The following is a 72,089-nucleotide window of genomic DNA, read 5'->3' on the forward strand; positions in this document are numbered from 1 at the left end:
GGGTGCAGGCCCAGCTGTGCCCACAGGGAGGCCTGGAGGGGTCGGGCGGGAAGCACGGGTGTGGTCTCGCCTGTGCGGAAGCTCCCGAGCCAGTGTCCAGTGGGAGCCCTCACCTCGCACGTGGGTTTCAAGTCCACGGCTCAGATCACCTTCTGGCCGCTTGGTTTGTTTTCTAGGCACAAAGTCCTAATATCTCTTATGTCCCCTGCCCGTGAAAAGGCACGTCTCACCTGGCACCAGGTGCTGCCTCTGGTCCCCCCTGACTGGACGCCCAGCAGCCAGTGTCACCGCGTCACGACTGTCAGGGGGTGTCAGGCGTGGGGGGACGAGAGCACACGGTCCAGGCCCATGAGGGGCCGTGCCGTCCACGGAGCCGGTGCTGTGGCTCTAGGTGGTCCCTCCCGACCCCGCAGGCAGAGACCACCGTCCCCTTACAGACTGTTACCAGGTGAAGTCATGTGCACCCTGCTCGGGCCCCAGCCTGCGAGGCGCTCTGCCCCAGCGGGGAAGGTTTCCTTTTCCCACGTGGGGTCAAGTAGACAAATAACAGAACCAAAGCCGAGACCAACACAGCACAGTCTCCATTCAGTGGCCAAAGAATGGAGAAGCGGGAACTGAGTTCACAGATCACCTTCTCGCCCTCCTGGAGAGAGAGGTTTAATTTTAAAGAGCAAAGACAAAGGGAGGAGGAGGGAGGCTAGTGATGGGATGAAGAGGCCTTCCGGGGAAGGGGCGGGGCTTCTTCCAAGGGGCTGGGGTACCACCTCCTTTTACCCGTTTCTGGTCCTTCATGTCCAGCCATGGCCGCCGGTGGGTGTGTCTCTTAATATGCTGATATAGTAAACTCAACACGTGATGAGACTCGGGGTCGGTTGGAGGTCACATTCATTGCCATCTTGGTCCCAGCTGGTTCCATCTGTTTGTTTGTTTGTAGCTTCCTTTCTTATCTCTGGACCCCTTCACTTAAATACTTAGGGGAACTCCTGCTGAAGGTGGGGGTGCAGGACAGCCCTGTGAAAGGTGGGTGCACGGGGCTTGAGCAGGGCCTGGAGCAGCTCTGACAACAAGAGGAGGCTGAGACGGGCGGTCAGTCTGACGCCCACACTGGGGCCTGTGGTCAGCATGTGGAGGGGGGTCAGCCGGGGGCACGTGTCAGGGAAGGTTCTCGGTGTTTACACAGAAGACGTGAACGTGGGCCCAGATGCAGAGCTGCCTGCAGACGCTGCTACAGAAACCCCTGATTCTTTCCTGAGAAAACTGGTGGGCGGTCACTCAGGCAACAGGGCAAACTGCTTGCTCTGGAGGCTCTTGTGGGGAAGTGGGGCGTAGCAACAGGGGCTCAGCCTGCGTAACCCCAGAAGCCCTCCCAGGACAGCTCCAGAACCGCTTCTGGAATGGCAAGGAGAAGTGGGTCTTCCACCTACTAGACGTGCAGGAGAGGGCTGGGGTCTGCAGGGCCACCCTCACCTTCAGGTATCGGCTGGGAGGCTCACAGGACCCGGCACATGCTTGTGACTTGTGTCCTCACAGCTGAGATGGGTCACAGCACGCAGTAGGGATGCCCGGGGGGGAGGGCCCCTGCTCCGGTCACGTCGTGACCCTTCATGCCCCCTCCTTCCCTCGAGGGTCTCTAGGGTGTCTCTTCCCCCAGCGACAAGGGCAGAACCATTACAGTTACCCCCACCCCCGTCCCCCCAGGGAAGCTCATTAGAGGCTTGGTACCCGGCTGGGGGCTGGTCACGTGGTGTTGTCTGCCCTCACCCTCCAAAATGCCAGTGCCCAGAAGGGCAGCCGGCGTTCAGCATGAACCACATGGTTTGTACAAACAGCACAGGCGCAGCGGGCTGCCCCTAACGGGAGGCGGGAGGGTTTAGATCAGGCCAGGGAGCTGCTCACCAGCTGCATTAGCTTGCCGGGGCAGCTGTGACAAACGACCACAGAGGCTCAGAGCAACAGAAACCTGTCCTCTCTCAGTCCCGGAGACCAGACGTCTGAGGTCAAGGTGTCCCAGGCCCGCGCTCCCTCCGGAGGCTCCAGGGGAGGGTCCTTCCCGCCTCTTCCAGCTTCTGGGGGCTCCAGGCCTCCCTGGGCTTGTGGCCGCATCCCTCCCATCTCTGCCTCCGTCTTCGCATGGTGTCTCCTGTGTGTCTGTGTCTCTCTGCTTGTCTCTTAGAAGGACACTGTCACTGATTTAGGGCCACCCTGATCCAGGATGACCTCATCTTCAGATCCGTAACTAATTATACCTGCAAAGACCCTACTTCCAAATAAGGTTCCATTCTCAGATTCTGGGGGGCATGACGTGGACATAACTTCTGGGGGCCCCCATTCAACCCACTGTAGTACCCAGTTCCCAGATGCCAGCCGACCTTCCTCAGGACAGCATCAGGCTGGTGATGTTCTGTCTTTCTGCATGGAGTTGTCTCTTGTTTTTTGTGGTAACAGTGAAGTTGGGTGGGGTACGCTTCTGGCTGACTTCCCGGTCATTCCAGGGACCATGCTGACTTGTCCTTCCCGGGAGGGTGCGAGCACGGCCAGGGCTCCCTGGGAATACTCCACACTGACCGCTCAGTGGTCAGACACCTGCATGGGCTGGACTGGTCCCTGGCACCTTCTACCACATCCACAGCCTGGTGGACTCTGTGCGGGCCTATGACCAGGAGGTGTGGACTGGCAGAAACGGTGGGAGCCCTCCTGCCTGCCACGAGGCCTCCAGCCCACCACAGACCCTCCAGTCCTGCCATGGATACCCCCATCGCATTAACCCCCAAGAGGCCTTCTGGGAGGGGTGAGAACTTGGCCATGAAGAAGACAGGGCAGGCCCTAACTGCAGCAGGGGGAGGCAAGGACTGGGGGTGCTTGGCTATTTGTCCCCCAAAGACCCAGGATGTGGGCTCTGACTTGATGGGTCCACCTCCACCTGGGCTCACCTGGGGGGTCGCTGCAGGGAGAGTGCATCCTTGGGTGATTTTCCAAGTCTCCCCACATCAGCCTCACTCCCTGGGCCCCCCTCCCCCATTCATAGTCTTTAAATAGTGTCTCTCACTCATCAGGCCTGCGTGGGAGATTTTAATATTGTGCGGGAGTCCAGCGACCAGCGCCCATGTGTCCTGTGTGTCCTGGGAGGGGAGGGAGCCTCGCTCTCACATTCCTGCCCCAGTGCACCTGGGGTCGGGGGCAGCAGACCCAGGCTCTGTTCCAGCAGAAGCTCCCTTTCTGTGAACAGGTCTTCCCCCACTCCCGTTATCCTCCCTGGAGACTCAGGAGGCCACAGCATCGGGGCACCTCCAGCACCAGGACCCCACCCTAGGGAATCTCTCAAGAGCAGGGACCAGGCCTGCAGGCGGAGGGGAGGAGGGAGCCGGCCGCTTCAGGATCCCCGGGGCTAGGAAGCCTCCTACGCAGGAGGGCTTTGGACTCAGCGTAACTACCACCCAGGGTCTCCTACCCCTCCCCTGGTAGGGGGGCCCTTCAGATTCCAGGGCCCCAAGATCCTCCCCACCGACTTATGCCCCCAACTGCAAAGTCGGGGACCAAGAGACCCCCTCCCCGGCTTCTTTTTCCTTGGAGGCTCCCAGAATTCCCTGAAGCTGTTATACTCAGGGTTTATTAGGGTGAAGGATGCAAGTTAAAATCAGCGAGGACAGGGGGACGAGCGGGGTCCAGCCTCCTCGGCTGTGGCAGCCCAGGGAAGCCCACCTGAGTCCTGAGGTGCAGGGTTTATTGGGGTCTGTCACGTCAATGTGGGGACCGCCATGTGCCTGACCTTAGCCTCCAGCCCCCGGGGGGGACTCAGGAAGCCCCACTGTGCATCACGCCGTCAGCACAGACCAGCCTGGAGCAAGGCCCACGGAGCACGGACACTCCCGTCAGACTCAAGGTGACCTCTGGAGCCAGGACAGAGGCCCAGCCTCTCTGTGGGCAGATGAACCCACACCGCACAGGCCCTGGTACAGTGCCCGTTCCGTGTAGTCAGGATGAGTGCACGCGGCTCAGCCAGTGTCTGTGTGTCTCAGCCTGTGACCACAGACCACACTGTCCTGCTCTGCTCACAAGAGCGAGGCCAATGGAGGGACAACAGGGGTGGGAACAAAGCCGGGTCATGGTCCGGCTGGGTGAGAAAGGGTCCAAGGAGCGAGAACCCGGCTGCCCTTGCCTGCTGAGCCGAGAGCTGACGTCCACCCTGTGGGCAGCCCCTCTCCCCACGTCCCGAGGTAAGGGTGCCTTTCCTGCACCTTGGGGCAGGGTCATGCCTGAGTATACAGCAGTGCACGCAGCAGGTCTGATGCCTGCTCCTGGCACGTACTTGGGGGCTTGCTGAGGGTGGAACATCCCAACAGGACATGGGTCGATCCCGGGGAGGATGTAGGGGTGAAGCGTTTGGGAGCCTCTCGAGGGGATCCTTACCTGTCTGCACAGGTGGATTGAGGACACAGACCAATGGTAGGAAGGCGGGGGAGGCCAGTCCTGGGTCATCACTGAGGCTGGAGGAGGGGTGTGGAGCTGGGGGTGACGGCGGTGGGGACGAGGGGCTGATCACAGGACAGTGCGGAGACAGAGCATCTGAGGCAGCGGGGAAGGTGAAGACTGTGCCCGATGGCAGGACGGAGAGACCAGCAGGCGGCGCTGCAGGCGCGGGTAGCAGGGCTGCTCTCTCCAGGTCGGCGCCAGAGCCCCGCACCACTGGAAACCCCGCGGTGTCTGGACAGAACCCCAGAGGATGGGAGGTCGGATGGGCGGGAAGGGTTTGGAAAATCACCCCATCTCCACATGTCCTAGGGGAGGGATCCCCGCTCCAGCCTCGTTCCTTAGAGTCTCCCCACCTGGGGAAGTCAACACACTCAACAGCCGGTCGTGCACGGCTTGGAATTTGTCCAGAGGATGAAGGGGAAGCAGGGGAAAGAATGAGAAACAAGCTCTACGTGTTTGGACAGCACATGCCACTCTAATTTCCCATCAGAAAGAGGAATTTCCCAAAGGCTCAGGCTGCCCCTGTAACCAGAATGGGGCTTGAAGCGATCCTGCCACTTTGTGGCCGGTTCCAGAAACATGTTGAAGACAGGTGCTCAGGGGCACTGCAATCCACAACGCCTGCAGGGTTGTAAATGACAACTATGGTGGAAAAATGTCTTGGGGTAAGTAACTGAAAAGGACTTGAAAACAAGGCAGAATTGCAGGAACCGGATTGCAAGAGGTAGACTGGACTCGCCGCCATTAAAGCACATGAAAGGTGCTCAACATTGCCTACGAGTCAGTTGGCCAAAAAGGGCGTAAAGGTGTAAATCCATACGCCCTTGTGCCAACCAAACACGCGGGAAATACAAATCAACACTACAGAGATGCGTCGCTTTGCCCAGTCACAAGGGCCACCCTCACAGTGTGTAAAAACCAGACATGGAGGCGAGGACGTGGAGAAAAGGGAACGCTGCTGCGCTGACGGTGGGAATGTCAACTGCTAACAGCCACGCTGCAGAAGGGTACGACGTTTCCTAAAAATTCTAAAACACAGAGCTATAGGGACTTCCCTGGTGGCGCAGTGGTTAAGAATCCAACTGCCAATGCAGAGGACACGGGTTCGAGCCCTGGTGTGGAAAGATATCACATGCCGCGGAGCAACTAAGCCCGTGCGCCACGACTACTGAGCCTGTGCTCTAGAGCCCGTGAGCCACAAGTACTGAAGTCCAACGCCTAGAGCCTGTGCTCCGCAAGAAGAGAAGCCAGTGCAATGAGAAACCCATGCACTACAACGAAGAGTAGCCCCAACTTGCTGCAACTAAAGAAAGCCCGCACGCAATAACAAAGACCCAACACAGGCAAAAAAAATGAATTAATTTAAAAAATAGAGTTACAGAGCATACGGCACCTCCACGCCTGGGTGTATATCTCGGGATAACCATAAATCCATAGGACACAGGAATTTCAACTATTAGTGCAGCCCTTTTGCAGGAGCCTCGACTTGGAGACAATATAAATGTCCTTGGAAGGAAAAACTGGATAAAGAAGATGTGGTACTTCTGTACAATGGAATATTACTCAGCCATGAAATCAATGAAATAAGGCCAGTTGCAGCAACTCAGGTGGACTTAGGTACGATCATTCTAAGTGACATAAGTCAGACACAAAAAGACACTTAGCATAAGATATCACTTATAGGTGGAATCTAAAAATGGCTGCACATGAACTAAATTACAAAACAGAAACAGAGTCACATATTTAGAAAACAAACTTATGGCTGCTAAAGGGGAAAGGTGGGGTGGGGTGAGGCATAAACCAGAGGGTTGAAATTAGCACAGATACGTTCCAAAGACCAAACAGGTAATCGACAAGACCTCCTCTATAGCTCAAAGAACTGGACTCAGCACACTCTAGTCACCAGAAAAGAATATATACAACTGGTAAGAATCCGAAAAAGAATTTATGGATGTCTCTCTGTAAGTGAATCAAGTGGATGTGCAGCAGCAAGAAAGACAGCATTCAAAGTGAGCTACACCCCATTATAAAAATAAATTACAAAAAAAGACAGAGAGAAACTGTTACAAAATTTGTTCAGGGGCTGTGATGCAACCTGCATTGACCCCGTCTAGATCCGCAGCTAGACAGGACATAAGGCTGGACACTCGTGGGGATGAGAGTTTTGGTGAGGATGGGACAGCAAATGCAGCCCCTTTAGAGTAATACTGCCTGGTCCCCAATCCATGGGTCGCAAATCTTCAGGTGCAGGGGACCCTTTGTACAGCTAAAACATGCATGGGACACACAGAGGATGGTACCCCATGTGATCGGGAAAGGTTTCTAAAACGCACCTCATTTTTCATCTCCTGGTGCTCGGGTTCGCCATTCCAGCCTCTTTCCTAACAATCTCCCCACTTGGGGAATTCTGCACCTTCAACATCCTGTTTCGCACACTTTGGAATTTGTCCGGAGGATGAAGCGGAAGGGGGGGAAACAATGAGAGACAAGCCCTAGGTGTTTGGACAGGCACATGCCACTCTAATTTCCAATTAGGAAGAGGAACTGACCAAACGCTCAGCTTGCCTCCGGAACCAGAATAGGGCTTGAAACAATCCTGTTTTGTGGACAGATCCCAAAGAAACAAGTTGAAAAATGGAGCTCAGGGGCACTGCAATTCACAATGCTGCAGGGTTGTAAAAGATTCCTAACATCGAAAAATGCCTTGAGGTAAGTCATGAAACTGGACTTGAAAGCAAGACAGAATTGCAGGAAAGGGATTTAAAGAGGTAGATTGGACTGGCCATTAAAGCACATGAAAAGCGGCTGAACTTCGCCAACGATGCAGTTGGCCAAAAAGGGTGTATGCGTTTTTCCAGAATATATTCAGGAAGAACGCACACGCCCTTTTTGGCCAACCAAACAGGTGCGCAGTGAAAATCAACAATCCAAAGAGGTATGACTTCGTATCAATCAGAAGGGCCGCCTCACAAAGTGTAAAAAGAAGAAATGCAGGATAGGACGTGGAGAAAAGGGAGACCCGTTACGCTGATTGTGGGAATGTAAACTGCCGAGGGCACTCTGGAGAAGTGTATTGTGTTTCCTAAGAAATCTAAGAAACAGAGCTACAGAGCATAGGGCACTTCCACTCATGGGCGTATATCTTGGAAAACCCAAAAATCGACAGGACACAGGCACCCCAAAGTGTACTGCTGCTCTGTTTACAAGAGCCTAGACCTGGGTACAACTTAAATGTCCTTGGAAGGAAACAGTGGATAAAGAAGATTTAGTACTTATGTTCAATGGAATATTGCTCAGCCCTGAAATCAATGAAATAAGGCCAGTTGCAGCAACTCGGGGGGACTTAACTCCGGTCATTGAGAGTGAAATAAGTCAGACAAAATGAATGTTATCATAAGATGTCACTTATACCGGGAATCTAAAAATCGCCACACATGAACTGAGTTACAAAACAGAACACAGTCACACATTTACAAAACACACTTATGGTCGCTTAAGGGGAAAGGTGCAGTGGGGTGACGCATAAACCAGGAGGTTGAAATTGGCACAGACATCATTCCATAAACCAATACTGGAATCGACAAGACCTACTCATTGCTCAAAGAACTGGACTCAGCACACTCTACTCACAGGGAAAGAATATATCTGACTAGTAGAAACTGAAAAACAATTTATTGATGTCTCTCTGTAAGTGCATCAAGTGGATGTATAGAAGCAAGAAACACAGCAATGAAAATCAGCTACAACCCATTATAAAAATAACTTTAAAAAAAGACAGGGAGAGAGAGGAATTCTTACAAAATTCGATCGGGGGCTGCGATGCAACCTGGATTGACCACATCTAGACCCACAGCTGGATGGGACCTACGGCTGGACACTCGTCAGGCTGAGAGGATTGGTGAGGATAGGCCAGCAAATGCAGCCCCTTTAGAGTAATACTGCCTGGTCCCCATTCTATGGGTCCCAAATCTCCAGGTGCAGGGAAATCTTCCTACAGCTAAAACATGCATGGGACACACAGAGGATGGTCCACCCTCTGATCGGGAAGAGTTTGGAAAAGGCCCCTCATCTTCTGGTGCTCAGGTTCTGCCCACCAGCCTCTTTCCTAACAATCTCCCCACTTGGGGAATCAGCACCTTCAACATCCTGTTTCAAACAGCTTGGAATTTGTCCAGAGGGTGAACTGGAAGGGGGGGGGGAAATGAGAGACCAGCCTTAGGTGTTTGCACAGGCACATGTCGCTCTAATTTCCAATCAGGAAGAAGAATTAACCAAAGGCTCAGCTTGCCCCCCTGGAACCAGAATAGGGCTTGACGCAATCCTGCTCTTTTGTGGCCAGTTCCCTAAAAAGCAAGTTGAAAAATGGAGCTCAAGGGCACTGCAATTCACAAACCTGCAGGGCTGTAAATGATACCTATCATCGAAAAATATCTTGAGGTAAGTCCATGAAAAGGATTTGAAAGCAAGGCAGACTTGCAGGAAAGGGATTTCAAGAGGTAGATTGGACTCACCCTTAAAGCACAAGAAAAGTGGCAGAACTTCGCCAAGGATGCATTTGGCCAAAAAGGGTGTATGCGTTTTTCCTGAATATATTCAGAAAAAACGCATACGCCCTTTTTGGCCCACCAGACAAGCAGGCGATACAAATCAATACTACAAAGAGGTATCACTTGACATCTGAAGGCAGGGCCATCCTCACAATTGTTAAAAACCAGAAATGCAGGACAGGGTGGGGAGAAAGTGGAGCCCTGTCAAGCTGATGGGGGGAATGTAAATTGCCAAAGGCCACTCTGGAGAAGTGTATTGCGTTTCCTAAAACATCTAAACAGCACAGCTACAGAGCATACAGCACTTCCACTCATAGGCTTACAGCTTGGAAAGCAAAGAGTCGACAGGACGCAGGCACCAAAACGTTTAGTGCTGCTCTGTTTACAAGAGCCTCGACTTGGGTACAACTTAAATGTCCTTGGAAGGAAAAAATGGATAAAGAAGATTGGGTACTTATGTACAATGGAATATTACTCAGCCCTGAAATCAGTGAAATAAAGCCAGTTGCAGCAACTCGGAGGAACATAGGTATGGGCATTGAGAGTGAAGTAAGTCAGAAAGAAAAAGAAACTTATCATAAGATATCACTTATAGGGGGAATTTAAAAACTGTCACACATGAACTGAATTACAAAACAGAACAGAGTCATACATTTAGAAAACACACTTATGGCTGCTTAAGGGGAAAGGTGCGGTATGGTGATGCATAAACCAGGAGGTTGAAATTGGCACAGATACAGTTCCATAAACAAATAATGTAATGGACAAGACCTACTCCCTGCTCAAAGAACTGGACTCAGCACACTCTATTCACAGGAAAAGAACACATCTGACTAGTATATACTGAAAAAGAATTTATTGATGTCTCTCTGTAAGTGAATCAAGTGGATGTACAGCAGCAAGACACACAGATTTGAAAATCAGCTTTACCCCATTATAGAAATAAATTAAAAAGAAAGACAGAGAGAGAGAGAGGAATTCTTACAAAATTCATTCAGGGGCTGTGATGCAACTCGATTGACCACATCTAGACCCACAGCTGGATGGGACCTAAGGCTGAACACTCATGGGGCTGAGAGGATAGGTGAGGATGGGCCACCATATGCAGCCCCTTTAGAGTAATACTGCCTGGGCCCCATTCCATGGGTCCCAAATCTCCAGGTGCAGGGAAATCTTCCTACAGCTAACATATGCGTGGGACACCCAAAGGATGGTACACCCTCTAATCGGGAAAAGTTTGGAAAAGGCCCCTAATCTCCTCATCTCCTGGTGCCCGGGTTCCCACCTCTAGCCTCCTTCCTAACAATCTCTCCACTTGGGGAAGTCAGCGCCTTCAAACCCTCTTTCGCACAGTTTGGAATTTGTCCAGAGGATGAAGAGAAAGGGGTGGAACCAATGAGAGACAAGCCATAGATGTTTGCACAGGCACTTGTCACTCTAATTTCCAATCAGGAAGAAGAATTGACCAAAGGCTTAGCTTACCTCAGGAACCAGAATAGGGCTGGAAGCAACCCTGCTGTTTTGTGGCCAGTTCCCAAAAAAGCAAGTTGAAAATGGAGCTCAAGGGCACTGCAATTCACAGTCCTGCAGGGTTGTAAATGATACCCATCGTAGTAAAATATCTCGAGGTAAGTCAATGAAAAGGGTTTGAAAGCAAGGCAGAATTGCAGGAAAGGGATTTCAAGAGATAGATTGGACTTGCCATTAAAGCCCGTGAAAAGGGGCTTAACTTCACCAATGATGCACTTGGCCAAAAAGGCGTATGCGTTTTTCCTGAATATATTCAGGGAGACCACATACGCCCTTTTAGGACAACCAAACGGGCAATGCAAATCAACACTACAAAGAGGTGTCACTTCGCATCGGACAGAAGGGCCAAGCTCACAAAGTGTAGAAACCAGAAATGCAGGACAGGGCGAGGAGAAAAGGCAGCCCTGCTTCGCTGATGGTTGGAATGTAACTTGCCAAAGGCAACTCTGGAGAAGTGTATTGTGTTTCCTAAGAAATCTAAGAAACAGAGCTACAGAGCACACGGCACTTCCACTCATGGGCGTATATCTTGGAAAAACCAAAAATCGACAGGACACAGGCACCCCAACGTTTAGTGCTGCTCTGTTTACAAGAGCCTAGACTTGGATACAACCTAAATGTTCTTGGAAGGAAAAAATGGATTAAGAAGATGTGGTACTTATGTTCAATGGAATATTACTCAGCCTTGAAATCAATGGAATCAGGCCAGTTGCAGCGACTCGGGTGGATTTTGGTTTGATCATTCTAAGTGAAATATGTCCGACAGAAAAGGGACTTATCATAAGATATCACTTATAGGTGGAATCTAAAAATTGCTACACATGAACTAAATTACAAAACAGAAACAGAGTCACACATTCAGTAAACACACTTTTGTTTGCTAAAGGGGAAGGTGGGGTGGGGTGAGGCATAAAGCAGGAGGTTGAAATTAGCACAGATACATTCCAAAGACCAAAGAGGTAATCGACAAGACCTACCCTGCAGCTCAAGGAACTGGACTCAGCACACTCTAGTCACCGGAAAAGAATATATATGACTGGTAAGAATCTGAAAAAGAATTTACTTATGTCTCTCTGTAAGTGAATCAAGTCGATGTACAGCAGCAAGAACAGGGCATTGAAAGTCAGCTATACCCCATTATAAAAATAAATTACAAATAAAAAAACAAAGACACTGAGAGAGATAGAAATTCATACAGAATTCGTTCAGTGGCTGTGCTCCAACCTGGACTGACCATGTCTAGACCCACAGCTGGATGGGACCTAAGGTTAGACACTCGTGGGGTGAGAGGCTTTATAAGGATGGGTACGCAAATGTAGCCCCTTTAGAGTAATACTGCCTGGTCCCCATTCCATGGGTCCCAAATCTCCAGGGACAGGGGATCCTTCCCACAGATAAAACATGCATGGGACACCCAAAGGATCGTACGCCGTCTGATCAGGAAAAGTTTGGAAAAGGCACCTCATCTCCTCATCTCTCTGTGGTAGGCTTTCCCCCTCGAGCCTTTCTTAATCTCCCCACTTGGGGAAATCAGCACCTTCAACATCCTATTTCGCACAGTTTGGAATTTGTCCGGAGGATGAAGCAGAAATTGGGAACCAATGAGAGACAAGCCCTAGATATTTGGACAGCCACATGCCACTCTAATTTCCAATCAGGAAGAGGAATTGACCAAAGGCTCAGCTTGCCCCCAGAACCAGAATAGGGCTTGAAGCAACCCTCCTGTTTTGTGGAAAGTTCCCAAAAAAGCAAGTTGAAAAATGGTGCTCCGGGGCACTGCAATTCACAAACCTGCAGGCTTGTAAATGATAACTATTGTTGAAAAATCTCTTGAGGTAAGTCATCAAAAAGGACTTCAAAGCAAGACAGAATTGCAGCAAAGGTATTTCAAGAGGTAGATTGGACTGTCATTAAAGCACATGAAAAGCGGCTGAATTCGCCAATGATGCACTTGGCCAAATGGGTGTATGCGTTTTTCCTGAATATATTAAGGAAAAATGCATACGCCCTTTTTGGCCTACCAAGCAGGCGGGCAATGCAAATCAACACTACAAGCAGGTATCACTTCGCATCAGTCAGAAGGGCTGTCCTCGCAAAGTGTAAAAAGCAGAAATTCAGGACAGGGCGTGGAGAAATGGGAGCCCTCTACGCTGCTGGTGGGAATGTAATTTGCCAACAGCCACTCTAGAGAAGTGTACTGTGTTTCCTAAAAAATCTATAAAACAGATGTACAGAGCATACAGAACTTCCAGTCATCAGCATACATCTTTGGAAAAAAAAAATCCGCAGGACACAAGCACCACAACGTTTAGTGCTGCTCTCTTTACAATAGCCTCGAGTTGGTACAACCTAAATGTCCTTGGAAGAAAACATGGATAAAGCAGATGTTGTACTTATGTACAATGAAATATTACTCAGCCATGAAATCAATGAAATAAGGCCAGTTGAAGCAACTCTGGTGGACTTAGGCACAATCATTCTAAGTGAAATAAGTCAGACAGAAAAAGAGACTTATCATAAGATATCACTTATAGGTGGAATCTAAAATTTGCTACACATGAACTAAATTACAAAACAGAAACAGAGTCAGACATTTAGGGCTTCCCTCTTGGCGCAGTTGCTAAGAAACCACCAGCCAATGCAGGGGACTCTGGTTCAAGCCCTGATCCGGGAAGATCCCACATGCCATGGAGTAACTAAGCCAGTGCACCACAAATACTGAGCCTGCGCTCTACAGCTCATGAGCCACAACTACTGAGCCCACGTGCCACAATTACTGAAGCCGGCACGCCTAAAGCCTGTGCTCCGCAACCAGAAAAGCCACTGCAACAAGAAGCCCGTGCACTGCACCTAAGACCCAACACAGCCAAAAAATTAATCAATTAATTAATTAAAAAAAAGAACAAGTTGCCAGCTGCCTTATTGTCTGGTGAGGGACCAATTTCTGGTTCATAATGTGGGTTTTCTGGCTCTGCAATGAAATGATGTAATGGGCATAAGATCTTCTGTTGCTACATTTATTAGGTCACTAATCCCATGTTTGAGGTCTCCGGCCTCATGACCTAATCACCCCCCAAAAGCCCTATCTCCTAATACCATCAACATGGGAGCTGGGCTTCAAAATTTGAAAACTAGAGGTACAATATATTTACACCATAACAGGGACCACAGAGTTAGATGATTTTTCTTTTCATGTTAAATGTTTTGCACATATATATTTATTATATAATCCTCAAACCCTTGTTTTCTTTTAAGATTCTTTCCCCATATAAGCCAGTGCAGAGCATTGAGTAGAGTTCCCTGTGCTATACGGCAGGTCCATATCAGTACTCATCCATTTAATATATACTAGTGTGTATATGTCAGTCCCATTCTCCCAATTTATCCCTCCCCCACTTATCCCCTGGTAACCATAAGTTTGTTTTCTATATACATGACTCACTTCTGTTTTGTAAATAAGTTCTTTTGTACCATTTTCTTTTTAGATTTTGCATATAAGCAATATCATATGATATCTGTCTTTCTGTGTCTGACTTGCTTCACTCAGTGTAACAATCTCTCGTTCCAACCATGTTGCTGAGAAACCCTTAATTGTTAGGGATAACTGTCAATTTTTTCCAGTATCATCAGCAATTCTTTCTGGCAGACATGTGATAACACTTTTTAAACAGGGATATCGAGACCAAGCCTCCTGACCTGCAAACAAACAAGACATCATTCATATAGTGAAAACTTCGAACATCAAAGGATGAAAGCTCTTGGTCTAAATCCTTTTTCACCCACTGCTGACAGAGGCAGAGGAGTTTGACTCACTAATCTTCCTTATGTGCACTTTTTCCTAATGGGGTATTCCACCTAAAACTTATAAGAAGTGGGACTGCATCATGGAACACACCAATCTCTACTACAGGTTCTGAAGCAGCAAAAAAGAAATAAAAATAAAAACATGATGAATCCATCCAAAGTGTTCTGTCTACATTGTTACAGTAGTTTCTCTCACACTGTGAACCCTTTTCAAATCCTGTCACTTGAACCTGTTTTTATTTTTTTCAACAAAATAATGTTAATCTGCAGTCACACGCTCCAGTAATATTACACTATTCCTTGTGCAAGGATGTAGGGATTTGAGGAGCTATGGGAGGCTATCATGAGAGGTTGCCTAGAGTAATTAGGACATTTCATTTAATGTTGGCTCTTCTCCCTAAGATGTCTGCTGTCCTCTTCTTTTGTAGCTACTAGCATTGAGAAAGTGACCAAGATAAGGCCCTTCTCTTTTCTTGCCCATGAATGCAGCTCTGATTAACCCCACAGACCTTGCTGCTTCCAGAATCCCCTGAACCTACTGACCCTCCATGCATGGCATGACATAGATAAGGACGGTGACGTGTATACTTGTATAAAACATGCTATGAAATTTTCGAGTCTTCCCTTCCTCATAATTCCAAAGAATAGATTTCTTTGGATTTCTGCTTAATGCTGCTGGAGGTGGTACATAAGTTGAGGGAGGTATCAGGGCACACCAAAAGAGAGGGTAACTGCACAGAAAATACAAGCAGGTACATTTCTGTGTAGTTTCAAGCAGCTCATTTCCTATATCAACCATGGTGACAGGTTGAGCCTTCCTCTTTCTACTAGTAGTACAACAAACAAATATAAAGGATACTTAGGCTGCTTGTCTTATCCCCACCTCTCACAATTGATCTGCATTCACATATAGGACAATGAAGGGCCCTTTCTACCATCTTAACCAATACTGGAGAACTAGAGAATGTCCAGATTTTTCCGGGGATTATTTTCACATTCCCTAATCAGGCCTATGAAGGAAACTTACCTATTGTGTTTAATGAAGTCATATCTCTGACGGCATCCCATCATCAACAAAACTGGAAAGAAATGTGGTCTTAGATTTTACCATATTTGAAAGTCCAATATTTTAGCCTGACACGTTTTTGGATTTTAGAAAAAAATATTTTAAATGAGACAAAAATCATTTTTATGACACAAACAGACAGCAATAGTTTTATATTTTTTCTCTGTTCCACTTGCACACAAAAGTCTCATGGGGTCATGTAAAGCAGTCCTGTTGGGTGCTGTGCTTGGTGCAAGTGTGGATTGAAGCTTAGGAATCTTAAGCTTCAGTCACCTGACGCTTTTAAAGTAGGATGCAAGCAACCCTGTCCAACATTTGAACAGAGCAAGACACTGTCTCTATTTTATTTGTCAGGTAATTAATCTGTCTTTTGCCCCAGGGAGAGAAACAACTGGCATCTTCCATCAATGTGTTGTACAAAAATCTTTGAACAGAGAGTGCAAGCAGAGGCTGATAAAAGATGTGAATAAAAAGAGAGACCCTTGTGGCATTTTCTCCTAACTTATTGCAATCTCCCATTTAAAATGTGGGAATAATCAATCTTCTGAGGAAAAAGACCCAAGGAGGGTTTTTGCTTTTGTGGAATAATGGGATTGCTAAAGATTTCAGGACGTAAGAAGAATTGGTGAGAATGACCATGAGACATCAGAGAAAAGTCAGATCCATGGATGAAGTGGTGTTTACCTCTGTGAATCAACGAGAGGTAGGAGCAGATGAAAAGAAAGATGAATACAACATTTTTTGAATAAATGTAACTTTTCAGCTGTCATAGAAAAAATTAATTTTCACTATGATACAACATATTTAGTTTGGAAAGTTAACTTAAATTTAAAGCTTAATAATTAGATATATTGAAGAAATGAAGATATCTTTGTGGTTTAGAATAAATAATGTGCTCTGCTACAGATAAGAAGACTACATAAATAAATAGAAATATGACTAAATAAGTAAATAAAGAGGAAAATAACAAATTAGAGTTATTAACATTAAAAACTGACAATCATCTAAAGAAAGAGAAGGAGTGACAGAAAGAGAGAAGAACTCATATCAAGCATATATAAAAAACTCCTAAATAAGAAGTCTTCAGATGTTTTTTAAAAAAAAGTCTTCAATAAGAAGATAATGTAAGAGAAAAAATGGGGAAAATATACCAAAAGATATTTCAAAAAAGACAGTACAGAATGTTAAGTAAACATATCAAAAGATGCTTGGCTTCTTAGTAGTCAATTAAATGAAACAAAAGCAATCCTTGGAATTATCACTTACGAACCACAAAGTTCAAGTGAAAACGACAGGTATTATCAAGTTTGACAAGAATGTGTGGAATCCTTGAATCTCATTCACTGCTGCTGAGCATGAAAATTCATACAAATGTTTTGAAAATATTTAGAAGTATCTAAAAAGATAAACACATGAAAGTTATGACTCAAAAATTTTACTACTACATGTATACTGAACAATAATTTATACACACACCACCAAAGCTCAAGTTCTAGAATTTATATACCAGTGCTATTCTCAAGAGACAAAACTAAAAATCACTCCTATTGTAATACACGTTGGAATAAATTACTTAGTAGTTAAATGTTTACACTATGGAATCCTATGCAACAGTGTCAATACATGATCACAACAGGCAATCATATAGGTATATTCACAAACAACATAGGGAATAAAAAGCCCTGTCCAAAAGTGGTCATACTGTGTCATAGCATTTATATAAAATACAAAATACAGGGAAAGTGATCTTTTTGTTACATACCAGAACAATAGTAAACCTTAAGGGGAGCCACTAGAATGGGACCAAGGGGCCTCTGAGTGTCTGGAAATTTTCTGTGTCTTTATCTAGAAGCTAGGTATAGAGTGTATTCAGATTCTGAATTTTCAAAATTTGTCATTTTCTTACAAACCGTGTATGTTTTTAGTTGTTTTTTATACATAACAAAAAGTAAAAAATATAGACTAGGGAAGGTAATTATATCAGCACTTTAATATCCATGCTTTTCAAGGTGGAAGTGAAAGGTATTAAACACTTGACCTTGTGATTACTTCTTAAAAGTAAGCTGAAAATTTGAGATTAATATATAAGACATACTTCTTCATATATAATACTCAAAGAGGAGGGGTAGAAAGGAGTATTATTTTTTAAATTTAATACAGAATAGTTAAGATAGAAAATAAAGGAAACAGACTAGGTTTAAAAAGGAGCACACTGGACTTCCTTGGGGCAGAGTGGGTAAGAATTTGCCTGCCAATGCAGGGGACAGGGGTTCAATCCCTGGTCTGGGAAGATCCCACATGCCACAGAGCAACTAAGCCTGTGTGTCACAACTACTGACCCTGTGCTCTAGAGCCCGCAAGCCACAACTATTGAGCCTGCATGACACAACTACTGAAGCCCATGCACCTACAGCCCATACTCCACAAGAAGAGAAACCACCACAAGGAGAAGCCCGTGCACCACAATGATGAATAAGCCCCGCTCGACACAACTAGAGAAAGCCCTGTGCAGCAACGAAGACCTAACACAATGAAAAATAAATAAAATTCAATCTTTTGACTTATGAGATGACTTACTAACTTGGCTGCAGTTGGAGGCCTCAGCTCCTTGCCACATGGATCTCTGCTTAGGACTGCTTGAGTGTCCTCATGACATGGCAGCTGGCTTACCCCAGGATGAGTGATCTAGCAGAAAACAAATCAGAAGCTGCAATGTCTTTTATGACCCACCTTCGGAAGCTGCACGTTGTCATTTCTGCAATGTCTTAATAGTTAAACACTCAGCCCTTTTCAAGTGTGAGGGGCCACACAGGCGCATGAAGATTGGGAGATAATTAGGGGATGATTAGGGCCATCTTGGAGGCTGGCTACCAAAGTGGCTGACTAGCCGAAGACTGAATTCTGTTTTCTTCACTTCTGGAGAGAAAATGGTCTGTGAATCCCATTGGTGGTCTTTGAGGTGTACGAAAGTTACCTCTTGCTCTCACCTCCAGCCGTGTGGCTAAAGGGTCTTGGTGCTCGGGCCGGGTGTCAGGCCTGTGCCTCTGAGGTGAGAGAGCCAAGTTCAGGACATTGGTGTACCAGAGAACTCCGGTGCCATGAAATATCAAAAGGCGAAAGCTCTCCCAGAGATCTCCATCTCAATGCTAAAACCCAGCTCCCCTCAAAGACCAGCAAGCTCCTGTGGTGGACACCCTATGGCAAACAACTAGCAAGACAGGAACACAGCCCCACCTATTATCAGAGAGGCTGCCTAAAATCATAATAAGGTCACAGACACCCCAAAACACAAACGGATGCGGACCTGCCCACCAGAAAGACAAGATCCAGCCCAACCCACCAGAACACAGGCACTAGTTCCCTCCACCAGGAAGCCTACACAACCCCCTGAACCAAACATAGCCACTGGAGGCAGACACCAAAAACAATGGGACACTACGAACCAGAAGCCTGCAAAAAGGAGGCCCCAAACACAGTAAGTTAAGCAAAATGAGAAGACAGAGAAACACACAGCAGATGAAGGAGTAAGGTAAGAACCCACCATACCAAACAAATGAAGAGGAAATAGGCAGTCTACCTGAAAAGAATTCAGAGTAATGATAGTAAAGATGATCCCAAATCTGGGAACTGGAATGGAGAAGATAAAAGAAACGTTTAACAAGGACCTAGAACGAAAAAGTAAACATGATGAACAACACAATAAGTGGAATTAAAAATTTTCCAGAAGGAAACAATACCAGAATAACTGAGGCAGAAGAATGGATAAATGACCTGGAAGATAAAATAGTGGAAATAACTATCACAGAGCAGAATGAAGAAAAAAAATGGAAAGAATTGAGGACAATCTGAGACACCTCTGGGACAGCATTAAACACAACAACATTCGAATTATAGGGGTCCCAGAAGAAGAAGAGAAAAAGAAAGGGACTGAGAAAATATTTGAAGAGATTATAGTTGAAAACTTCCCTAATATGGGAAAGGAAATAGTTAATCAAGTCCAGGAAGCACAGAGAGTCCCATACAGGATAAATCCAAGGAGAAATACGCCAAGACACATATTAATCAAACTATCAAAAATTAAATACAAAGAAAAAATATTAAAAGCAGCAAGGGAAAAACAACAAATAACACACAAGGGAATCCCCATAAGGCTAACAGCTGATCTTTCAGCAGAAACTCTGCAAGCCAGAAGGGACTGGTGGGACATATTTAAAGAGATGAAAGGGAAAAACCTACAACCAGGATTACTCTACTAAGCAAGGATCTCATTCAGATTTGATGGAGAAATTAAAAACTTTACAGACAAGCAAAAGTTAAGAGAATTCAGCACCAACACACCAGTTATATAACAAATGCTAAAGGAACTTCTCTAGGCAGAAAACACAAGAGAAGGAAAATACCTACAATAACAAACCCAAAACAGTTAGGAAAATGATAATAGGAACATACATATCGATAATTACCTTAAATGTAAATGGATTAAATGCTCTTGACAGAAAGCTTTTGACAAAATTAAACACCCACTTATGATAAAAACCCTCCAGAAAGTAGGCATAGAGGGAACTTTCCTCAACACAATACAGGCCATATATGACAAACCCACAGCCAACATCGTTCTCAGCGGTGAAAACATGAAACGATTTCCACCAAGATCAGGAACAAGACAAGGTTGCCCACTCTCACCACTATTATTCAACACACTTTTGGAATTTTTAGCCACAGGAGTCAGAGAAAAAAAAAGAAATAAAAGGAATCCAAAATGGAAAAGAAGACGTTAAGCTCTCACTGTATGCAGATGACATGATACTATACATAGAGAATCCAAAAGAGGCTATCAGAAAACTACTAGAGCTAATCAATGAATTTGGTAAGGTAGCAGGATACAACATTAATGCACAGATATCTCTTTCATTCCTATACACTAAAGAAGAAAAATTTGAAACAGAAATTACGGAAACACTCCCATTTACCACTGCAACAAAAAAAATAAAATACCTAGGAATAAACCTACGTAAGGAGACAAAAGACCTGTACTCAGAAAACTATAAGATACTGATGGAAGAAATCAAAGATGACACAAACAGCTGGAGAGATATACCATGTTCTTGGCTTGGAAGAATCAACATTGTGAAAACGACTATACTACCCAAAGCAATCTACAGATTCAATGCAATCCCTATCAAACAACCAATGGCATTTTTTCAGAGAAATACAACAAAAAATTTCACAATTTGTATGGAAACACAAAAGACCCCGAATAGCCAAAGCAATCTTGAGGACGAAGAATGGAGCTGGAGGAATCAGGCTCTGTAACTTCAGACTGTACCACAAAGCTACAGCAATCAAAGAGAATAGTACTGGAGCAAAAACAGACATAAAGATCACTGGAATAGAATAGAGATCCCAGAAATAAACCCACACACTTGTATTTAATTGATTTATGACAAAGCAGGCAATATGGAGAGAAAACTGTCTCTTCAATAAGTGGTACTGGGAAAAGGGTCAGCTACATGGAAAAGAATAAAATTACAACATTTTAGCACACCATATATAAAATAAGCTCAAAAGTGAATAAAGACCTAAATGTAAGACCAGAACCATAAAACCTCTAGAGGAAAATAGAGAACATTCTTCTACATAAACGATAGCCATAGTTTTAGGTTCAGTCTACTAAGGCAAATGAAACAAAGCCAAAAATAAACAAATGGGACTTCACTAAACTTAAAAGATTTTGCATAGCAAAGGAAACCAAAGACAATATGAAAAGACACCATGCTGAAAGAGCAAAAATATTTGCACATGATAAGAAGTTAACACAAAAAGAGGACCAATCAAGGGTTAATATCTAAAACATAGAAACAGCACATACAACTCAATATCAAAAAAACACCCAAAATCTTTTTTAAAAAAGTGAGAAGACCTAAATAGACATTTTCCGAGGAAAAAATACAGATAGCCAGAACACACAAAGATGCTAAACATAGCTAATTGGCAGTAAAATGCAAATCAAAACTGTGAGATATCACCTCACTCTTGTCAGAATGGCTGTCATCAAAAAGATCACAAATAACAAAGGTTAGTGAGGATGTGGAGAAAGGGAAACTCTTGTACACCTTGATGTGAATGTGAATTAGTGCAGCTACTGTGGAAAGCAGAATGGAGGTTCCACAAAAAACTAAAAATAGAACTCCCATAATATCCATCAATTTCACTCTTGGGTGTACATCAGAAGAAAACAAAAACACTATTTCAAAAAAATAACTGCACCCCAAAGTTCAAAACAGTGTTATTTGCCATAGACAAGATATAGAGTCAAACTAAGTGTTTGTCAATAGGTTACTGGATAAAAAAAGATTTTTAATGATGACTTCAACAAAAAATGAAATTTTGCCATTTGCAAGAACATGGATGGACTTGGAGGGTATTATGCTTAGTAAAATAAGTCGCAGAGAAAATAAGCCTGGTATGGTATCATTTACACGTGGCATCTAAACAACTGAATACAACAACAACAACAACAAAACAGACGCACAGATTAAAGAACAGACTAGTGGTTACCATCAGGGAGAGACAGGGTGCAGGAGCAAAATAGTGGTAGGAGGTTCTGAGGGAGAATCCACTACGTATAAAATCAATAGTCTACAGTGACGTACTGTATAGCATGAGGAATAGAGCCACTCTTTTATAATAAGTATAAATGGAGAAGAACCTAAACATTTATGAATCACTACGTTGTACCTCTGAAACTGATATAATAATGTAAATTAACTATAGATCAATAAAATATAAAGTAAGAAACAATAAAGGGGAGACACAGATTATTAGACAGAAATCAATTAAATAAACACAAGTTTTGGAAATCAAGAAAATAAAAAACAACATGTAAGAAATAACATTGGCATTTAAAGTGTTCCATCTATTCATTTAAAAGAAATCATTTAAGTGGTAAAAAATGTTACCCATTCTCACAATTTTGTATATCTAGAGTAAATTATTATCTACAAAAATATGTTACAAATATTCACTCAAAAAGAAAGAGAAAATTTGGTTAACCAATTTTAGTGTAGAAATTTAATATCAAAGACTCTATCTAAAATTGATTTGAATAAGTTCTGTCAACGTTGAATAAGTTCTGTCAGCCACTTCTAGTCTCTTTGTGATGTAAAATCTTTTAAAGCACAAAAATCAGCCTTTCTACATTATTCCATTAGACATACATAGAGGTTAAAGAAATGAGAAGACAGAACAATCAACCAGGAAGGTGAATTTACTGAGAAACAGTCATTCGTTCTCCCTCCTCCTTTTCTTTTCCTCCTTTTCCAGGTCTCTTTCGGTTCCAATCAAGAGAAGTCTTGAGAGTTCTGAGACTATTTCTTGAAGGGCTTCAAATCGCCATACCTACATCCTCTGCCACAACTACACACACGGGAACAAAAATAAACCTCTGCTATCTACTCATGTAGGAGGGATTCGTGCAAAATAAACTCCTACATGGAGACCAACAGCTGAGTTTTCTACCTGTTCTTCATAATGTCCTTCCATTACAGTAAATCCCACACATTATGAGGCAGAAGGGGTTATGTGAGCTCTTTCTTGAAGTCAAAAAACTTGCATTCATTTCAAGTACCTGGTGATCACAGGGTACAGCCAGGGAAGATGCCATCCCCCTTGGGGGGGGGGCGGTGAATGGGCTCCCGCAGCCATGCACCTCCTGATGTACAGATTCTGGAGAAACAAAGGGCGGTCACACCGCAGTCAGCCTGTCAGGCTGTCGGGCCACTGCGCAACCCCACCAGCCTGGAAGTGCCCCATTAGTTGCTGAAAGCAAAACTCTGTCCCCCCTGTGAAGCCAGGCAATTTGGGCCAGAGAGTCAGAGGAGACCGGTAATCAACTCCTCCTCTCTGCTCTCCTCCTTGGGGTTACAGCAACCCCATTTCCAAACCCAAATCTGACCCTGCAGTGCCAAACCGGGAGCGCAGGTGGGCTCTGCCGGTGCTTCGGCGCCCTCTGGAGGTTGTCTGCTCTAATGGCAACTCTCAGCCCTGCCTCCTCCTCCTTTCCTAGTCCTGGGGGCTGCCTGGCCTCCTGCAGCTGCTGACATGATTTCATTCTTATTTTTTCTCCAATTACAATGAAGTGTCCTACAGAGGTTTGGAATCTCTTGAAGAAGGAAGATCTTTTCGTCAATACACCTTAACCGTGAGAAGCTGGTTTCAAGAATGAACCTGATATACTGTATTTTTGTCCTGATGATTCCAAGGGGAGACAGCTCAAGTTTCCTAAATCATAAGAAAAACCAAGGTAAATAGGATATTCTGAGCCAGAGATGAAAGGTCAATTTTTAGCTCCCACTCCTCATATCATACGATTGGATTTAAATCAATCAGCTGCCACTGGTTTTTAAATCCCGTGACCCAACTTTAAATCAATCAGCTGCTTACCTCTAACTCACGCGACTTGGCTTTGAATAGTTAGACATGTAGAGGTATAAAAATGATGTTCTGAACAATAAATGGAAAAAAAAATCTTAGAAAGCTTTTTTCTTTTCGAATGGATGATTCATTGCATACAGAGTAAAGGATTCTCTTCTGGATTTCTTGAACTGTAAACACATACAATGTCTCTGTTGGTGCGGTTGACTTAGTTTTTTTTGTTTGTTTTTCGGTGTTGTTGTTAACATCTTTATTGGAGTATAATTGATTTACCATGTTGTGTTAGCTTCTGCCGTATAACAAAGTGAATCCCCTATTCGTATACATATATCCCCATATCCCCACCCTCTTGCGTCTCCCTCCCACCCTCCCTATCCCACCCCTCTAGGTGGTCACAAAGCACCGAGCTGATCTCCCTGTGCTATGCAGCTGCTTCCCACTAGCTATCTATTTTACATTTGGTAGTGTATATAAGTCCATGCCACTCTCTCACTTTGCCCCAGCTTATCCTTTCACCTCCCCATGTCCTCAAGTCCATTCTCTATGTCTGCATCTTTATTCCTCAGCAGCGGCTCCTGCAAGGGGTGGATACTTCCTTTTATGCTCAGGGGATATCCCCTAGTTTAAATATGATTTGAGCTTTATCCTGTGAAACCATCAGAACTTCCCACCAGAGATAAATGAGGAGATTCTGGCCTTTATTACTATGCACAATGAACACGGGTGTCCTGGCTGTACTTGCCAACCCTCCTATTATACCCATCTAATTTTATCCACCTTCCACCCTGTGAGTACCTTTGACCAACCCTGAGCTCAGACCCCTGACTTATTAGAGTGACTTTTTCACTCTTTCTTTAAAAATGGACAGGTAATAAAATGAATTTAACCTAGAAGCAGCAGCTCAGTAAGGGAAATAAAATCACCAGAAGTTATATAATCAGAGCCACAGCCATCCAGGGCTCTTGTCTCATCTGCTGGGTCATAAGAATGGGACCTTCCTAAATTTGAAGGGCATCCAATCAAATAAGTAAAGGCGTTGCTCACCTCTGGCTCTTGGAGGGATTGCTAGGCAGTCTACCCAGTGTATACTAACTGCAAAACACTGTCATAGTTTTGAAACACCTATGTTCCAGGAAAGCTTTTTGGGGTGCATGGGGAAGTTTTATTTATTTTTTTGACATGAAGCAAAAAATAAATCACCAAGTTCTTTGTGCACAGGACTTCTTAAGAGGGCAGTAGAAGGAAGGAATGGGCAGAAAAGACGATCTCCTCTGAAGTGAAGGTCGTTTTTCCAAAAGAGCAGAATTTAGTCTCAGTTTAAGGAGAACACTTTTAAATAGCTGGGACAGCTCCAAACTGCAGTTTAGGGAACGAGTGCTTCAAAAGAACAGTGCTTTAAAAGTCCTGGCAAGGCAGCAACAGGATGAAGAGTTGGTTTTGCATAGTTTTGAACACAGGAGTAAATAAACAGAGGCATCTCTGACTAAAAGGCCCTGAGACCCTATGACATCAATGGGTCAGTTGCAGGGGGCAGGGGGTGTGGGGAGCGATATTTCTCTCTCAACGTCTCCCAGGGCAGCCACCCCTCCGTACCCCACCCCCCTACTCCCTTCACCCTTCCTCCCTCCACTGTTGGGTCCCCAGGGACAGCAATTCTTAAGCTGGAGTGCTCAGGCACCATCTCTGCAGTCTGGGTTCTTCCTGGAGCCTGGCAAGTTCTGGGACAAGATGGCAGGTCTGCAAGGCCGCTGGGGTGCAGTCGGACCTGGAGGCCTGGAGGGGAACCGGAGCCCTGAAGCCCACCCACGTCCTTGAAGCTGAGGGAGGAACACATCCTCCTAACAGTACTTCTCAGGGCTCAGCGGGCTCCCCACCCGACGGTGATCCATAATCACTTGAGACAGCAAGGACTGCCTCTAACTGGCCCCCTCGATTCCGCCTTAAGGGTCCTCGGACATATGTGACAGCGCAGGCCCCGGATCTCTTTAGTCAGCTGAGGCCAGTGCTGCCAGGGTCCCTCCAGTCCCATCCCCCAGCCCCTCCCTCTGGGACTGTATCTAATAGAAGAAAGAGCACAGAGGAATTGGCTGAATCAAGGGACCTGGGAGCCTGGGTATGAGTTTGAAGACCGAGAACCTAAGGCGCAATTACATATTACTGGAGACTCTTGTGGGGTGTGTGCGGGGAGGTTAGGAGGCAGAGAGGCTGAGTTGACCTGGTGAGTCCAGCCCCAGGACACCACACAGGCGCGTCCCCCTTTCCCTGCCATCAGACAAGGGCTGCCACAACTCCAGCCGGGACTCTGCACTTCCCCCTCCCTGATTCTTCTCCAGAAGAGCAGGTGGCCCCCCTCTGAGGACAGCGGCAAGACAACGAACCAAGTCCCCCTGCACTAAGGCGCTACTGGAAGCTCTTCCTGAACAGCAGTGCTGGCTTGGAGCAAACCCGTGCACCACCAAAGTTGGTCTCGTCCTGCAGCTGAGGGACGCAGGGTTTAAGTCAGCTGCCCTGGCTTTAAATCAATCAGCCCCCCTTTAAGTCAGGTGACCCGACTTAAATCACTGTGTGGCCCTCAAGCCTGAAACTTGAAAAGTTGGGAACGTCACATTGATCCCAGCAGCTCACATAGCAAAATGCACACTGTAGTCACCCCCAAGCCTGGCTTAGAGGCAGGATATAAGGTAAGGGGATGGACGTGCACACATGGTGATGAGGGTGTACTTCATGTACCAGAAGGGTCTAGGCACTCTGGGGTACAGCGAGCAGTGCACGGTACAGCAGCTCCCTGGCAAAGCTGGTGACGCACAGGGAGAGCAGGCACACCCAGGTGTGCAGAGGGTCCAGGGCGGGAGCCGGGGCACAGCCAGGCGGGAGGGTCTGAAAGCGGAGGATCTGAGCCTTCTTGAGAAAGGCAGACACAGAGGATGGATGAGAAGCAAAGACCAGATGAAATATGGGTTTGAAAACACACCCTGCTCTTGAGATTGGGGTGGGGGCACCCCAGATTTGAATCCTCTTACTCCCCACTTGCTAGTGCTTTGGCCGTTGCCCAGTTATTTAAAAAATGTGACTGATAATATGTAACATGTAGAATACTGCATTTGTAGTCGTTTTGCATGTTTATGTTTCTATAGTGGAATAACCTTTTCTACAAGAAAAATGTATATTTCCTGAAATAAATTAAAACCCCCTTTTAAAAAGTATTATATCGGACTTCCCTGGTGGCGCAGTGGTTAAGAATCTGCCTGCCAAAGCAGGGGACATGGGCTCGAGCCCAGGTTAGGGAAGATTCCAAAAACCATGGATCAGCTAAGCCCATGCGCCACAACTACTGAGCCTGAAGGCCACAGCTACTGAAGCCCACGTGCCTAGAGCCGGTGCTCCACAATAAGCGCAGCAAGAGAAGCCACCGCAATGAGAAGCCCGCGCACTGCAACAAAGAGCAACCCCCGCTCGCTGCAACTAGAGAAAGCCCATGTGCAGCAACAAAGATAAAACGCAGCCAAAAATAAATTATTTTTTTAAAAAAGTACTATATCCTTCTGTACATGTTCTCTGGGAAGAACAGAGGGAAGGAGTGGGAGAGTGAGAAAGACCAAAACTTAGTGCACATCCATGATGCAGGTGCTCTGCTGGCTCAGATAGTTTTATCCCTACTTTTACAAAGGAGGAAATAAGCTCAGAGAGGTTTAGTAATTTTCGCAAAGCCAAACAGCTATTGAGTGGCAGAACCAGGATCTGAACCAAGTCTGTTACCTTCAAAGCCTAAGCCATCATCACAACAAAACTCAATTAATATTTACATTTATCGAAATACATTGCAATCTGGTGATTTCTTGGCACAATCCTGAATAAGAGTGAGAAAGAAAGAAACAGCATTGTTCATACAGTCAACCAAAATTTTTGGAGCAGCTGCTAGATGCCTGGCCCTGTTTGGCATTCAGCAGTGATCAACTTGGGCGAGGGATTTCACCTTGCTGGGCCTCTGTTTTCTCATCTGGAAAATGGGATGGGGTGTTTCTCATTTTGTGGGATTGTCCAGCCCTCACATTCTCTGATTCCATAAGAAGCATTTGTTTTCCTGTTTCTTTAAAATTCAATCAGGCCATGAGCTGTGATGAATGTCGTTGGCTGCTCCCCAAATCACTCTATTTCCACCCATTTCCTGTGATCAGGTCTTTCCCCCAACATGACTCACAATCAGTCAAGTCACAGAAGCTAAGGGGCACCCAGCAGAATTCCAGCCCTGGCTTCTCAGGAGCTCTGCAGTCTACCTGGACAGGTAAACTTAACTCACCTGGGACAAGGTGGCCATCCCTAGTTTCGCATCAACATGGTCTCAGGCACAAACCTCCTTGTTTTTCCACTTTGTCTTTAAGTTGCTTGTTGAAACAACTGCACAAATATGAAAAAGATATAAAATCAGTCATTCTCTGCCCCCAGTGCCTACGAATAAATGATTTTCTGCCACTTTAATGACAAAGAGAGAACATTTCAGCATTCTGCTGCCCTTATTATTTGTCATTTTTGTTGATATTTGTACTGAATACATCTTTCAATATTTTAACAATGGTACATTTATTTAGGTTGTTCCAGACCCAGCCTTTAGTGGTAAGGGTTTTGTTGTTATATTTCTATTATGTTTCCTTTAAAAATCATTATCCTGTTTAAATGGATTAAGTCAATTTTATAGGCATTTATCTTATGATATTGATGAAATGAATACATAGAGGGCAGTAGTACAGTTGATTGGACTTGAGAACCTCTATTAGCACAGTTACGTGTAAATATTATCTATATGTAAACCAAAGTACATGCCGATTGAGATTCTCCGACTCTTTTTCACTGTCTGCCCCTCAAGCCTGTGAGAAATGGAGTATTTCTTGCCATCTCAGTAAACAAAGGATGTCCCAGTCATTAGCACTTGTAGCCCTCCAGTGTGAGCCGCGAGCCCTGAGGAGCTCAGGATATGCAAATACAGAATGCAGGCCCCAGGGAGCTGAGGTGCACATCAAAGGAAGGATTTCAGCGAGCCCAGACTCTGGCATCTTCGCCTACGAAGAAAAGCGCTACATTCCTCACGTCGGGAGAGCTGGTTTTCCTTAGTTAACAATCACCTTTTATGTTCCCCATTACCTGCGCCAGTCCCCTGCCCTGTCCCCTCCCCCCGGTACTTTAGCTCAGGGAGGAAGGAGCGCAAAGGGGCTCGGCTGAATAAGGGGCCTGCGAGCCTCGGGAGGAGTTTTCAGCCGCTCTCCCCGCAGTCGGGAGGAGGGGCGCTGACGCTGCAGCCGGACCCTGCGCCTCCCTCCCGTTTCCCCCCAGGACGCTCTGGCCGACCCCCTCCCCACGCCCCACAGGCCCCACGAGCCAGGCCGAGGGCAGGGGCGAGAGGAGGGACTGAATTTCCCCGGGACCAGACGCTGGGGGCCGCCCTTTCTGCACAGCAGCGGCGGGTGGCAGCGAACCCCTGCCCCTCAGAAGCTGGTCTTGCTCTGCCGCCCGGGCACCGGACCAGGCGGAGGGTCGGCGCTCACCTACCCGGCCCGCCGTCCGCACGACTGTCGCGGCTTCGGCCGCCGGGGCCCCTCCAGAGCCGGCAGCCTCAGTGAGGCCGCCCTCCCCTCGGGCTCCGGGGCAGTTCCGTGACGGTGGAGGGAAGAGACCCCGAGCCGGGAGTTCCAGCTCCGCGGAAACGCGGGCTCCGTTCTGGGCGCAGGGGGTGGGACCGCTCTGCCCCGAGGCCTTCTGGGAGGGAGGGGGCGCCGGGGGAGGGAGCCGCCGGGAGCGCCTGGCCTTGTCGGGGCTCCTGGAGGGGCGGCCCGGCCTGGGGGCCCCGCCCACTGTGACCGCAGCCCAGGCCTTTTTCCTGTAAACCTACACAAAAAATTTAGAAAGAAACACCGTCTACAGTAAATATTCACAAATGATTGTTGCTGCTGTGCTTCCTATTCTATTACACGTGTAAAATCCATAAAACACTTTAAGTTCAAGGTTACCTATGAATTTTTACCTGTCCTTATTATGTCTCTGCTATTCCCAATTGTAGTTAATGACAAAGACTGTGGCATCACTAGTTAAAAATGAGCTTGTGAAAAAAATGGAATTCAAGCCCATCAGGACTACTGGATCAGAATCTGCACTTTTACGATCTCCCCAGTGTACTTTTGTACCCATGAATAGTTGAAAGGTTCATTTCTACCTCGACATGTATTTTATGTCTGAGAAATACACACATTTTATCCAGTTTGATATAAATAAAACACTCAAAATTGCATATGCCTGTGTTGAAACCATCATTTTATCATTTCTTTTCCAGATAAGTATAGTCTCTATAATGGTTTTGTGGATCACATGCCATACTCTTTTCTTGTAGTTAGAAATAAGGTAGAGAAAGTTACTTTGTTATATATATATATATATATATATATATATATATATATATATATATATATATATATTAGTGGATAATTGAAGACACTCTTCTAAATTAAAACCACTTCTCTTAACTTGCTGTTTTCTCCTTGGGTCACATTATGAACACTTCCCGTGGCCACACGGTATGTGTACTTTTAATTTCAGGGACTGCTGACATTCCAGGATGTGCCCATAGATTTCTCTCAAGAGGACTGGGAATGCCTGGTCCAAGATCAGTGGGAATTGTACAGGGATGTGATGTTAGAGAAGTATAGGAACCTGCTCTCCTTGGGTGAGGATACCTTCCTTCCAGAATTCTTTATCGAACCACAGTGTTTAGAGTCCTTCATTTGTAGAATGTCTCCTGGAATCTTCTGCTTCCTACAATAGTGTTTCAGATTGCAACGTTTCAGGAAAGATTGGGAGTTTATCGGTATAATTTATCTTATTCTTTAAAATTGCAGTCTCCCTTTTAGTATACTTTGTAACTGCTTGTGATGTGTCTATATGAACTGTGTACTATATGCTTCTTTTATAGTCCTTATAATATTTTATTGTCTTATTTTCTGTAACAATTTTCCAAGGATTATTTGGGCTTAAGGCATATTAAAAGGGAGACTGCAATTCTGGAACTTCCCTGGTGAGGCAGTGGTTAAGAATTCGCCTGCCAATGCAGGGGACACGGGTTTGATCCCCAGTCTGGGAAGATCCCACGTGCCACGGAGGAACTAAGCCAGGGGGCTACAACTACTGAGCCTGCACGCCACAACTATTGAAGCCGGGGTGCCTTGAGTCTGTGTGCCATTTATTTTTTGGAGAATAAAACCACCTCTGAGTGATTAAAATTTAGACCAGCTAGTCAAAAGGCTATATCACCTGTTCTTCTAAAACACTGATCAACGGAACAAGTTTTACTAGGGATAACAGTGTAATTGTATTCTAGAGTTCATATCAGCAATATGGTTTATGATCTTGATGCTGGATCACGACATTTCAATGGTATAACTGCTATTAACTGTCTGTTCAACGATTAAAGTCTCACGTGATCTGAGCACAGACTGGAGTCATCCTGCTTGGCTTCTGTCTATTGCAGATTTCTCCCAGTATGAAAGGACAAGAGCAATACGGCTTACTTTACAAAATGTCTTCAAACTAAATGACGATATAATCTACATTCAGTTAATTTGTACATACCCTACTGTAGAACAGGGTTTGTTAGGGTGGCAGAGCCCGGTAATTATGTAAAACAGAAACCTTTGTCTGCACAGGTTCAAGTCCTCTTCCTAAGAATATGTTTATAATCAACATTCTTTCACAAATTACCCGATTTAATTCACCATAGCATTCCTCATATTAACTAAATGGAAAATCCTAGGCTATATACAAATCCAGAAAGGGCCCCAAATCATCAGCCCCCATGGATTATTACAAACCATTGCTGAGGCATTCAAATTACATATTAAAGAGCCACTATTCCAGCAACATCATCAATTTATATATTATTGCCCCAATGCTAGCCTTAACCCTCGCTCCAACAACATGAATTCCTCTTCCCATATTTATCCACTAATTCATGTAAATGTAGGCATACTATTTCTATTAGCCATATCACACCCAGCCATTTATTCCATCCTCTGATCTGGATGAGTTTCAGATTCAAAATACTCACTCACTGGAGCCCTAGGGACAGTAGAACATACAATCTCATATGAAGTAATGTACCAGTTATTCTATTCTCAGTCTTACTGATAAATGGATCATTTGCACTTTCAACAGTAATTATTACACAAGAACACCTATGACTAATTTTCTCTTGACCGCTACCTTGAATTTGATTATCTCCGCAGTAGCAGAAATCCAATGAAACCCCACTTGATTTAACAGAAGTAATTGTCTTCAGTGCAGAAAAAGTAGCAGGCCCGCTCACCGCGCCCTTCCTAGAGAATATGTCAATTTCTTTATAATAAACATTCCCACAACGATCTATTTTTAGGAGCATTCGACAATCCCTAGGTGCCAGAATTATATACAGCCCAAGTCATCATTAAAACACATCTAACAACCTCCTTTCTATGAATTCGAGCATCCTACCCACAATGTTGATATGATCAATGTCTACATCTGTTATAAAAAGTTTTTTTACTACTAACATTAGCCTGATGTATATGAGAGTTTTCACTACCTGTCATCATACCAGGCAACCCACCACAAACTTAAGAAATATGTCTGACAAAAGAGTTACTTTGATAGAGTAAATCATAGAGGTTTCAATGCTCTTATTCCTGGAATTGAATTCTTCCTAAGAATTTTACATTCCCCATGCTACCACATTACACCACATGCTATATAGTAAGGTTCAGGCCCATACCCCCAAAATGTTGTCGTATATCCTTCCTGTACCAATAAACTCTCATTGTTTTTACTATCATTCTACTGACCATTTTCTCAGGAAATATAATTGTATAACAAGCTCACGCTGGTTAATGGTATCCCCATTCTAATAAAAAACACGAACCCATAAGCTACAGAAACATCCAACAAATGTTTCCTAAAACAATCCAGCACATCAGTACTACTTATAATGGCTATTATCATTAATCTAATATACTCTGGTCAAGGAACACAGTGAATAACAAAAATCTTTAATCCAGCAGCAGCCACCCTCATGACAATCGCCCTTGTCACAAAAGTAGGGCTTTCCCCATTTCACTTCTGAGTGTCTGAAGTCACACAAGGCATCCCATAAACAGCAGGCCTGATGCTATCAGCCTGACAAAATTGCACCCCTATCAGTTTTATACCACATGTCACCATCCATCATGCTAAATATACTATTAATCATAGTGATATTATAAATCATAGCTGGAGGCTGAGGCAGACTTAGCCATACTAACCTGGAAAAAATTACACCCTCCTCATCAATTGCCCATATAGGATGAATGACAGCTATTATAAAGTACATTCCAATTATAACAATCCTAAACATACGAATTTATATCATAACAACACTCTCTTCTTCTTATTTATGCCCAGATCATGTACTACAAGAGTATCATTATCACACACATGAGATAAAACACCTCCCATCACAATCCTTCTCCTCACCATTATAGTATCATTAGGACATCACCCATCACTATCAGGGTTTTTACCCAAATGAATAATTATCCAAGAGATAACAAAAATGATAACAGCATTCTACCAACACTAATAGGCATCATAGCAGTCCTCAGCATATATTTCTACTTGCAGCTAACATACTCCACATCACTATGTTCCCTTCATTAAACAACACAAAAATAAAACAATTTGAACATACAAAGAAATAACCTTCCTATCATTACCAATCATAATATCCACACGATTACTACACATAACACCCATTCTATCAGTGCTGGACTACGAATTTAGGTCAGTTCAGACCAAGAGCTTTCATAACCCTAAACAAGTAAAATTTACTTAATTCCTAAAAGTAAGGATTGCAAGACTTCATCCTGCATCAATTGAATGCAAAGCAAACATTGTAATTCAGCCAAATCTTTAGGAGATTGGTGAGTTTTAACCCCAGGAAACTTTAGTTAACAGGCGAATCCTCTAGTCAACTGGCTTCAATCTGCTTCTCCTTCACTTGAGAAAGAAAAAAAAGAAAAAAAGCAGGAAAAATCTTTGGCAGAATTGAAGCTGCTTCTCTGAAATTCCAGTTCAATTTGTTGATTCACCACATGTTTGCTCAATCTCTGTCTTTACATTTACAGTCTAAAGCTAGCTCAGTCATTTTACCTCTGTTCATACACTGCTGATTATTTTCAACAAATCACAAAGGTATCGGCATTTTATATTTACTATTTGGTGCTTGAGCTGGAGTACCAGGCAGCACCTTGAGTGTATTAATCCAGGCTGAGCTATGCTAACCTGGAGCGCTACTTGGAGATGCCCAAATCTTTAACGTAGTCATAACAGTCCCTGCACTTGTAATAATTTTCTTTATACTTGTACCCATTATATTGCAGGGTTTGAAAACTGACTTGGGCCACTAATAACTCAGACACCTGAGGTAGCATTTCCCCGAATAAATCATGTAAACTTTTGACTATTTCCCCCATCATTCTTACTCCTATTCATATCACCAATAGTAGAAGCTAGTTCTGGTACCAGTGGAACCGTGTATTCAGCTCTGGCCTGCAATCTGGCCCACACAGGAGCCTCTGTCGACCTAACCATTTCCTCCTTACATTTAGCAGGTGTCTCTTCAATTCCTGGTGCTATTACTTTTATCACTATAGTCTTTTATACAAAACCAGCAGTCGTATCCCAATACCAAACACCATTATTTGTTTAATCTTCCCCAGCTATAGCCATATTACTATAATTACCACTCTCAGTCCGAGCAGCCAGAATTGCCATACTGTTAAGAGACAGAAATCTCAACACTACCTTCTTTGACCCTTCAGGAGGAGAGCGAATCCTATACCAACACCTGTTTGGATTCTTTGGTCACCCTGAAGACTGCGTTCATGGCCTACCAGGGCTTGTTATAAACTCACATATCATTACATACTATTTAGGATGAAAAGTGCCTTTCAGCGATTTGGGAATGTTATGAGTCATGTCCACTGGCTTTTTAGGATTTCTCTGTGGGCCCATCCTATGTTTACTGTAAGGATAGCTGTCGACTCAGAAGCATACTTTGCATCAGCTACCGTAATTACTTCTATCCCTACAGGAGTAAAGGTATCTAGTTGATTGGCAACCCTTTCTTTAATTTTTCTTTTTTTGCTTTTGGCTGTGTTGGGTCTTGGTTGCCGCACGTGGGCTTTCTATGCTTGCGGTGAGCGGCAGCTACTCTTCGTTGTGGTGCACAGCCTTTTCATGGCAGTGGCTTCTCTTGCTGTAGAGCACGGGCTCTGGCGCGTGGGCTCAGTAGTTGTGGCTCGCAGGCTCTAGAGCGCAGGCTCAGTAGTTGTGGCACACGGGCTTCTTGCTCCATGGCATGTGGAATCTTCCCGGACCGGGGATCGAACCCGTTTCCCCTGTATTGGCAGGCCAATTCTTTACCACCGCATCACCAGGGAAGTCCCTGATTAGCAGCTCTTCACGGAGGTAATATTATATGAGCTCCCACTCTATTATGAGTTTTAGGCTTTATTTTCCTTTTTACAGTAGGTGGTTTGACAGGAATCATCTCAGCCAACTCATCCCCGGACATTGTCCTCCAGGATACACACTATGTAGTAGCACACTTCCATGAGGTAGTGTCCATGGGAGAAGACTTCACTATTATAGGAGGCTTCCTACACTGATCCCCACTATTCTCAGGTTATACAGTTAACTCAGCAGTAGCAAAACTCACGTCACAGGTATATTTGTCGTAGTAAATATGACTTCCTGCAGCACTTTCTTGGCCTCTCAGGGATGTCACTACATTACTCTGAGGCACACAGAACATGAAATATTTTGTCTTTAAGCTCATTCATTTCAGTAGCAACAGTAATGCTAATAATCTTCATACTGTGAAAAACATTTGTGTCCAAACGAGAAGTCTCAGCACTGGAAACTGCTACTCCTAACCTAGAATGGTTGCACGGAGGCCCTCCACCATATCCTATGTTTGAAGATCCTACCGATGTAAATGTAAAATAAGGAAGGGCTCAAGTCCTTTTCAAGCAGTTTGAAGCCAACAGCATAACAATATGTCTTTCTCAAAAAATGAGATAAAAGTAAAAAGTGATGCAAATTTTTCAAAGTAAAATTATAGGTTAAAATAGTGTCTATCACGAAGGCATATCAATTTCACCTAGGATCTCAAGATACAGCATCACTGATTATGAAAGAACTTTTACATTTTCATCATCACAATAGTGATTTTTAAAATAAGTTCTCTAGTCCTCTATATTATTTCACTAATATTGACAACTAAACTCACTCATATATGTACAATAGATGCACAGGTAGAGAAAATGTGAACAATTTACCAGCCATTATTGTCATCTTAGCTGCTCTATCATCATTGGGAATCATTTACATGATACATGAAAGCAATAACTCTTCCCAAACCATACAAACTATGGGTCAGTAATGCTACTGAAGCTACAAATACACAGATTATGAAGATTTAAATGTTGACTCCTCTGTAATCCCCACATCAGAGCTAAAACCAGGAGAATAATGACTAATAGAAGTCAACAACCTAGCAGTATAGAGATAGTCATTGAATATTAGTTTCATCTGAAAATGTTTTACACTCCTGAGCTGTTCCTTCTCAGGCCTAAAAAGAGCTGCTAACCCAGGATGGCTAAATTAAAGAACCCTAATACCAACAGGACCAGGCCGATGTTGTGGGCAATGATCAGTAGAGCTCGTTTTCCTGAGTTCAAAGACAGGACAGAGGGATATGGTTGAGATATGGGGTGAATCTGGAGCCCATGGGGATGCACTCTCCAAGCTCCAGGATAGGAATGGGGCCTCTGGGGTCCCAGACCACCCACTACGCCCTCCCGAGCAGCATCTTGGCAACATCCCCTGTCAGTGATGAGGCAGCCCTAGCACTTGTCATGCCCCAGTGCTGTGTCCTATGTGGGTCTCATGCTCTTGGGACCACACCCCACACTCTGCAGGTCCATGCTGCAGCGTCCTTCGTGCCTCAGGAGTAGAGACCACACAGCAAGCAGCTCGCTCCCCAACCAACAGGAGTGGGGGAAGAGAGCAGGGGCACCAGGGGAATCTCACTCAGACAACAACACCCCAGGGGTGCCAGCGGGGCCAGTGATGATGCAGATGAGGCCCAGGCCAAGAGATGGAACCAGAGGACCCAACTGGCAGCTGGTCAGGTCCTGGCTCATCTGCACCCCGGACACCTTTGTCCCTCATACACCCCCTTCCTCATACACCCTCTCCTTAAATGCAGATTCTTCAGATGCAAACAGGCAGAGCTTCAGACTGAAAGTCAGCTCTTCCAAAGTGACCCATCAGCAAACACTGCAGGATCCCACTCCAGGGGGTGCCCTGGGGTCAACAACTCAGGGACTGAAGTGGATGTCGGTGCCAGGGGCAGTGGGAGGGAACGGGGAGTGAGACTTTCATGGTTGTGGAATTTCGGTTTTGCAAGATGACAAGTCCTAGGGATGGTGGTGACGGCTCCACGAGAAAGTGAATAGATGTGATGCCTCAGAAGCGTGCACTTAACATGGTGACGATGGTAAAGGGATGTGACGTGTGTTTTATTTCACTTAAAATAAATTCCTAAAATACTGTCTTGTTAATTGAGATTCCATTTTGACTCCCCTTCATCACAATTGTCAGAGGCCCAGACATAGTCCCCTACCTTAGGGGCCATCACGGTACCCTCACGTGGCACAACGGAGACCATTCTTAGGGCGTGTAGTCTGTGCTCACCTGACCTCTGTCCAGGGGGACCCAGGCAGTGGTGACCCCCATAGATTAGACATATTCTATGATATTAATATGATATCACCGAGCGTCGTCACTCACCAGAACACAGAGCAGCAACACACTCAAACATGCCTGACCTCATATGAATGTGACAAGATTAAGAGAAGAAAAGAAACCACAGGTTAATCAGGGCAACACCCTCAATGCAGAGGTTGGAAATCTCCAAGGGGAAAATACACACTGCAGGCAAAGAGCACATATGGGGTCTCCCCATACATGTGATCTTGACCCATGCAGATGTGGTGAGACCCACACAGACCCGCACCCTTTACCTGGGGTCACACATCCACACTCACCATGGTCACCCACCTCCCCAGACCCTGCACCTAAAGTCACACGTTCTCTCTCAACAGGTGACCCCTCCTACCCAGACCCTGCATCTAAAGTCACACGTGCTCTCTCAAAAGGTGACCCTTCCTACCCAGACCCCTCCACTTGAGTCACATGTCCACAGTCCCAGATGAATCGCCCTACCCAGACTCCCCCACCTGGGGTCACAGGTGCACAGTCTCCAGGGTGACCCCACCTCCCCAGACCCTGCACCTGGGGTCACACCTCCCCTTGGTCAGGCCACCATGGCTCTGCTGGTGGCTCCCCTACTGTGGAAACAAGCTGGGTCCCTGGGATGGGAAAAAGTGGCAGTTGGGTCTCCTCTGCCCACACTTGTCCCAGAGAAGTCCTCCTCTTTCCCTTTGGTTCTGTTGATTTTACCTGTGTTTAAAGCTTTCATGCCAGAGGTGAACACACTGCTTGGTTCTGGCAGGCTCAGTCCCTTCTTGTCTCACATACTTGTTGAGAAAACTCACAGGAGAGCAGGGCTGAAAGCCGAGGGGCAGCTCTGGACGCTGCTGAGTGGGGACGGGAGACTGGAAGGAGAGCTCAGCAGCAGCCTCGGCTGTTACCCATCGGCCTTTTGCCCGATCTGCCTGCCCTGCAGTCAATTCACCAGCTAAACCTGCCTCCCTCCGCACCATGCACGTGCTGGTGAACTGGAATTATTGCCAGGTAGCCCCCCTGCGGATTCTCCATGAGCCCCAGGGAAGGTGAACCTTGCAGGGATTAAGACTAAGGCCCCGACCACAGCACTGACACTTGGGAGGACCAGGTAATGACACTCACAAAAGAGGCTATTATGTAGACAAGCCCACCTCAGCTCCAGACCCCAGACATCTAAGCACTGACCTTCAGATGCAGGCACGGAGCTTCCCAGTACTGAGGCCAGGCCGGGTCTCTACCCAGGTCCCCATAGTCCTAGCGTACACAGAACATGGTCAGGTCTAAATCTTCTTATTATAGACAACACATGGTCAGCTCTAAACATAATCAGTAGACAGGACAGGCAGAGGTCTAAATCTACCGTGTAGACAGAGCTTGATCATGTTTAAACTAGCTTAGGGCTGATCTCATAGGAGGTACAGATCACACACATGCGTCTCTCATCTTTGGACACCCACATCAGGAAACTGAACAAAATCTTTGTCATTAAACATTTCAACAGGCAAAACAGAAATGTTACCAATATCTCTGGCCACCTGATGGTCAGGATCCATGGGTGAGCCACGAACTTCTTAGAGTGCAGCCCAGTCTGCTGCCAGGATTGACAAGAAGGGGCCTGATTCCAGCCTCCCAGGCTTCCAGAAGGAGGCAGCCACACTGGAAGCCCAGGCAGGACAGCCCTGCATGGTCCGGGCCGGGAGATCCGGTCTGTCCATTCCGCTGGCCGATTCCGGGCGGGGCGCTCAGGGCCGCTGAGAGTCCTGCACTCAGGTCCTGCTTCCCTGCAGTGTGTGCATGTGTGTGTGCGTGTGCATGTGCGTTTGTGTGTAGAGGGGGCGGTGGCTGACGGCTCCCATGGCTCCCGTCCCAGGCACTGCGCTGTCTTCGAGGTGAGGCACGGGGAGAGGTAGGGGCACAGAAGCCTTTGGAGAGGAGAAACCATCGCGGAACTCTTTGCACACTGGCTCACCCCACGCAGGGACACGCCTGCCCATCGTGGGCCGCATGCCACCCCCCAGCCCCCACCCCCGAGGGCAGGGCGCCTGCTCTTTCAAAAGCACAGGGTCTCACATGAAGGAGGCCCAGTGGGGACTGTCACGCCCCCACTCCTGATGCTGAGTTTGGGAGAATGAACCCCCTTGACTGGGCGATGGGACCCTGTGAGGAAAGAGGTGGCGGCCCCAACCAAGTCGGGGCCTGGCTGAGAGATGGGAACACAGGAGCCAAGTGCAGGGCCTGGAGGCCAGGCCAACAGGAGGGGCACCCCAGCCTTGGCCGGGCTCTCCAACTGTGACATTGTAGCTTTAGGGGACCTGGGGCAGGTGACTGAATGTGATGGGGGTCTAAACTGGACCCTGAATGGGGCTTAAAGAAGGTGTGAAGGATGTTACTGAGACAGTGACAGTCATTGGAAGACAGACTCTGTGTCAGGACATCCTGCTCCATCCATTTAAATCCCTGAGATCTGTGACCTTTGCGTGGCCACACAGGATTGTTAGAGCAGGTGCGTGCGGACATATCTGGGGCACAATTTAGTCTGCAACCAGCCTGCAAGTGGTTCCAGAAAACACACAGTGTGCGCACAGGAAGCACAGCACAAACACATGCAGGTGCACAGCACAAATATATTCACACGCTAGCATATGAACACACACGCACGCATATGCCCATGCACACACTAACGTGTGCACGTGCACGTACCTATGCACATGTATGCAAACAGGCACATGCACACGCATAGCGCACACACAGGGAATAAAGTGAATTCGTAAAACATTAATTCCTGAACACAAGTGAAGCTGACATGTATTCTTCCCTTTTTCTTAGCTTTGATGATTTTCACAATAAAAAAGTTTAAGAAAAAAGTTAATGGCAAATGACTTTTGATTCATAGGACTTTCTGATGTTATTCCACAAATATTAGGACATGAGAAATGAATGTAGATATTACATGTGTCCATTAATGGACGAATGGAGAAGCAAAACATGGACCGTCAATACAAGGGAATGTTATTCAGCCTAAAAAGGAAGGCAACTCTGACACAGGCTGCAGCAGGGATGACCCTTGAGGGCATTATGCTCAGTGATGTAAACGAGACACAAAAAAACAAACAGTGCTTGATCCACTCATACAAGACCCCTAGAGCAGTCGGAAACAGAGAGACAGAAAGTAGGATGTTGAGTGCCAGGGGCTGAGGGAGGGACAATGGGGAGTGAGTGTTTAACGGGGACTGTTTCAGTTTTGCAAGATGAAAAAGTTCTGGAGGAGGATGGTGGTCAGGTTTGCACAACAGTGCGAATTACTTCTTGACCCTGAAATGTGCACTTAAACATGGCTAAGGTAGGAAAGCTTATGCTTTGTGTATTTGACCACAATTTTTTTAACTTTTTTAAAAACAACAGGAAGTAGTCCATGAATACCACAAGATGCACCACTTCACTAACAACTGAGGGATTAAAACCATAAGAAAACGACTGTGCACACACCTACCGGAATGGCAGACATGAAGACACAGCATCAAATATCAGCAGGACGTGGAGCAATGGAAAGCCTGGTGTGCAGCAGGGGGGTGCAACCACTTCTGAAACAATCGGGCCTCAGAGAGCGCACTCCGTGCACACAGACCCACAGTGTTCCTCCCAGCTGAACACAAACCCCCCAGCCCTGCACCAGGACACACGGACATGGACTCCACAGCCTCAGGAGCCAAAGCTGAAAGCACCTGGAGGCCATCACAAGCGGATGCAGAAATGAGCCATGCACGCTGCTATGAAGGAATATTCCACAGCAATGGAGTACATTGTGTTTAAAGGTAGTAAAACTATAAAAGTTATTTTTAAAAAACTATATTCCCAAGATGAAAGAATCTCATGGCCACAATGCTGAGCCATGAAGAGCAATAGAGCAGCGAGCACGGTCCACCCACTTACGGACTTTGGAACTAGGCGAAGCTGGGCTGCGTTGTTTAGGGACGCGCGCTTGGGCGTAAGCTATGAGGGCAAGTCACTGACACTACATCGGGAGAGCAGCTACCTCACGGCGGGGGGGAGGCTGGGACGAGGGAAGGGCACTCCTGGGTGTCCACTCATCAGGTTCTGTTTCTTGATGTTTATGATTATTCTTTACATGTATATAACCTAATCCTTAACATGTACTTACAGCTTATCATTTTGGTTTATTAAAAAAGGGGTCTCCCCAACAAAGTAGAAGGACACCTGCTTCTCCCAGGGAAGAAAAGGAATAGTTTCTACAAGTGAAATCTCGATACCATGGCTGCTTCAACCATCAAGCCTGACAGCAACTCCCGAGAGAGGGGCACCGGGGCCACGACACTCAGAAGGAGGCTCTGGGACCTCAATCCTGGGTCACTGCCTCTGCGGAGCCCACGGCACCTGGTCAGAGTTCCCAGTCATCCTGTGCACGACCCTTTTGCCTTGGTTGCTCTGGCACAGCTCGGCCGGCACCATCGCTGGGAGAGAAAGAAGAAACGTGCAGAAGAGGGAACCGGATTTCCAGCTGACCCACGTCCTTCTACGGAGACGATGCCACAGTCCCTAAGAGAGGACAGCAAGGCCACGGAATCCAGCCTCTCTGCCTGAGGCCTGGCCACACTAGCGCCCCACGCTTCTGAGGCCACAGGGAGAATTTCGCAAGGTGCCCTCAGACCACCTGGTTGGACACACGGGGCTTTCAGACACGCAGGTCCTGTCCGACCCAGCATCCCTGGGGTCACATTCTGGAGGTGGGCCTGCAAGCCTCCGGGTTTTCGCTTTTGGTAACAGCTTTATTGAGACTGAATTTCTTTACCACACAGTTAGTTCACCCACTTTAAGTCTTAAGCTCAGGGGTGTTTTGCATATTCACAGGGCTGTCCAGCCACCAGCACAATGCATCTGACAACATTCCCGTCATCTCCCCAAACCCCACTCTTCAGAGGGCACCCTCATTTCCCGCAGCCCCGGCATCCCCGGTCCACGTTCTGTCTCTGTGGGCTTGCCTGTTCTGGATGTCTCATGTACGTGGAATCCCTAATTGTCTTTTTCTGTCTGGCCTCTCTCACTGAGCGTCATGTTTTCGAGGTTCATCCTCATCATAGCCTGTGTCAGTGCTTCACTGCTTTTCTGTGGCTGAGTCACCCTTAGTCTCTCTGCTTTTAACTCTATAATTAATTGTGTCGCCCTGCCTGCACCACACAGGGCTGATGAGGATTTCACCTTCCATCATTCTTGGGTTGTAAGCTGAACTTTGAACCAACACCAAGGGATCTTGTGCAGAGGCTGAAAGCCCAGCCCCACACGGTGCCCAGTCGCTGTGTGTGACCAGGGCCCAGGAGGAAGGGTGAGATGGGCCTGCCTGTTTACGGGACCAGCATCCTAAGGTCTCATGTGAAACCCACTCACTCGTCAGCGTCTCATGAGAGCTGCTGCCCACCGTGCCAAGCGGGCAAGACAGACTGGTCAGGGACCACGGTGCTGCCTTCAGTTCAGACCCACTCCTACTAACTGTCCAGTTGGAAAGTGCTGAGGCTCCAGGGGAGGGTCCTTCCTGCTTCTTCCAGCTTCTTGGGGCCCCAGGCATCCCTGGGCTTATGGCTGCATCCCTCCCATCCCCGCCTTCATCTTCATGGGGCTTCCCCTCTGTGTCTGTGTCTCCATCATCATATAAGGACGCAGTTACACAGGATTGGGACCACCCTAAGGCCCCTGTCTCACCTAGTTACACGAGCAGGCCCTACTTCCGAATGAGGTCCTGGCCTGAGCCCCTGGGGTCAGGGCATGGACGTCTCTTTCCCTGGGGGGTACACAATCCCCCTTCAGTCTGAGGTAACAGTAATGTTGCCCAGGAAACAAGCCAGCCCCTTACCTAAGCCAGCGCCTCGAAGAGGTCTGAGCCCGCCTGGTCTCTTGGAAACTGACTGGGCAGGAGAGTGTGGCTCAGGACCCGAGTGTGAAGGACACCAGGAAGCACCCGTGTGAGGCTCCCCTTCGCAGCGGCAGTGCTGGACCAGCTGATGAGGTCCAGCAGGGCAACCCCGAGCTCCTTAGAGGACTCGACCCACATGGACTGGGGGCGACAGGCAGCAGTGAGTGGGCGTGTGATGAAGCGTATGTGACGGGCCTGCAGTGAGCAGGTGAGCACATCTGTGTGTGTGACATCAGGCACACGTGATGGGTCAGCAGTGAGCACACATGTCTGAGATCAGGTGCGGTGCACACTCACGTGATCAGGTTCGCATGGCGTCTTAGCGGGCAGGGCACCACGGGGCTGCAGTGCTGCCGCGGGCTCGAGCCACCGACCCTGCCTGGCGTGGAGCATCCCTCCCCCTCCATGTGCCCCAGCAGCTCCTACGTCCAGTGGTTGCACCTGCGCAGAGTACTTTCCCTGGGCAAGTACTTCTTGAAGAGGGTCACCTCCGTGGTGACGGCGACCTTCCTCTTCTGCTGCTTCAGTGGTGGCGCCCCTGCCAGTGCATGCTTTCACCAAGGCATCCGGGCCGCAGAGGGCTGGTCCCTGCACCTGAGACCAAAGCGAAGGACTTGAGGGGCTGCGCTTTCTCCCACCAGGAGTCTCATATCCAGGGGCCCAGCGGGGGCATGTCAGACACACAGGGCCGGACATTCTGGTTCATCTTCCCCCAACACGGTGGGCGAAAGGACAGCCACGTGGGACCTCAGACCACGTAGGACAAGGCATGTGTCGAGGACCAGTGAGTGTCCGTTGTTGCAGCACATCCCTCCTTGTCGGGCCGGCCCCGCTCCCACGAAGCCTTGGTCTATTAACACAGGGGACCCTGCAAGGGAATTTTCTGTCGGCTGGCTCACTGAAGCTGGGTGTTTGGGGGACATGGGGCAGTCTGCAGTTTTGGTGAAGACATTGTTATCTCCAGGGAAAGAGGTGGACACTCAGTCCCCTCTCTGTGGAGGGTCTAGTCCTCTGGGTGTCATGTCTCTTCTTGGGGGTCACTGGGGCTTTATCCTCACTCCGTGGGGTACAGGAGGGGAGGGATGGACACGTCCTGGGCTCACTGTGCCTGGGCTCCTGGGGAGGAGCTCTCTGGCCCACATGTTCACAGGCCTCTGTCACTCCTGCTCGACAGCCTCCTCCAGAGACTCGGCAAGAGGACCTGCCCTGTGAAACGGGGCGCCTGGGTCGGGGGGCTTGTGGGTCCCTTCTCAGATGGCCACACTCAGGTCTTGGGGTGGGTGCGGTGGCCTGTGGCCACTCGCCAAGTCACCACGCTGCTGCGGCTCCTTTCTGGGGCCTGAGATGTCCCAGGGGTGGCTGGGTGAGGGGGGGAGTTTGCTGTGACAGAGAAGTGTGGGGCAGGGGTCCTGGGCCCTGGGTCCCTCCTCGAGGAGGAGTGGGGGTCATGCCCAGCGGGGGTGAGGCCGGTGACGGTCCTGGGTGTCAGCAGGCACAGTGCCACGCCCCGCAGGCCGGGTGTGGGATTCCTGTGGCCCCGGCACAGAACACCAGACGGGGGGCAGGGTTGGGACAGGGGACTTTTTCTCTCAAGCCTGGAGCCCGAGGTCAAGGTGCTGGGGGCCCGCTCCTCCACGGGTTCTGGGGTCAGTCGGTCCCAGACCACTCCCAGCCCCGTCTCCGTCTCTGCCATGACATCGCCTTCTCCCCCGTGTGTCTGGGTCCAAATGCCCCCCATGAGGACGCCCGCACACAGGTCAGTGACCTCAGCTCACCCCGGGCAGCTCTGTGGTGGCCCATCTGCACACCAAGTCCCATTCTGAGGTCCCGGGGAGTCCGTCTTCCGGGGCCTCTTGAGGTGACAATCCTCGTGGTCGACACAGCTCGTGGGGGCATGTGGGTCCCCCAGGCCGGAATCCAGGAGCCTCACGGAGGAAGCCGTGTCCTGACTCAGGGAGGATGGACGGACGGGCAGAGGGGGGAGGGAGGCCGAGGGGTGGTCAGCCCTGCCCTCCGGGTACGGGGGAGTCTCTAGAGGGCCGGGCCGGAGCTGGCGGGGGGACGCGGCGGTCAGAGGCGGGTGGCCTGGGCTGCGAGGGGTGATGTCACTTAGGGGCAGGGGCACGGGGGTCTCAGGATGCCCTCTGTCTGCTCCTACGAAGGCGGTGGGCCGCGGGCTCCCAGCCAGGTTGGGCCAAGCGTGGAGCGGTTTGAAGACACACCCCAGGGCCGCCTTCGAGAAGTGCCTTGTGCCTGGGGACACGGAGCCTCCAGCCTGCCGGGGAGTGTGTGGGCTGGTGGCACGTGGGGCTGCCTCAGGGCCCTGAGGAGCTCGAGATGCCTGCTCCAGGCCTCACCTGGTCCGGGACGGAGGGCAGCTGCCCAGGGCCTCCTGCTTCGGGCACCGCCCCTGGGCTGGGCGGGGCCAGCGGGTCCCCTGACCCGTCCCTGCAGCCAAGCTGAGGCTGCTGAGCGGCCAGGGCCGGAGCACGGCCTGTGGGTGGGATGTGCGCGGGGAGGTCGCAGGACAGTGGTGGGGCGCCCGCATCAACAGAGGCGGGTCATCCACTGGACATACGACAGGAGCGAGCGGGACAGCAAGGCAGCCCGACGCCCAGCTCGGGTGGGGAGGCGGCTGCGTGTCCTCCATCTTCAGCACCCAGACGTGTGTGTAGAGATGCTCGTCCAGATACCAAGGGGCTCTTTCCTCCGATGCCTCGTGTCTCATCATCTGGCAGGTGTGGGGGTCCTGGGGCGACTGTGACAACATGCCGCAAGCTGGGGGGGTCACAACAGCAGAGATTTCTCTCTCGCAGCTCTGGACGCTGGAAATACACAATGAAGTTGCGGTTGGTTCCTTCTGGAACTTCAGGGAATATGCCCTGGCCTCTCCCGGCTTCTCTGGTCTCCGGAAGTCCTTGGGCCCGTGGCCTTGGGGCTGCATCACCCCCACCTCTGCCTCCATCATCACGTGGCTTCTCCTCTGTGTCTGTGTCCAGATTTCCCTCTTCTTATAAGGACACCACCTGCTGGATTTAGGGCTCTCCCTAATCCAGCATGACCTCATCTTAACCACATCTGCAGAGACCCTGTTTCAGAAATAAGGCCTGATTCTGGGGTCAGAACGGATGTAAATTGGGGGAGGGGGGACACTACTGAACCCACAGTAGTAAGTGAGGTGTTAGTGGATGGAGGGAACGAGAAGTGCCCACCAAACTGACAGGGCATCGTCAGACTGAAAACGGAGGCAGGCAGCTCTAGGTATTAACGGATCAGTTTATTATCGGGTAGTTTACTCACAGGGTGGGATTGGGATGTGGTGAACAACGACCGGAAGCTTGTGCTGCCGCGCTCTGCATGGCCAAGGGGCCACCGGGACAAGTTATGGTTAACTTGTGGGCGGGGTGTGCTTGGAAACAGGACACACATTCCTAAGTCAAGGTTCATGAATGGGTAACTGGCCTCATGGGCGCCGGGGACACGTCAGTGAAGGTCTTCCTTGTTTGGGGACTAACAAAGCATAGAGGCCACCTGGTCCCGATAATTACTAAACAGCCTCTATTAACTACAAAAGGCTTGAGGACAGAGAAGTGACTGACCACACAGTACAGTCCTGGGTAAGGTCAGCGGAAGGACGAGCCCAGGATGGCATCAGTTATGCTGACAGCCTTACATGGCGGGGAGGCAGGCCTGGGGAAGGTGCGGGCTTGAGTTCCGCAGGTGCCCCAGAGAAAGGGACGTGGGCTGGCAGTGGGGTGGGCCTTGCACCTCGAGTGGAACAGAGGCGTGGCCCTCAGAAGTAACCTGACACTTGTTCGTAGGGACCCCTCTGTGCAGGGTGGACACACCTGTGTCCAGGGTCATGTCCTGCTGCATGGGGCCCGACCTCTGCGTGACCTCTGCTGGCTGTCCTGAGTGGGAGTATATTGTGTCAGGAGCCTCAGGTAGGACATCCTCCGGGTTTGGGGAGGACCCCCAGGAGGCCTTGGAGGTCAATTTTGGTCGGGGAGGGGTGAGGGTTCAACTCTGCCGCCGTAAGGGTGGCGTCCACACATCGAGGGGCCAGTGTTATCAGTTTACCTGAGGAAACACACTTTCAGGTACCCCTTGCGTTATGGGAAAATCCTGTCTCTAACATGTGGGTGTTCAGGTAGCTGGAAGTGCTCTGGCCTTACTCTGTGGCTGGGCCCGTGCTCCTGCAGCTCCTGAAGACTGACTGCAGCACCGTTGACTTCACCTGGCAGGTCCCAGGCTTGGGGCGAGGGAGATTGGGCAACGGCCTTGGTGTCCAGGGCTGCAGTCAGGCAGTGCCCGGCCACCGGCCTCATGGGGCTGTTCACAGTGCAATGACAAATCCAAACGGATTCTGTCCTGTGCTGTTGGGAACGAGTCCTGGGTCTGCCTCTGGACTGTCCCTGTGTGGGGTTGTTCATGCCCTCATTTACACTCCATGGCCCCCACGAGGTCACCTGGGGTCCCAGGAATCACCTGGGAAAGCCAACAGGTTCTCTTGGCAGAAATGGAAATTCCCTGAGGTGTCAAGTTGTTGATGTGACGAATTATTTTTTTTAGTTGTGATTAAAATATATGTAACATAAAATGCACCATTTACCATTAACTTGAACAACTCAGTGGTATTGATCACATTCACGATGTTGAGCCAGTACCACCTCCATCTGGTTGTAAAACATTCTCACCCCCCCAAAAGGAGGCCCCTCCCCCTCCCCTAGCCCTCGGCACCACTAACCCCCTCCTGTCTCTGTGGCTTTGCCTCTAATGGACATTTCATATAAATGGAATCATAGTTTGTGGTTGTTCTTGGCTGAATGTTTTTGTCCCTCCAAAATTCACATGTTGAAATCCTTACCCCCAAGGTGATGGTATTAGGAGGTCGTGCTTTTGGGAAGTGATTAGATCATGAGGGTGGAGCCCCTATTATAGGATTAGTGTCCTTATAAAAGAGACGTCAGAGAGCTCCCTCACATCTTCTCCATGTGAGGACACAGGGAGAAGATGCCACGTACAACCAAGAAGAGAGCCTCACCAGAACCTGACCGTAGTGGCATCCTGATCTCTGACTTCTGTCCTCCAGAACTGTAGGAAATACATTTCTGTTGAATACCCCAGCCTGGTAGTTTCTTACGGCAGCCCAAGCAGACTAAGACAGTGTCCTTCTGTGCCTGGCTTCTCTCACTGAGCATGTGTTCTTGAGGATCGTCAACATTGTAACGAGTGTCAGTGCTTCACTCCTTTTCATGGCTGAGTACTATTCTATTGTGTGGATGGAGCACATTGTGTGTATCTGTTCTCTGTTTACCTGTTCATGGTCATTTGGGTGGTTTCCACGTGTTGGCCGCTGTGAGTCATGCTGCTATGAACATGCATGTACAAGTGTTTGTGTGGACGTGTGGTTTCCTTTCTCCGGGGTTTATACATAGGAGTGGAATTGCTGGGCCTTGTAGCAACTCCATGTTTGACATTTGAGGACCTGCCAGACTGTCTTCCAAAGTGGTGGCACCATTTCACATTCCCACTAGCGCTGTTTGAAGCTTCCAATTTCTTCCCTTTTTATTGTCTGTCTTTTGGATTCTAACACCTTAGTGGGAATGAAATGCTATGTCATGGGTGTTCTGTCAGCCCATCAGCCCCTCACCCCTTTCATATCAAGTACTTTGTAATGCCCCCCTCGCTTTCTGAAATCAGAGGCAGAGATAAGATAATCTCTCTACACATATAATTTAAGTACAATTATGTATATGTGTGTATGCATCTCTAGTTACAATAGAGAGAATTAAAGATAAATACATTTTATTGAAATAATACATAACTTAATAGGTGAATGCTTGGCTTCAACTACACTAAGTAATCAGATGTTTGCTTAAATTTTTCTTCAATTTAGATTTAGGAAAAGGCAGGTAACATTCAACTCGATTCAAACTTTATACTTAATGTTTTTAAATGAGGACAAATAGGCATTGTTGTATAGAATTCGAATTACTTTGGTGACAGCAATCCTGGTGCATTTACTGACAATTCAGAAACTCTGAGCCACTTTACCGGGAGATTTGATTTTCCAAAATGTCAGAGAATTCTTGGGAAAGTTCTCAATACCTGTGAGAACAAGCTTTCCTAGAATCACATGGTTGTTCTATTCCTGCAAAATTCAGTATATCTTAAAGCCATATAGAAATAACTTGTGTGTAAAGCAGAAGAGAGTCAGATTCTCAGCTCAGAAAATCACGAGCAGGTCCTTCCCAGGAAGGGCGGGCAGGCACAGGACAGTGCCTAAAACAACTGTCAAATACATAGTTCTATAAGATCAGTGATTGTAACAGTGTAACTCTAGATATGGGAAGACTCTACAAGAGGGAGCCATTTCCTGGACCATAACACTAGTAGGACAGGCGACCCAGCGGCTCTGGACTACTGTTAACAGGGCCTAGTCCAGTAACAGCACATCGAATGGCCTATCAAGGAAATCCTCGCCTGAACTGGGAATGCGTATTCCAGGTGCCGTGGGATAAATTGGTCATGAAACGCCTCCTAAACCTTGGTCAAAATTAAGACCAAAAGAGAGGGGATTGTAACATAAAGAAAGTTGCCCACAATTCAGTTCTACAAGAATTAAGTCATCATCCACCACAATCGCTGACTTACAGGACACCCTGAAAGGAATTCAGGGCAAAGGTCAGGATGCGGCACTTTGTGCTCTGGGCCAGAACCGGCCCGCAGAGAGTTCGATATTTTCAGAGAAAATTTTTATGAACCTGGATTCTTGCCTCTTCCCACATTTAGAAAAGCACTAAAACCATTGAGGTATCTGTCCCTCATGAATAGCACTAACCTCCTAGCAAGCTGTGTGCTGGGTTGCACGCACCCCTTCACCAAATTCACGCAGATGGGTCACTTTTTAAATACAAGCAGTTCTTTTCAGTTTTCACGTAGAGAAAAGACAGTCATGAACAGCATTTCACAGGAGAGCAAACTGAATGGGCCAATTGACAGTGGTGAGATGCGCGCCGTGTCCTACGTGGTCTGAGGTCCCACGTGGCTGTCCTTTCGCCCACCGTGTTGGGGGAAGATGAACCAGAATGTCCGGACCTGTGTGTCTGACATGCCCCCGCTGGGCCCCTGGATATGAGACTCCTGCTGGGAGAAAGCGCAGCCCCTCAAGTCCTTCTCTTTGGTCTCAGGTGCAGGGACCAGCCCTCTGCGGCCCGGATGCCTTGGTGAAAGCATGCACTGGCAGGGGCGCCACCACTGAAGCAGCAGAAGAGGAAGGTCGCCGTCACCACGGAGGTGACCCTCTTCAAGAAGTACTTGCCCAGGGGAAGTACTCTGCGCAGGTGCAGCCACTGCGCGGTTGCGGACGTAGGAGCTGCTGGGGCACGTGGTGGGGGAGGGATGCTCCACGCCAGGCAGGGTCGGTGGCTCGAGCCCGTGGCAGCACTGCAGCCCTGTGGTGCCCTGCCCGCTAAGACGCCATGCGAACCTGATCACGTGGGTGTGCACCGCACCTGATCTCAGACACGTGTGCTCACTGCTGACCCATCACGTGTGCCTGATGTCACACACGCAGATGTGCTCACCTGCTCACTGCAGGCCCGTCACATACGCTTCATCACACGCCCACTCACTGCTGCCTGTCGCCCCCAGTCCACGTGGGTCGAGTCCTCTAAGGAGCTCGGGGTTGCCCTGCTGGACCTCATCAGCTGGTCCAGCGCTGCCGCTGCGAAGGGGAGCCTCACACGGGTGCTTCCTGGTGTCCTTCACACTCGGGTCCTGAGCCACACTCTCCTGCCCAGTCAGTTTCCAAGAGACCAGGCGGGCTCAGACCTCTTCGAGGGGCTGGCTTAGGTAAGGGGCTTGCTTGTTTCCTGGGCAACATTACTGTTACCTCAGACTGAAGGGGGATTGTGTACCCCCCAGGGAAAGAGACGTCCATGCCCTGACCCCAGGGGCTCAGGCCAGGACCTCATTTGGAAGTAGGGCCTGGTGGTGTAACTAGGTGAGACAGGGGCCTTAGCGTGGTCCCAATCCTGTGTAACCGCGTCCTCATATGATGATGGAGACACAGACACAGAGGGGAAGCCCCATGAAGACGAAGGCGGAGATGGGAGGGATGCAGCCATAAGCCCAGGGAGGCCTGGAGCCCCAAGAAGCTGGAAGAAGCAGGAAGGACCCTCCCCTGGAGCCTCAGCACTTTCCAACTGGACAGGTAGTAGGAGTGGGTCTGAACTGAAGGCAGCACCATGGTCCCTGACCAGTCTGTCTTGCCCGCTTGGCACGGTGGGCAGCAGCTCTCACGAGACGCTGACGAGTGAGTTGGTTTCCCATGAGACCGTAGGATGCTGGTCCTGTAAGCAGGCAGGCCCATCTCACCCTTCCTCCTGGGCTCTGGTCACACACGGCGACTGTGCACCGTGTGGGGCTGGGCTTTCAGCCTCTGCACAAGATCCCTTGGTGTTGGTTCAAAGTTCAGCTTACACCCCAAGAATGATGGAAGGTGAAATCCTCATCAGCCCTGTGTGGTGCAGGCAGGGCGACACAATTAATTATAGAGTTAAAAGCAGAGAGACTAAGGGTGACTCAGCCACAGAAAAGCAGTGAAGCACTGACACAGGCTATGATGAGGATGAACCTCGAAAACATGACGCTCAGTGAGAGAGGCCAGACAGAAAAAGACAATTAGGGATTCCACGTACATGAGACATCCAGAACAGACAAGCCCACAGAGACAGAACGTGGACCGGGGATGCCGGGGCTGCGGGAAATGAGGGTGCCCTCTGAAGAGTGGGGTTTGGGGAGATGACGGGAATGTTGTCAGATGCATTGTGCTGGTGGCTGGACAGCCCTGTGAATATGCAAAGCACCCCTGAGCTTAAGACTTAAAGTGGGTGAACTAACTGTGTGGTACAGAAATTCAGTCTCAATAAAGCTGTTACCAAAAGCGAAAACCCGGAGGCTTGCAGACCCACCTCCAGAATGTGACCCCAGAGGTGCGGGGTCGGACAGGACCTGCGTGTCTGAAAGCCCCGTGTGTCCAACCAGGTGGTCTGAGGGCACCTTGCGAAATTCTCCCTGTGGCCTCAGAAGCGTGGGGCGCTAGTGTGGCCAGGCCTCAGGCAGAGAGGCTGGATTCCGTGGCCTTGCTGTCCTCTCTTAGGGACTGTGGCATCGTCTCCGTAGAAGGACGTGGGTCAGCTGGAAATCTGGTTCCCTCTTCTGCACGTTTCTTTTTCTCTCCCAGCGATGGTGCCGGCCGAGCTGTGCCAGAGCAACCAAGGCAAAAGGGTCGTGCACAGGATGACTGGGAACTCTGACCAGGTGCCGTGGGCTCCTCAGAGGCAGTGACCCAGGATTGAGGCCCCAGAGCCTCCTTCTGAGTGTCGTGGCCGCGGTGCCCCTCTCTCGGGAGTTGCTGTCAGGCTTGATGGTTGAAGCAGCCATGGTATCGAGATTTCACTTGTAGAAACTATTCCTTTTCTTCCCTGGGAGAAGCAGGTGTCCTTCTACTTTGTTGGGGAGACCCCTTTTTTAATAAACCAAAATGATAAGCTGTAAGTACATATTAAGGATTAGGTTATATACATGTAAAGAATAATCATAAACATCAAGAAACAGAACCTGACGAGTGGACACCCAGGAGTGCCCTTCCCTCGTCCCAGCCTCCCCCCGCCGTGAGGTAGCTGCTCTCCTGATGTAGTGTCAGTGACTTGTCCTCATAGCTTACGCCCAAGCGCGCGTCCCTAAACAACGCAGCCCAGCTTCGCCTAGTTCCAAAGTCCGTAAGTGGGTGGACCATGCTCGCTGCTTTATTGCTCTTCATGGCTCAGCATTGTGGCCATGAGATTCTTTCATCTTGGGAATATAGTTTTTTAAAAATAACTTTTATAGTTTTACTACCTTTAAACACAACGTACTCCATTGCTGTGGAATATTCCTTCCTAGAAGCGTGCATGGCTCACTTCTGCATCCGCCTGTGATGGCCTCCAGGTGCTTTCAGGTTTGCCTCCTGTGGCTGTGGAGTCCATGTCCGTGTGTCCTGGTGCAGGGCTGGGGGGTTTGTGTTCAGCTGGGAGGAACACTGTGGGTCTGTGTGCATGGAGTGTGTTCTCTGAGGCCCGATTGTTTCAGAAGTGGTTGCACCGCCCGCTGCGCACCAGGTTTTCCATTGCTCCACGTCCTGCTGATATTTGATGCTGTGTCTTCATGTCTGCCATTCCGGTAGGTGTGTGCACAGTCGTTTTCTTATGGTTTTAATCCCTCGGTTGTTAGTGAAGTGGTGCATCTTGTGGTATTCATGGACTACTTCCTGTTGTTTTTAAAAAAGTTAAAAAAATTGTGGTCAAATACACAAAGCATAAGCTTTCCTACCTTAGCCATGTTTAAGTGCACATTTCAGGGTCAAGAAGTAATTCGCACTGTTGTGCAAACCTGACCACCATCCTCCTCCAGAACTTTTTCATCTTGCAAAACTGAGAACAGTCCCCATTAAACACTCACTCCCCATGGTCCCTCCCTCAGCCCCTGGCACCCACCACCCTACTTTCTGTCTCTGTTTCCGACTGCTCTAGGGGTCTTGTATGAGTGGGTCAAGCACTGTTTGTTTTTTTGTGTCTCGCTTACATCACTGAGCATAACGCCCTGAAGGTTCATCCCTGCTGCAGCCTGTGTCAGAGTTGCCTTCCTTTTTAGGCTGAATAACATTCCCTTTTATGGATGGACCGTGTTTTTCTTCTCCGTTCGTCCGTTAATGGACACATGTAATATCTACATTCATTTCTCATGTCCTAATATTTGTGGAATAACGTCAGAAAGTCCTAGGAATCAAAAGTCATTTGCCATTAACTTTTTTCTTAAACTTTTTATCGTGAAAAACATCAAAGCTAAGAAAAAGGGAAGAATACATGTCAGCTTCACTTGTGTTCAGGAATTAATGCTTTACGAATTCACGTTATTCCCTGTGTGTGCGCTATGCGTGTGCATGTGCCTGTTTGCACACATGTGCATAGGTACGTGCACGTGCACACGTTAGTGTGTGCATGGGCATTTGCGTGCGTGTGTGTTCATATGCTAGCGTGTGAATATATTTGTGCTGTGCGCCTGCATGTGTGTGTGCTGTGCTTCCTGTGCGCACACTGTGTGTTTGCTGGAACCACTTGCAAGCTGGTTGCAGGCTGAATCGTGCCCCAGATATGTCCGCACGCACCTGCTCTAACAATCCTGTGTGGCCACGCAAAGGTCACAGATCTCAGGGATTTAAATGGATGGAGCAGGACGTCCTGACACAGAGTCTGTCTTCCAATGACTGTCACTGTCTCAGTAACACCCTTCACACCTTCTTTAAGCCCCATTCAGGGTCCAGTTTAGACCCCCATTACATTCAGTCACCTGCCCCAGGTCCCCTAAAGCTACAATGTCACAATGGGAGAGCCCGGCCAGGGCCTGGGGTGCCCCTCCTGTTGGCCTGGCCTCCAGGTCCTGCACTTGGCTCCCGTGTTCCCATCTCTCAGCCAGGCCCCGACTTGGATGGGGCCGCCATTCCTCACAGGGTCCCATCGCCCAGTCAAGGGGGTTCATTCTCCCAAACTCAGCATCAGGAGGGGGGTGACTGCGCCCACTGGGTCTTCTTCATGTGAGACCCTGTGCTTTTGAAAGAGCAGGCGCCCTGCCCTCGGGGGTGGGGGCTGGGGGGTGACATGCGGCCCACGATGGGCAGGCGGGTCCCCGGGTGGGGCGAGCCAGTGTGCAAGGAGTTCCGCGGTGGGTTCTCCTCTCCAACGGCTTCTGGGCCCCTACCTCTCCCCGTGCCTCACCTCGAAGACAGCGCGGTGCCTGGGACGGGAGCCATGGGAGCCGTCAGCCACCGCCCCCTCTACACACAGACACACACGTACACGCACACGCTGCAGGGAAGCAGGACCTGAGTGCCGCGCCCTCAGCGGCCCTGAGCGCCCTGCCCGGAATCGGCCAGCGGAATAGACAGACCGGATCTCCCGGCCCGGACCATGCAGGACTGTCCTGCCTGGGCTTCCAGTGCGGCCGCCTCCTTCTGGAAGCCTGGGAGGCTGGAATCAGGCCCCTTCTTGTCTGTCCTGGCAGCAGACTGAGCTGCACTCCAAGAAGTTCGTGGCTCACCCGTGGATCCTGACCATCAGGTGGCCAGAGATATTGGTAACATTTCTGTTTTGCCTGTTGAAATGTTTAATGACAAAGATTTTGTTCAGTTTCCTGATGTGGGTGTCCAAAGATGAGAGACCCATGTGTGTGACCTGTACCTCCTATGAGATCAGCCCTAAGCTAGTTTAAACATGATCAAGCTCTGTCTACACGGTAGATTTAGACCTCTGCCTGTCCTGTCTACTGCTTATGTTTAGAGCTGACCATGTGTTGTCTATAATAAGAAGATTTAGACCCGACCATGTTCTGTGTACGCTAGGACTATGGGAACCTGGGTAGAGACCCGGCCTGGCCTCAGTACTGGGAAGCTCCATGCCTGCATCTGAAGGTCAGTGCTTAGATGTCTGGGGTCTGGAGCTGAGGTGGGCTTGTCTAAGTAACAGCCTCTCTTCTGAGTGTGGTTACCTGGTCCTCCCAAGGGTCAGTGCTATGGTCGGGGCCTCAGTCTTAATCCCTGCAAGGTTCACCTTCCCTGGGGCTCATGGAGAATCCGCAGCGGGGCTACCTGGCAATCATTCCAATTCACCAGCACGTGCATGGTGCGGAGGGAGGCAGGTTTAGCTGGTGAATTGATTGCAGGGCAGTTTGGGTAGAAGGCCAATGCGTAGCAGCTGAGGCTGCTGCTGAGCTCTCCTTCCAGTCTACCGTCCCTGCTCAGCAGTGTCCAGAGCTGCCCCTTGGCTTTCAGCCCTGCTGTCCTGTGAGTTATCTCAACAAGTATGTGAGACAAGAAAGGACTGAGCCTGCGAGAACCAAGGAAGTGTGTTCAACTCTAGCATGAAAGCTTTAAACACAGGTAAAATCAACAGAACCAAAGGGAAAAGAGGAGGACTTCTCTGGGACAAGTGTGGGCAGAGGAGACCCACCTGCCACTTTTTCCCATCCCAGGAGGTCCCAGGAACCCAGCTTGTTTCCACATTAGGGGAGCAAGCAGCAGAGCCATGGTGTCCTGACCAAGGAGAGGTGTGACCCCAGGTGCAGGGTCTGGGGAGGGCGGTTCACCCTGGGACTGTGGACATGTGACCCAGGTGGAGGAGTCTGGGTAGGAGGGGTGACCTGTTGAGAGAGAACGTGTGACTTTAGGTGCAGGGTCTGGGGAGGTGAGGTCACCCTGGGACTGTGGACATGTGACTCAGGTGGAGGGGTCTGGGTAGGAGGGGTCACCTGTTGAGAGAGCACGTGTGACTTTAGTTTCAGGGTCTGTGTAGGAGGGGTCACCTGTTGAGTGAGAACGTGTGACTTTAGGTGCAGGGTCTGGGGAGGTGGGGTCGCCCTTGTGAGTGTGGATGTGCGACCCCAGGTAAAGGGTGCAGGGACTGTGTGGGTCTCACCACATCTGCATGGGTCAGGATCACATGTACGGGGAGACAGCATATGTGCTCTTGCCTGAAGTGTGTCCTGTCCCCTCTGAGATTTCCAACCTCTGCATTGAGGGTGTTGCCCTGATTAACCTGTGGTACCTTTTCTTCTCTTAATCTTCTCACATTCATATGAGGTCAGGCATGTTTGAGTGGGCTGCTGCCCTGTGTTCTGGTGAGTGACGACGCTTGGTGGTATCATATTAATATCATAGCATATCATATGTCTAATCTATGGGGATCTCCACTGCCTGGGTCCCCCTGGACAGAGGTCAGGTGAGCACAGACTAGCCCCCCCTAAGAATGGTCTCCCACGTGCTCTGAGGGTACCGTGATGGTCCCTCAGGTGGGGGACTGTGTCTGGGCCTCCGACATTGGTGATGAAGGGGAGTCGAAATGGAATCTCAATTAACAAGACAGTATTTTAGGAATTTATTTTAAGTGAAATAAAACACACGTCACATCCCTTTACCATCGTCACCATGTTAAGTGCACGCTTCTGAGGCATCAGATCTATTCACTTTCTCGTGGAGCCGTCACCACCATCCCTAGAACTTGTCATCTTGCAAAACCAAAATTCTACAACCATGAAAGTCTCACTCCCCGTTCCCTCCCACTGCCCCTGACACCAACATCCACTTCAGTCCCTGAGTGGTCGACTCCAGGGCACCCACTGGAGTGGGATCCTGCAGTGTTTGCTGACGGTCACTTTGGAAGACTGACTTTCAGTCTGAAGCTCTGCCTGTTTGCATGTGAAGAATCTGCATTTAAGGAGAGGGTGTATGAGGAAGGGGGTGTATGAGGGACAAAGGTGTCCGGCGTGCAGATGAGCCAGGACCTGACCAGCTGCCTTTTGGGTCCTCTGGTTCCATCTCTTGTCCTGGGCCTCATCTGCATCATCACTGGCCCCGCTGGCACCCCTGGGGTGTTGTCTGAGTGAGATTCCCCTGGTGCCCCTGCTCTCCTCCCCCACTCCTGCTGGTTGCGGAGCGAGCTACTTGCTGTGTGGTCTCTACTCCTGAGGCACGAAGGACCCTGCAGCATGGACCTGCAGAGTGTGGGTGTGGTCCCAAGAGCATGGGACCCACATAGGGCACAGCACTGGGGCATGCCAAGTGCTAGGGCTGCCTCATCACTGACAGGGGATGTTGCCAAGATGCTGCTCGGGAGGGCGTGGTGGGTGGCCTGGGACCCCAGAGGCCCCATTCCTATCATGGAGCTTGGAGAGTGCATCCCCATGGGCTCCAGATTCACCCCATATCTCAGCCATATCCCTCTGTCCTGTCTTTGAACTCAGGAAAACGAGCTCTCTTGTGCACGACGTAGGCCTGGTCCTGTCGGAATTAGGATTCTTTAATTTAGGCGTCCTGGGATAGCAGCTCTTTTTCGGCCTGAGAAGGAACAGCTCAGTGGTGTACAACAATTTCAGATGAAACTAACTAATATTCAGTGACTATCTCTATACTGCTGGGTTGTTGACTTCTATTAGTCATTATTCTCCTGGTTTTAGCTCTGATGTGCGGATTACAGAGGAGTCAACATTTAAATCTTCATAATCTGTGTATTTGCAGCTTCAGTATCATTACTGACCCATAGTTTGTATGGTTTGGGAAGAGTTATTGCTTTCATGTATCATGTAAAGGATTCCCAATGATGATAGAGCAGCTAAGATGACAATAATGGCTGGTAAATTGTTCACATTTTCTCTACCTGTGCATCTATTGTATGTATATGAGGTAGTTTAGTTGTCAATATTAGTGAAGTAATATAGAGGACTAGAGAACTTATTTTAAAAATAACTATTACTGTGTGATGATGAACATGTAAAAGTTCTTCCATAATGGGTGATGTTGCATCTTGGGAGCCTAGAAGAAATTGATATGCCTTTTGATACACAGGAATTTAGCCTAGGATTTAACTTTGACAAAGTTACATCACTTTTAACTTTTATCTCATTTATTGAGAAAGACATAATTGTTATGGTGTTGGCTTGAAACTGGTTGAAAAGGACTTGAGTCCTTCCTTATTTTACATGTACATCGGTAGGATCTTCAAACATAGGATATGGTGGAGGGCATCCGTGTAACCATTCTAGGTTAGGAGTAGCAGTTTCCACTGCTGAGACTTCTTGTTTAGATGCAAATGCTTTTCAAAGTATGAAGATTATTAGCATTGCTGAAAGGCACTTTTCGTCCTAAATAGTATGTAATGATATGTGAGTTTATAGCAAAGCCTGGTAGGCCATGAATACACACTTCAGGGTGACCAAAGAATCAGAATAGGTGTTGGTATAGGATTCGCTCTCCTCCTGCAGCGTCAAAGAAGGTAGTGTTGAGATTTCTGTCTCTTAACAGTATGGCAATTCTGGCTGCTCGGACTGAGAGTGGTAATTATAGTAATATGGCTATAGTTGGGGAAGATTAAACAAATAATGGTGTTTGGTATTGGGATATGACTGCTGGTTTTGGATTAAAGACTATAGTAATACAAGAAATAGCACCAGGAATTGAAGAGACACCTGCTAAATGTAAGGAGGAAATGGTTAGGTCGACAGAGGCTCCTGCGTGGGCCACACTGCAGGCTAGAGCTGAATACACCGTTCCACCTGCCAGAACCCGCTTCTATTGGTGATATGAGGAGGAGTAAGAATGATGGGGGAAGTAGTCAAACGTTTATATGCTTTATTTGGGGAAACGTTACCTCAGGTGCCCCAGTTATTAGTGGCCCAAGTCTGTTTTCAAGCCCTGCAATCATAATGGGTACAACTGTGGAGAATATTATTACAAGTGCAGGGACTGTTATGACTACGTTAAAGATTTGGGCATCTCCAAGTAGCGCTCCAGGTTAGCATAGCTCAGCCTGGATTAATACACTCAAGATGCTGCCTGGTACTCCACTTCAAGCACCAAATAGTAAATATAAAACGCCAATATCTTTGTGATTTGTTGAAAATAATCAGCAGTGTATGAACAGAGGTACAATGACTTGAGCTAGCATTAGACTGTAAACCTAGAGACAGAGACTGAGCCCTCTGCTCTTGTCCCGTTTAGCTGTGGATCTAGATGGGGTCAATGCAGGTTTCATCACAGCCCCTGAACGAATTTTGTAACAGTTTCTCCCTGTGGTTTGTTCTTTTTTGTAATTTATTTTTATAATGAGGTGTAGCTGATTTTCAATGCTGTCTTTCTTGCTGCTGCACATCCACTTGATTCACTTACAGAGAGACATCCATAAATTCTTTTTCACATTCTTACCAGTCGTACATATCCTTTTCTGGTGACTAGAGTGTGCCCAGTCCAGTTCCTTGAGCTATAGAGGAGGTCTTGTCGATTACCTATTTGGTCTTTGGAACGTATCTGTGCTAATTTCAACCCTCTGGTTTATGCCTCACCCCACCCCACCTTTCCCCTTTAGCAGCCATAAGTTTCTTTTCTAAATGTGTGACTGTTTGTTTTGTAATTTAGTTCATGTGCAGCCATTTTTAGATTCCACCTATAAGTGATCTCTTATGCTAAGTGTCTTTTTGTGTCTGACTTATGTCACTTAGAATGATCGTACCTAAGTCCACCTGAGTTGCTGCAACTGGCCTTATTTCATTGATTTCATGGCTGAGTAATATTCCATTGTACAGAAGTACCACATCTTCTTTATCCATTTTTTCCTTCCAAGGACATTTATATTGTCTCCAAGTCGAGGCTCCTGCAAAAGGGCTGCACTAATAGTTGAAGTTCCTGTGTCCTATGGATTTATGGTTATCCCGAGATATACACCCAGGACTGGAGGTGCCGTATGCTCGGTAGCTCTATTTTTTTTAAAATTAATTCATTTTTTTTTGCCTGTGTTGGGTCTTTGTTATTGCACATGGGCTTTCTCTAGTTGCAGCAAGTTGGGGATACTCTTCGTTGAAGTGCATGGGCTTCTCATTGCACTGGCTTCTCTTCTTGCAGAACACAGGCTCTAGGCGTCGGGCTTCAGTACTTGTGGCACATGGGCTCAGTAGTTGTGGCTCATGGGCTGTAGAGCACAGGCTCAGTAGTCGTGGCGCACGGGCTTAGTTGCTCCGCGGCATGTGATATCTTTCCACACCAGGGCTCGAACCCGTGTCCTCTGCATTGGCAGTTGGATTCTTAACCACTGCGCCGCCAGGGAAGTCCCTATAGCTGTGTGTTTTAGAATTTTTAGGAAACGTCGTACCCTTCTGCAGCGTGGCTGTTAGCAGTTGACATTCCCACCGTCAGCGCAGCAGCGTTCCCTTTGCTCCACGTCCTCGCCTCCATGTCTGCTTTTTACACTGTGAGGGTGGCCCTTGTGGCTGGGCAAAGCGACGCATCTCTGTAGTGTTGATTTGTATTTCCTGCGTGTTTGGTTGGCACAAGGCCGTATGGATTTACACCTTTACGCCCTTTTTGGCCAACTGACCCGTAGGCAATGTTGAGCAGCTTTCATGTGCTTTAACGGCGAGTCCAGCCTACGTCATGCAAGCCGGTTCCTGCAATTCTGCCTGTTTTCAAGTCCTTTTCAGTTACTTACCCCAAGACATTTTTCCACCATAGTTGTCATTTACAACTCTGCAGGCGTTGTGGATTGCAGTGCCCTGAGCACCTGTCTTCAACATGTTTCTGGAACCGGCCACAAAGTGGCAGGATCGCTTTAAGCCCCATTCTGGTTACAGGGGCAGCCTGAGCCTTTGGGAAATTCCTCTTCCTGATTGGAAATTAGAGTGGCATGTGCTGTCCAAACACGTAGAGCTTGTTTCTCATTCTTTCCCCCGCTTCCCCTTCATCCTCTGGACAAATTCCAAGCCGTTCACGACCGGCTGTTGAGTGTGTTGACTTCCCCAGGTGGGGAGACTTTAAGGAACGAGGCTGGAGCAGGGACCCCTCCCCCAGGACATGTGGAGATAAGGTGACTTTTCCAAACTCTTCCCGCCCATCCGGGCCCCCATCCTCTGGGGTTCTGTCTGGACACTGCGTGGTTTCCAGCGGTGCGGGGCTCTGGCGCTGCCCTGCAGGGAGCAGCCCTGCTACCCGCGCCTGCAGCGCCGCCTGCTGGTCTCTCCGTCCTGCCATCGGGCACAGTCTTCACCTTCCCCGCTGCCTCGGATGCTCTGTCTCCGCACTGTCCTGTGATCAGCCCCTCGTCCCCACCGCCGTCACCCCCAGCTCCACACCCCTCCTCCAGCCTCAGGGATGACCCAGGACCCTTCGTGGGCTCCCCGCCTGCCCACCCTTGGTCTCTGTCCTCAGTCCACCTGTGCAGACAGGTGAGGATCCCCTCCAGAGGCTCCCAAACGCTTCACCCCTACATCCTCCCCGGGGTCGGCCCGTGTCCTGTCGGGATGGTCCACCCTCAGCAAGCCCCCAAGTACATGGCAAGGGCAGGCATCAGGCCTGCTGCGTGCACTGCTGTACGTCCGTCTCTATACACAGGCATGACACTGCCCAGGGGGCAGGAAAGGCAGCCTTACCTCGGGACGTGGGGAGAGGGGCTGCCCACAGGGTGGACGTCAGCTCTCGGCTCACCAGGCAAGGGCAGCCGGGTTCTCGCTCCTTGGACCCTTTCTCACCCAGCCGGACCATGACCCGGCTTTGTTCCCACCCCTGTTGTCCCTCCATTGGCCTCACTCTTGTGAGCAGAGCAGGACAGTGTGGTCTGTGGTCACAATCTGAGACACACAGACACTGGCTGAGCCGCGTGCACCCAGCTGACCCCACGGAACGGGCACTGCACCAGGGCCTGTGCAGTGTGGGTTCACCTGCCCACAGAGAGGCCGGGTCTCTGTCCTGGCTCCAGAGGTCACCTTGAGTCTGACGGGAGTGTCCGTGCTCCGTGGGCCTCGCTCCAGGCTGGTCTGTGCTGACGGCGTGATGCACAGTGGGGCTTCCTGAGTCCCCCCCGGGGGCTGGAGGCTAAGGTCAGGCACACGGCGGTCCCCACATTGACGTGACAGACCCCAATAAACCCTGCACCTCAGGACTCAGGTGGGCTTCCCTGGGCTGCCACAGCCGAGGAGGCTGGACCCTGCTCGTCCCCCTGTCCTCGCTGATTTTAACTTGCATCCTTCACCATAATAAACGCTGAGTATAACAGCTTCAGGGAATTCTGGGAGCCTCCAAGGAAAAAGAAGCCGGGGAGGGGTCTCTGGGTCCCCAGCCCTGCAGTTGGGGGCAGAAGTCGGTGGGGAGGATCTTGGGGCCCTGGAATCTGAAGGGCCCCCCTACCAGGGGAGGGATAGGAGACCCTGGGTGGCAGTTAAGCTGAGTCCAAGGCCCTCCTGCGTAGGAGGCATCCTAGCCCCGGGGATCCTGAAGCGGCCAGCTCCCTCCTCCCCTCCGCCTGCAGGCCTGGTCCCTGCTCTTGAGAGATTCCCTAGGGTGGGGTCCTGGTGCTGGAGGTGCCCCGATGCTGTGGCCTCCTGAGTCTCCAGGGAGGATAACGGGAGTGGGGGAAGACCTGTTCACAGAAAGGGAGCTTCTGCCGGAACAGAGCCTGGGTCTGCTGCCCCCGACCCCAGGTGCACTGGGGCAGGAATGTGAGAGCGAGGCTCCCTCCCCTCCCAAGACACACAGGACACATGGGCGCCGGTGGCTGGACTCCCGCACAATATTAAAATCTCCCACGCAGGCCTCATGGATGAGAGACACTATTTAAAGATTATGAATGGGGCCAGGGGGGCCCAGGGAGTGAGGCTGATGTGGGGAGACTTGGAAAATCACCCAAGGATGCACTCTCCCTGCAGCGACCCCGCAGGTGAGCCCAGGTGGAGGTGGACCCATCAAGTCAGAGCCCACATCCTGGGTCTTTGGGGGACAAATAGCCAAGCACCCCCAGTCCTTGCCTCCACCTGCTGCAGTTAGGGCCTGCCCTGTCTTCTTCATGGCCAAGTTCTCACCCCTCCCAGAAGGCCTCTTGGAGGTTAATGTGACGGGGGTGTCCATGGCAGGACTGGAGGGTCTGTGGTGGGCTGGAGGCCACGTGGCAGGCAGGAGGGCTCCCACCGATCCTGCCGGTCCACACCTCCTGGTCATAGGCCCGCACAGAGTCCACCAGGCTGTGGATGTGGTAGAAGGTGCCAGGGACCAGTCCAGCCCATGCAGGTGTCTGACCACTGAGCGGTCAGTGTGGAGTATTCCCAGGGAGCCCTGGCCGTGCTCGCACCCTCCCGGGAAGGACACGTCAGCGTGGTCCATGGAATGACCGGGAGGTCAGCCAGAAGCGCCCCCCACCCGACCTCACTGTTACCACAAGAAACAGGAGACAACTCCGTGAGGAAACACAGAACATCACCAGCCTGATGCTGTCCTGAGGAAGGTCGGCTGGCATCTGGGAACTGGGTGCTATGGTGGGTTGAATGGGGGGGTCCCCAGAAGTTATGTCCACGTCATGGCTCCCAGAATCTGAGAAAAGAACCTTACTTGGAAGTAGGGTCTCTGCAGGTATAGTTAGTTACGGATCTGGAGATGAGGTCATCCTGGATCCGGGTGGCCCTGAATCAGTGACAGTGTCCTTCTAAGAGACTAGAGGAGAGACACAGACACACAGGAGACACCATGTGAAGTTGGAGGCAGAGACAGGAGGGATGAGGCCACAAGCCCAGGGAGGCCTGGAGCCCCCAGAAGCTGGAAGAGGCAGGAAGGACCCTCCCCTGGAGCCTCCGGAGGGGACACGGACCTGGGACTCCTTGACCTCAGACGTCTGGTCTCCGGGACTGAGAGAGGACAGGTTTCTGTTGCTCTGAGCCTCTGTGGTCGTTTGTCACAGCTGCCCCGGCAAGCTAATGCAGCTGGTGAGCAGCTCCCTGGCCTGATCTAAACCCTCCCGCCTCCCGTTAGGGGCAGCCCGCTGCGCCTGTGCTGTTTGTACAAACCACGTGGCTCGTGCTGAACCCTGGCTCCCCTTCTGGGCACTGGCATTTTGGAGGGTGAGGGCAGAGCACACCACGTGACCAGCCCCCAGCCGGGTACCAAGCCTCTAATGAGCTTCCCTGGGGGGACGGGGGTGGGGGTAACTGTAATGGTTCTGCCCTTGTCGCTGGGGGAAGAGACACCCTAGAGACCCTCGAGGGAAGGAGGGGGCATGAAGGGTCACGACGTGACCGGAGCAGGGGCCCTCCCCCCCGGGCATCCCTACTGCGTGCTGTGACCCATCTCAGCTGTGAGGACACAAGTCACAAGCATGTGCCGGGTCCTGTGAGCCTCCCAGCCGGTACCTGAAGGTGAGGGCGGCCCTGCAGACCCCAGCCCTCTCCTGCATGTCTAGTAGGTGGAAGACCCACTTCTCCTTGCCATTCCAGAAGCGGTTCTGGAGCTGTCCTGGGAGGGCTTCTGGGGTTATGCAGGCTGAGCCCCTGTTGCTACGCCCCACTTCCCCACAAGAGCCTCCAGAGCAAGATATTTGCCCTGTTGCCTAAATGACTGCCCAGAAATTTTCTCAGGAAAGAATCGGGGGTTTCTGTAGCAGCATCTGCAGGCAGCTCTGCATCTGGGCCCACGTTCACATCTTCTGTGTACACACCGAGAACCTTCCCTGACTCGTGCCCCCGGCTGACCCCTCCACATGCCGACCACAGGCCCCAGTGTGGGCGTCAGACTGACCGCCCGTCTCAGCCTCCTCTTGCTGTCAGAGCTGCTCCAGGCCCTGCTCAAGCCCCGTGCACCCACCTTTCACAGGGCTGTCCTGCACCCCCACCTTCAGCAGGAGTTCCCCTAAGTATTTAAGTGAAGGGGTCCAGAGATAAGAAAGGAAGCTACAAACAAACAAACAGATGGACCCAGCTGGGACCAAGATGGCAATGAGTGTGACCTCCAACCGACCCCGAGTCTCATCACGTGTTGAATTTACTATATCAGCATATTAAGTGACACACCCACCGGCGGCCATGGCTGGACACGAAGGACCAGAAACGGGTAAAAGGAGGTGGTACCCCAGCCCCTTGGAAGAAGCCCCGCCCCTTCCCCGGAAGGCCTCTTCATCCCATCACTAGCCTCCCTCCTCCTCCCTTTGTCTTTACTCTTTAAAATTAAACCGCTCTCTCCAGGGGGGCGAGAAGGTGATCTGTGAACTCAGTTCCCGCTTCTCCACTCTTTGGTCACTGAATGGAGCCTGTGCTGTGTTGGTCTCGGCTTTGGTTCTGTTATTTGCCTACTTGAACCCACGTGGGAAAAGGAAACCTCCCCCGCTGAGGCAGAGCGACTCGCAGGCTGGGGCCCGAGCAGGGTGCACATGACTTCACCTGGTAACAGTCTGTAAGGGGACGGTGGTCTCTGCCCGCAGGGTGGGGGAGGGAACTCCTAGAGCCACAGCACCGGCTCCGTGGACGGCACGGCCCCTCGTGGGCCTGGACCGTGTGCTCTCATCCCCCCACACCTGACAACCCTGACAGTCGTGACGTGGTGACACTGGCTGCTGGGCGTCCAGTCAGGCAGGACCAGAGGCAGCACCTGGTGCCAGGTGAGACGTGCCTTTTCACGGGCAGGGGACATAGGAGGTATTAGGACTTTGTGTCTAGAAAACAAACCAAGTGGCTAGAAGGTGATCTGAGCCGTGGACTTGAAACCCACGTGCGAGGTGAGGGCTCCCACTGGACAGTGGCTCAGGAGCCTCCGCACAGGCGAGACCACACCCGTGCTTCCCTCCCGACCCCTCCAGGCCTCCCTGCGGGCACAGCTGGGCCTGCGCCCCTCAGGCTCCCCGACCCAGAACCTGGAGGGCTGATGCTGCCAGGGCCTGGGGACGCGAGGGGTCCCTCCACCAACGCTGCTCGGCCCCTCCTGCCCAGTGACCAGGGGAGGGAAGCCCCGTGGAGTCTGAGACCCCGGCACAGGCGAAGCCTGCATGCCCCCCCCTCCCCAGCAACCCCGGCCCTGCCCTGCTTCCTCAGGCCCACCGCCTGCCCCTCCCGGTGCCCGTGTCCCACCGACCCCCATTCCCGGTGTGGACGTCCACGTGCACAAGCTGCTCTGTGTCCTGTTCCCACATGGGACACCCCCATCCCTAATGATGGCCTGGACCCGGAATGTTCTGAGCAGGAAGAGGGCCGAGGAGGACGCTGGCCTGTCCCGCCTGCCTCCCGGGGGCCCAGACACAGGGCTCGGGGGCTGCTGGGCCTTGAGGTCTGGATGCTCCCAGGTGTGGGATGAACCTGCCACTGCCCGCTGGAGCTGCTCCTTCCGAGACTCAGGAAACAGGGGGACCCATGAAACGGAGCCCGTCCCCAGGCTCTGCTGCAAGTCTGCTCGGCTTTGCTCTCCCGATCCTGAAGACAGACCTGCGGGAAACAGGGCCTGCGATTCCCATACTGACGGTGTTCTGTGGAATTTCCACTAGACCCGTTCCTACCCTGTTCTGAGCAAATTACTAGTCAGTCCATGCTACCATCACCCCACGAGCAAACCAGGAAGCTGAGGCTCCGAGAAGCCAAGTAATCCAGCTGGAAGCACAGCTGTGGGACACGGAGTGGGGTCTGCACCCGCCGCCCGCCCAGGGGGACTGCCCACTCCCCGCAGCTTCCACGCCTGTTCCCTTCACCCCCTCCTGGGGCCAGCTCACAGAGCCTCCTCCTGGGGGGACTCACTTACCTTCTTCTAACAGGATCCGTCTCACCGTCCTGTTCTGGGATCACCCGGAAGGCTTGTCACTGAAGCAGGATCAGCCTCACATCACCAGGGCAGCTTTCCTGGATCACACTCACCACCTGCACGTCCACTCTCAGCTCAGACCCAGAAAGGCCCCCTCGGCCCCGAGCCCCATGGCTCTGCCTGGGCTCCCACCCCCTCCTGCCTGGTCCGTCCCTCTCATGTCCCCTGCAGCGTCACCAGGAGCTCCCACTTGCCCCAGACAGGCTGTCTGCTCTGTCCTGGGGAAGCCTCTGTGGTGTCAGGTGGAAGACACAAGAGGTACCCGTGGGGCCTCCCTCATGCAGCACAGTGGCCAGCACCTGCCTACTGACCTCATCACTCTAGATGGACAGGGGTTCAGGGGGCCCGTGGCATCTCCCGGTTCTCATTTCATCCCAGCACTGTCCACAGGGAAGTTGGTAAGCAACTCTGTGCCGGCTGCACAGAGAGGACGCTCATACACACGCCCCCCCACCACAGCACACAGGGCCCTCGTGATCAGGCCCCTCCCCGGGTATGGAGCTCACCTGAGCAGGTCCCCAGCAGCCCGCCCCCGCCCCCCCGGGGCCCTCGTGGTCAGGCCCCTCCCAGGATACGGAGCTCCCCTGGGCAGGTACCCTGGCAGGGCTGGACACACAGGAACCGTGCGCGTAGCCCTCATTGCAGAGCACCCCCAGCCCACCTGTCGGTCAGAGCTGACACAGAGCACCTCAGAGCAGGACCTGAACTAACAAACAGCAGCTCCGGGACACGTCTGTGACCCTGGGCTTCACTCTGTGTGGCCTCCCTCCACCGCGTCTTCCAGAGGCTTCCACTGCAGCCGGGGCACCAGGCCTCTGTCTCCACCCACCACCCCTCCTCTCCCTGACTCCTGGGTTCCTCTCATTAGGAGAGGGTCTTCTTGAAGTTGTCTCCCACTCACGGGCCAGATAAAATGATTAGAAAACAAGCCAGAGCTGCAGCCCCTTGTCTATCCTGACTCGCAGGAGCCCACACCTGTTCCTTGGACCTGGCTGGTTCAGCAAGGTCCATTTTCTGCAACTGTGAGCCCCTGAGGGGTGATGATTGGCTGACCTGGGCAGCCTTACCGTGCCGGCCAGCCCTCCCCAGGTGTGCCTGGGTTGAGGTCAATATAAACAGCGCTCCAGGGAGCAAGAGCTCCTGCAGCTGTGCCTGACGCCATATTCTCTGCCCCGTCAGCAGTGTCGGGGCTGGGCTGGTGGGTGGGAGTGAGGGGCCACGGCCTTGTGGGTGGCCTGGTGTGAGTGGGCTCTGCTGGACTTTCTGCAGGAGTTGCCAAGCTGCTACCTGCTAAAGAAGAGGATGTGTCACCCGTAACTGCCGCTGGAATTTCTCCCTGGGCAGAGGTGAGGAAGGAAAAAAGCAGTGGGGGCAGGGACAGGAGGGGTATCTCAGGCAGGGAAATGGAAAGCTTCCAGAAGAGCGCCTGGGGCCAGGACAATCCTGGCTGGCCTGCAGGCACCAAGTCGGACGGCGTGCTGTCGCTGGGGTGGCTCCACGGCCCTTCCTGTAGGCTTTCAAGTCCTTGTACATATTCAGGTGTCTTACCTGGGAAGGGTGGGAACAGTTCAGCAGCAGCTGGCCTGGGGCTCAGCTCATGTTTACTCACAGACACCTCGGCACCGTCCCCCAGGCTTGCGATGAGGACACTCCTTGCGGGGGGGCTGCTGGCTGCATGCGAGACGATTCCCCACCTCTGACCAACTTCAGAATTGTCTACCACTGGAGCAAGTGCCCTGATAGGGTTTTCATCTGTATAACTGGTGGGTTCTGTTTTTTTTTTTTCTTTTTTGGTTCAAGGTAGGTTTTATTCCTCTTTTTTGTACTTATAGATATAAGCATGGAAATAATTCATTCATATAAATACATGTATGTGAAGGGAATAACTTTTTTCCGTTTTTTTAAAAATTTTATTTTTCATTTTATTTTATTTATTTTTTATACAGCAGGTTCTTATTGGTTATCTATTTTATACATATAAATGTATACATGTCAATCCCAATCTCCCAACTCCTCCCACCGCCACCCCCCCACGGCTTTCCCCTCTTGGTGTCCATACATTTGTTCTCTACATCTGTGTCTCTATTTCTGCCCTTCAAACCGGTTCATCTGTACCATTTTTCTAGGTTCCACATATATGCATTAATATACAATATTTGTTTTTCTCTTTCTGACTTACTTCACTCTGTATGACAGTCTCTAGATCCATCGATGTCTCTACAAATGACCCAATTTCATTCCTTTTTATGGCTAATAGTCCATTTTATATATGTACCACATCTTTATCCATTCGTCTGTCTGTGGGCATTTAGGTTGCTTCCATTACCTGGCTATTGTAAATAGTGCTGCAATGAACATTGTGGTGAATGTGTCTTTTTGATTTATGGTTTTCTCTGGGTATATGCCCAGTAGTGGGTTGCTGGATCATATGGTAATTCTATTTTTAGTTTTTTAAGGAACCTCCATACTGTTCTCCATAGTGACTGTATCAATTTACATTCCCACCAATCGTGGAAGAGGGTTCCTTTTCTCCACACCCTCTCCAGCATTTGTTGTTTGTAGATTTTCTGATGATGCCCATTCTAACTGGTGTGAGGCGATACCTCATTGTAGTTTTGATTTGCATTTCTCTAATAATTAGTGATGTAGAGCAGCTTTTCATGTGCTCCTTGGCCATCTCTACGTCTTCTTGGAAGAAATGTCTATTTAGATCTTCTGCCCATTTTTGTATTGGGTTGTTTGTTTTTTTAACAGCTGAATGAGCTGTTTATATATATTGGAGATTAATCCTTTGTCCATTGATTCATTTGCAAATATATTCTCCCATTCTGAGGGTTGTCTTTTTGTCTTGTTTGTAGTTTCCATTGCTTTGCAAAAGCTTTTACGTTTCATTAGGTCCCATTTGTTTAGTTTTCTTTTTTATGGCATTACTCTAGGAGGTGGATCAAAAAAGATCTTGCTGTGATTTATGTTAGAGTATTCTTCCTATGTTTTCCTCTAAGAGTTTTATACTGTCCGGTCTTACATTAAGGTCTCTAATCCATTTTGAATTTATTTTTGTGTATGGTGTTAGGGGGTGTTCTAATTTCATTCTTTTACATGTAGCTGTCCATTTTTCCCAGCACCACTGACTGAAGACACTGTCTTTTCTCCATTGTATAGTCTTGCCTACTTTGTCATAGATTAGTTGACCATAGGTGTATAAGTTTATCTCTGGACTTTCTTTCTTTCTTTCTTTTTTTTTTCCTTTTACACCTTTATTGGAGTATAATTGCTTTACAATGGAGTGTTAGTTTCTGCTGTATAACAAAGTGAATCAATTATACATATGCATATATCACCATATCCCCTCCCTCTTGCATCTCCCTCCCACCCTCCATATCCCACCCCTTTAGGTGGTCGCAAAGCACCGAGCTGATCTCCCTGTGCTATGTGGCTGCTTCCCAGTAGCTATCGATGTTACATTTGGTAATGTATATATGTCCATGGCACTCTCTCACTTCGTCCCAGCTTACCCTTCCCCCTCCCCGTGTCCTCAAGTCCTTTCTCTACAGTCTGTGTCCTTAATCCTGTCCTGCCCCTAGGTTCTTCATAAACTTTTTTTCTTTAGATTCCATATATCTCTGTTAGCACACGGTATTTATTTTTCTCTTTCTGACTTACTTCACTGTGTAGGACAGACTCTAAGTCCATCCCCCTCACTACAAATAACTCAGTTTTGTTTCTTTTTATGGCTGAGTAATATTCCATTGTATATATGTGCCAGATCTTCTTTATCCATTCATCTGTCGATGGACGCTTAGGTTGCTTCCATGTCCTGGCTATTGTAAGTAGAGCTGCAATGAACATTGTTGTATATAACTCTTTTTGAATTATGGTTTTCTCAGGGCAAATGCCCAGTAGTTGGATTGCCGGGTCGTATGGTACTTCTATTTTTAGTTTTTTAAGGAACCTCTATACTGTTATCCCTAGTGACTATAGCAATTTACATTCCCAGCAACAGTGCAAGAGCGTTTCCTTTTCTCCAGTAAATGCCTCTCCAGCATTTATTGTTTGTAGATGTTTTGATGATTGCCATTCTGACTGCTGGGAGGTGATACCTCAATGTAGTTTTGATTTGCATTTCTCTAATGATTAGTGATGTTCAGCATCCTTTCATGTGTTTGTTGGCAATCTGTATATCTTCTTTGGAGAAATGTCTATTTAGGTCTTCTGCCCATTTTTGGATTGGGTTGTTTGTTTTTGTGATATTGAGCTACACGAGCTGCTTGTAAA

The 72,089-nt window shown here is 49.1% G+C and overlaps 1 long non-coding RNA gene across 2 annotated transcripts; it reads right to left on the reverse strand.

The window, feature by feature from the left end:
- Positions 1–626: 626 nt before the first annotated feature.
- LOC117309084 (uncharacterized) lies at positions 627–29,584 on the reverse strand. Of its 2 annotated transcripts, XR_012328125.1 has the most exons (5): positions 29,392–29,584; positions 28,148–28,245; positions 23,045–23,697; positions 15,379–18,102; positions 627–14,243 (listed from the first exon to the last, which is right to left on the reverse strand). It is a non-coding gene; the product is annotated as an uncharacterized lncRNA (long non-coding RNA). The 2 variants fall into 2 exon arrangements; XR_004523346.2 differs by lacking the exon at positions 23,045–23,697 and having other exon boundaries at positions 627–18,102.
- Between the last annotated feature and the right edge of the window lie 42,505 nt (positions 29,585–72,089).

The sequence above is a fragment of the Tursiops truncatus genome, chromosome 19 (assembly GCF_011762595.2).
Source record: "Tursiops truncatus isolate mTurTru1 chromosome 19, mTurTru1.mat.Y, whole genome shotgun sequence".
In the NCBI taxonomy this organism is placed as follows: domain Eukaryota; kingdom Metazoa; phylum Chordata; class Mammalia; order Artiodactyla; family Delphinidae; genus Tursiops; species Tursiops truncatus.